Below are 70,344 nucleotides of genomic sequence, written 5' to 3' on the forward strand. Positions count from 1 at the left end.
ACCTGATATCGGAAGAAGCCCCTACTTGTATTATTAATGGGAGATGGAAAGTGATGCCACGAATGTGACATATCTAACATTTTGTTTTATAGGATTAAATCTTGACAGTCAAAAGAAAGAAAATAGAGCAGCTATTTTTGGATACTTCATTCCATTAAACTATTGTAGATGAGAAACATCTGTTATATATTGTGTATATATATCTCTCTATATATAGGTGTATATATATAGATATGTATGTATTTGTATTTCTTCTAGGACTAACCTTCGTCTCCAGCTCCTGAGTCCTGTGGGGAGGAGGGTGTCCTGCAGATGGCAGCACTCTCACATGTTCCCCAAGCTGCCGCTCGCTGCTGGCACGCCTTGTTTTTAATTCAACAAAATCAACAAATTCAAGAGACACATTTGGATCCCTCATTGTTTCTCCTGAGAGCTAACAGTGTTCCACACGCTGGAATCAGTGTGACGGCAAAGGGAATGCTGATGGGGGGGTTATAGTTCAACCACTCGGTATTTAGGGTGTGTTGGCCTGTGTCTAATCGGCATATTCTTATTATAACCCATGACTGTTATTGACGAGCAAGTCTGTGCCTTGTACTGAAATGTGGATACTTTTTTTGATTCTTTTTTTAAAGGCAATGGCAGCGAAGATGCTCGAGCAATGCAACGGGGAGGACGGGGCTCGCTGTAATCCGACACTGAAAGATCCCAGACATCTACATTGGGGACGGTGGTCCACGTTGCTGAGCTGAGCTGCTACTGGGCCTCAGTGGTGGTGCTGGTGGTGCTGGTGGAGGTCAGAGGGTTCACTGTGGCATGCTGCCATCTCTCTTTAACATACAGCAGCATGTACATGTGTGCACACACAGTATAGAGAGAGAGGGGGGGGGGGTCTGTTTTTATAATCTGGTTCCGGCTTCAATGGGAGAAATGTAGGCCACGGTTGAACTAAAGGTCAGTCAATTATGCGAGGTAATTGGCATGCGTGTCAGACGCGAGAGCGTTTCAAAACGGATTCAAGTGGAATGGTGAATGTCCCCGAGTTCCAGAGACGAGAAGGAGGAACTAAATATCTCAGACTGGCATCATGCACCTGATCTGTGGCCAGCTCGGCAACCTGAAAGTTGTTTGTATAGGACCGATCTAAAGTCTACACTGGTCACTTAAAAACCAACGCCATCATTTCAAAGAGCGCATGTGATTTCTCCAACATGCAAAATATATTCAAAGTGATAACTAGCCCACAATGGCGGAGTGTAAAACGGAGCTACGTTCATTTGTGTATTTTATGGCACTTTACATTTACTCCACGACATTTACCTGACGTCTTTAGCTTCTAGTTACTTTAATCTAAAAGTAAATCAAGTGCGTTGAATGTTATCGGTTGCCCCCTCACATGAACGCTGTCTGGGGCCTCGTCACCCTTTGAGTCTGTGGTTGTTCAATCAAAGAGACGTTTCTCAGAATTTTATTTGAGTAATAGTTTGAGGCCCAAGGGATGAGAACTATTACTTTTTTTAAACGCTCCCATTAATCCTGTCATGGCCGCTCCCTGTTGGAGGGGTCCCGACCTCTATTTTGGGAACAGCTTGCCTAAACCTGCTTGCTGTATATAAGGTATTTTAAACTCGTTCCACCTCCGGCAGCTACAACAGTAACGTTGATGTATTAATAACCGCGTCATATAGAATCAGATCTGTCACCAGAGAGCTTTTACTGCACATGTACTTTTACTGCATGAAGCTGATAATACTCGTGTACTTTTACTGCTGATACTTAAACTGCGTGGAGCTGATAGCACATCTAATAAAGTCGGATTTAAACTGACCTTTCCTTGTAATGAATGATGTATTCATGAACTTAAGTAAAGGCTCTGAGGACGTCTTCCTCCACTGCTGATGCAGTATGATGGAAAGTACAGATAGAGTTACAAAATCAATGGACTATTTTCTATCTACAACATTCTTAATTGAGTTCTGTGCTCGTGGTGCGACGACTTGAACACAACAGGAATCGTGCTTTTGAAAACACATCCCAGCAATAACCCGGTAAAAAGAGCTGCACTCAACCAACATGTTTTATGATGTATAAACCCGTTTCCCGTTTCTTGACAAACTACCGTACTAGTTTTAATTTGAAACCCACATAACATTTATGATTTTGGATTTCATATGACGACTTTTTCCTTTTTAAACTGTTAAATTGAGGCCATGGGACACAATTGAGGACTTTTAAACTGTAACGTTGTTGTTTTAAACTCTAGTGAGACAGTTGTCCTCATTTAGGACTTTGATCAGAGGGTTGTTTGATCCAGACTCGGGTCTACCAGCTACTCTTATCTCTTTCTCTTTCTCTCTCCCTCTCTCTCAATCTATTTTTCTACCGATTTCAAAGGTCAGCTACTGTCCCTCATACACAGGTTAATGTGTTTCTGGACGTTGATTCAGCAGCAGTCACACTATTATTACTACTATTCTTTAACTTTTGTAATACTTATTGCGTCTTTACTTTGGGGTTGTCTACTTCAGCATTCAGTCACAAACTTTATTCAAATCATATAACTTTTGAATTATCACAATCTAAAAGAGTTTCTTCTTTCTCTTCCTTTCCATAATTATATATAATCCCTTTTCTTTTCCTGCAATACATTTCAGCTCTCGGACTTTCCGGGCAATGTTATGGTGTTTCGCAATGCAGTTAATGCAATAATACAAAGAATTCTTCTTTGAGCATTTTATGGCAATCAGTTTGAACTTACATTATTTCACGACACCTTCCAGCTTTTCCAGTCATGCATCTCGGCTCTCAGCTTCTTAAGCTGATGCTGTTCAGCTTCCAGCTCCTCCACTTTTACATTTCAGCCTCCAGTTCTTTCTACAACACAGTGCAAAGCTTTGCAGTTTATTTCAGCTGTCAGCATTCAGACGCATTTTCTTAAGCCAAATGCATTTTCTAGTTTATTAAGTTCAGTATTTATAACTTTTCTTTGTTGTATTTAAAGAAGTCTTATCGGAAATAACTGATGCAGGGAGGTGTGAGCCACAGTGCAGCTCATAAATAGATGTATACCTTTCTCACAGCTGACATTATTAATCCTCACATAAGTGTGTAATCAATTACAATGCATTTCATAAAGACCTGATATTGTTCTAGGACCCAGGTGTTGTGTGAGTGTATGTGAGAGACGGGAAAAGGTGAGTCTTACAAGTAATATCATAATATTTATAACTATAATATATACATTTAATTTAATTAAAAGACCATTTAATTAAATGTTATAAATATAAATATGCAATTCCCTAAGTATGTAATTGAAAACGTGGCTATATTAAAGTGTAAGTCAAATGTAGGTGCAGCTTGTATTATGATGTGCAATCTTAATATCCCTGAATTAGTTATTGCGAGTCCATTTAAATCTAAAATGTACTAGAAAAAATACGCTAAGCCATCATCATGGCTTAAATCAGATATATTATTTATAAGATATCTAGCATAAATAATATCTATATATAGATATATTATCATATTTATAATTTCTATTATTATTTATAATATATACAGGACTGTCTCAGAAAATTAGAATATTGTGATGAAGTTCTTTATTTTCTGCAATGCAATTAAAAAAAAAAAAATCATGCATCATGATTATTTACAAATCAACTGAAAAAATGCAAAGCCTTTATTCTTTTATTTTTGCTGATTATGGCTTACAGCTTAAGAAAACTCAAATATCCTATCTAAATATTAGAATATCATGAAAAGTATACTAGTATATTATTAAAAAAAATCATGAATTGTATTATTAACTCTCGAACACTCTGCAAGGGTTTCCTGAGCTTGACACTTGTTCAGCTGACAACACATTTTCAAATGTTTGATTTTTTTTTTTTGTATTTTCTTTTTTTTTTTACTTGGTCTTATTAAATATTAAAATGTTTTGAGATAGGATTTTAGAGTTTTCTTAAGCAATAAAGCATAAATAAATAAAATAAAATAAAATAAAGTGAATTTTTTGATTTGTAAATTGTGAATTTAGATGCATTTGCATTTTTTTTTTTTTAATACAAATCAAATAATGAACAGTATATGACTCAATACAGAAGAAATTATGGCTATATGTGGACAACAATACTTGAAATTATAATAATATATAATTATTCAAGTATACTTTCAAGTATTATTGTCCACATCGCCGTAATTACTTGTGTATTGAGTGAGCTGGGAAAGGTCGTGATGTGAACTCCGCTGTCACGCGCCGCGGGGACGGGCGCTCGCTCGCGCTCGCTCGTGCTCGCTGGCGCACGCGCCGGACCGTCGTCCCGAGGTGACGTCTGTGTCCCCTCTGCTCCCAGTGGCCCCCTGCCATATTTATTCATGCCGGGCAAGATGGCGTCGATACAGGCGATGTGTTGTTGCCAGTGGACGTAACAAGGCTTTTTTTCTCTCCTTCTAAACACAAAACCCAGTCGGACACATTTACACACGCGACCGCGTCGTGTCGGTGTTTACGGCGCGAGCGTCGACGTCTTTTTTATTTCCCGCGTTTCCACGCATTTGTTTTCTTACCAAAATGTTCACGTTGTAGCTCGCTCGCTAACCGACCAGCTGGCTAACACAGAGCAGCCGCTAGCGAGCCGCCACAGCCGAGCCGCCGCGAAGTGGAGGATGGGAGAAAAGCTGGAGCTGAAGCTCAAATCGCCGGTTGGAGCCGAGCCCGCCGGCTACCCGTGGCCGTTACCGGTATACGTGAGTTGTAAACCTCGGCACATCACCGGTCACATGTTCATCTTGTGTGTGTTCGCTGTGTCTTTGTTAGCTAACGTTAGCTCGTTGCTAACACGGGCTAGCTGAAGGGAGCCGCGGCTCGTCCGGGGGATCCGGTCCTTCTGGTCCGGGAGGGTGACGCACGTCGCGGGCGTGTGTCCCGACAACTGCGGGGACATTTTTTAGATTTTCGGCTGACACCTGAAGTTATCCACCCGGGAAACATAAACACGCAGGCGACGGTTCACGTGAGCGGATTAAAAGGTTTAAGGATACAAGCAGCGACACGTACGACCGAGACGCACATTGACAGCGAGGAACGAGATGTTTTGAAATTGGAGCGGCAGTAAAAAAAAAAAACTTAGCTTTTATTTGTCCAAAAAGTCTCGTTTTTACTGAAACGCGTGCAAAGCTTTGAGTAGATCCGACCCGGTTACTCTTGCTTTGCAACTAATGTTGACATTTGTTACGAATAAACAATTATAAAGGACGTATAACGTTAATGTAAAGATTATTTACAATATGTGTGTGTGTATCTTGATTCTGCAGGCATGTGAAATGTGTTGTGTGTGTGTACACTACTCCTCTTACTTGTATTTCCACACACACTGCTGTCTGGCTGGTTGTCGTTGACTCATTGAGGACAAACAGAAAAGGAAGCTTTTATGGAAGACGTGATGTGGTCTTTTGGGGTGTGTGTAGTTAACTTTACGTTGTCTTTCTCCTTTATAGTAATTGCGGTGAGGCAGTCAGTGCTGACAGAAAAAAGACAGAAAGCTTCCATTTCTCAGAATGTCCGTGTGGGGTCTGCCGGCGCTTCTCATCTCTACCACGCTCTACCTATATCCTGGCAGTCTGGTTATTTCAGTTCCAGCTCTCGGTTTGTTTGTTGTTGAATCACGAACTGAACACTTCACAAGTCACTGAGCCAGAGTTACTTGCTGATGTAATCGGCCGCTCCTCTCTGCTTTGGCTAACAAAGTGGACTCCCCGCTTTTTTTTTTTTTTTTTTACACCAGGCCACAATCTGATGACACCAACCGTTCCTCCCTGCTGAATTTATTGCCTCACCCATTTATTGCCTCACCCATTCATTGCCTCACCCATTTATTGCCTCACCCATTTCCTTATGTTATAGTGCGTACGGATAACTACAAGCGCGGGCATATGTCTGGCATGTAGAACATACTGTTTGTTGATGAGCACAATATCTATTCATACGCGGGACTAGTATTGAAATACGTCTGATAATCCCACATGTGCAGTTCTGCAATATGGAGCCTATTCATGAGGCGGTGCACTCCTCCTGTTTTCAAAGGGGAACGACTTCCTCTCTCTCTTCCTGTCCTCTCGTGTCCATATGGTCAACTCTGCAGGGAGGATAGCAGAGACTGCTTCTCTTCAGCAATGCTGTATTAATCAAATACAAAAATGTGTGTGTGTGTGTGTGTGTGTGTTCTTTCCCCTTCTTTTCTTCCCCCGCTCGCGTTTAAAGCGCTTGCTGCTAACAGAGGCCACTCCATCTCGATGTGTTCTTCACTCCCACAGAGCATGGAGATCGCTGATCTCCCCCACGGAGCGTGAAGACGGTGCTGCGTGTGTGTTGGGATACACTTGACCTATTTTAAATGCCGTTGCCCTATGCATTGTGGGATTTTACTCCAATCCAGCCACCAGAATGAAGCCCATCAAAATAATCTCATGTCTCCCTTTCTCTCTCTCCCCATCTCTCACTAAATCCTCACATCTGTGCGTCGGTAAATGCTTCCATGTGAAGAGCATTCTGCTGCACTCTGTCCATCTGGTGTCGGGTCTGGGCGCTAACCGGGTTTACAAACGGTTTCAAAGATATGCTGCTGCCCAAGTCCTGCTGAACGGCTTTTGTTTGGTTCTCGACTGTGAACTTCGCCTATTATTTACTAAGCTTCAATTACTTGTCGAGACGGCGTCTCATGATTTAGCAATATGCCGGTAGTCATCCGCAAGTGTACACACACATTTTATTGCGTGCAAATCCTCTGTTTTAATAGAGGGAAGGCGAGCGCAGGTGTCTTGTTTTACTCACTGATGCTATGTTAGTTTGAGGTAATTGGTGAGTATGAGTATTACACGGGTGTAAGTGGGGATAATCTTTTACAGGGTTCGTACGGTCATGGAAAACCTGGAAGTCGTGGAATTTCAAAACGGTCATTTCCAGGCCTGGAAAAGTCATGGACAAAACTTAAATCATAAAAGTTTTGGAAAAGTCATGGAAATTTGTTATCGCATGTTCATTTACGCCGAGTTTGAAATAATTAATATGTTTTCTAAAGAAAGACACTCAAAATATAAGCCGGCGTACGCTCTCAAAACGTAACATTTTCTAAAATGTTCATGTTTATACCGAGATTTCAGTTTGGTCATGGAAATTTGGTTAAAAGTCCTGGAAATCCACTGGTCAAAATGTGTAATAACCCTGCTTTTCTTCTTGTGAGCTGCTGAGGGACATAAAGAGGCACAAGCTGCTGAGGTACATCGTGTAGAGGAGAACCCTGACACCCACCATGGTTCACACGGACGTAAGGAGAGATGTGGCGAGGAAAGGAGTCGTACATACGTAGGGAGGGAGGGAGAGAGGAGGGTCGCCTGTTCTTTTTTTGTCTCACTCGCTTTCAGGCACTGTGTATTTTTAGCAGCAGCCCTTTGCCGTCTTTGTGTGAGCGGTTGACCCCCCCCCCCCTTCAACATCTCCGTCGCTCGCAGAGTCACACCTTCCATATTTAGTGAACCGATCCGCGGAAGGAGGTTTGTAGGTCACGCTGCTGATCAGCGACGCGGCTGGCGGCTAGCTTCTAGACGTAGCCGCAGAGACGGCGGTGCATTTCCTGTGTCGCCGTGCATGTTTTGAGTTTCGGCGGAAGTGTGCGTCGTGTTGCCGGGCGGTGTTGAGCGGGAAGCCAGGAGCTCCGGGCTGTGGGCGCTGTGCCAGGCCTCCGACCAGCTGACTAGTACCAGGCTTTCCCATCTCTCTCTCTGCCCCCCCCACACACACACCTTCTAGCTCTCCTCACTTTCACTTTCTCTCCTTTTCACCCTCTGAATTCTCCTTCTCCTCCTCCCTCTCGCTCCCCTCTACTCTTTCCCTGCACCAGAGGCTCTTCTTGGCAGTGCGCTTGGCGCCGCAGACAGAAAGTGGGTCAGTGGGTCAGCCCCGGCAACGGGCTCGGGCCGGCTGCGCTCCGGGTGTAACCCGAGTCCTGTTGCTCCCACAGAGCTGCTGAGCACGCTCCAGCTAAGATGGCTAATTCCAGACACCCTGGGATCAATATTATCACAATCTTATTTTATAGAGCTGTATTCTAGATTCAAGGGCCTTTCTTAATCGGTCACTTTAATCTTAGACACGGTTCAGGCCTGAAACACTTTTTTGGAATTCACTAAATCTACTTCAGATCTTTCACGCCCCCCTGCTGTCATCGAGCATTTTATCTCCATTTTCAGGGGGCAGGAGGGGGTCTTCAAGCGGAGATGGCATGTGGACAGTATATGCAACATCAAGTCAAATCCATCATCTGGAAGCTTGAATCCTAAAGATTAATTTGTGATGCTCAGTTTAGCTCCGCGGTGTTTTCTTCATCATAAATTAGAAATACACATTGTGTTTATGATAACCACCTTCTAGAACGTTGCGATGGAAGGATATACGATGCCATTCCCACGCTTGATCGTGTATCATCGGTTGTTGCATCATTTGTCACACAGATCTGGTCCTCCGAATACCACGTTAAGACAACCGGATGTTGAGCGCCTCTGTTCTGAAAATTCCTCACAAAGCCACCTTTCTGTGAAGCTGCATGGGAAAGCCACACATCCTCTGAACGCGGCTGAACTACGTCGCCCGTATTCAACAGCCCGCCGTCTCGGATCCGACCTCCAGAACCTCCTAGTCCCTCGTACTCGCCTTAAAACCCGCGGTGACCGAGCTTTTGAGGAACGCTCTGCCTGCACCCCGAAGGTTTTCACATTCAAGAGCATCATTTAATCTCAAAACATACATGTTTATTACACTGGCATTCGGGTGATTTTAATATTCTACGGCCTGCTTTTTATCTTCTCCTATTTATTTATTTTATTGCAGCATCTTTAACTGTGTTTTGTACTTTGCTCTTTTAACTGTTGAACTGTTTTGACCTGTTATTGCCAAATTGTTTTAATTGACTACTTTTCTGCACTTTGTGACACTTTGTCTGATAAGTGCAATATAAATAAACTTTACTTTACTTTCCTAGTTTGTGGTTCCATAAGGCCGTGACTATCCTAGAGGTCAAAACAGGTCATTTTATACAGTGGTTAACTTTTTAAAAAACCTCACCCCAAAGAAATGGTTTCTCGAGGAACTAACATCGTCACACATACATGTTGGAGAATTTAGTTTTTTCAGTGTTTGTTTTTGATGAATTTCTACTTTTATATCCACTCATTATTGTGCTACCTGGTTTATGGAGTTTCTATATTTTTACGACGATTTGGGGCTTTCGAATCTGCTGCCAGTTTAATTATGAGCACTTAATCCAATGCAGTCTCATAAAACCGTCTCGCAATGTAGCCGGCATTCTCAAAGGCTATAATGTTCAGTTTTTGTCGAGACTGTTTTAAGTGGTGATGATTAAACTTCATGATCATCTTGGAACATGTAGTTTATGGTGCTGTTTAAAGTGTTGGATCACATTGAGAGGTATTTAGTATTTTTATTGTTGTACCTCTTTCTGTTCTCAGGATAAACACCACGATGCTGCTAATGAAATCATCGAGACCATTCGGTAAGTGACACTTACTCCCAACTCTCGCAAGTGACTGTCGGATCTACTGTTGATTTTATGCGTGTGCTTTTCTCTAGGTGGGTGTGTGAGGAGATCCCCGACCTCAAACTGGCGATGGAAAACTACGTCCTCATTGACTACGACACCAAGTGGTGAGCCAAACGTCGCGTCAAAACCCATTTAAATCAAATTAATTTCAGTCTTTGTTTTCTAATTTGTCTGGTTGGTCAGTCACAGTCGATGTCTTTGTCACCATAGACACACCTGTTTGACTTGAGTACTTTTAGAGTCGCATGAAGATGATAATAGATGTACTGTTTAGCATTGTCAACAGTCAAATAGGTGTTTCATCTTGTACTAAGTGATTGTTTTCATTTTGTGTCTTGTTGTTCTCACAGCTTCGAGAGTATGCAGAGACTTTGTGATAAGTACAACAGGGCCATTGACAGCATTCACCAGCTGGTGAGTGAGTGTGTGCTGAGGGTTTTTAGAGCTCTGTGGAAACATTAATCGCTAAAAGTGAGCAACACCGTCAGTGTCCTGTGAGTCTGTCACCGTGTTCCCACATCAATGCCACACATGACCCGAGAGTTATGTCCAAAATTATTACAATTATTCATGGATTTATTCAGATATTATGATAAAAATAATGATTGTGTCTTGTCACTCTCGTTTCAAAGGCAAGCACCACTGGATAATATCTGCACACGCATGTGGGGAGAGCCTTTATGCCGTCCTTTGAGAGTTTCTGTGTGACTAAAACTCTGATCCCACCCTCTAGTGGAAAGGGACGACCCAGTCCATGAAGCTGAACAAGCGGCCTTCCAACGGGCTGCTGAGACACATCCTCCAGCAGGTGTACAACCACTCGGTTACGGACCCGGAGAAGCTGAACAACTATGAGCCCTTCTCCCCCGAGGTGTACGGAGAGACCTCTTTCGACCTCGTCGCTCAGATCATCAACGAGATGGAAATGATGGAAGACGACACCTTTGTCGACCTCGGCAGCGGTTAGTCTGCTGCTGTTTTGGGACGTCGTAGTGTAACCACAGATCACACGTGTTGTTCAAAGATGGTTTACTTATCGTGTCGTGGGAACGTTTTTCAATAAACAAGTAATTATATAGATTTTGTTTTAGTATGCAAGTCAGGATGCCCAAAAAAATTTTTATCAGCAATGTTTTTCAAGCGTCACTTTGGTTTTAACCTGAATCATACTTTCCGGTGTTTTCATGTCTATATTTTAGAAATTGGTCGCGTATTTAGCGAGTACGCGGCTAGCAATCAACGGGCTGCAATGTAATCTCTTGGGACGACTCCTTGCCTCCAATGTAACTCCACTAAAAGTCCTTGTTTTTGTCACTGACTTTTGTGATAATGTTCTGGCAAAATGAAGTAAAGGACTCTACAGAGAAATAACTAGTTTTTCTCCATTGATCCGGTCTTTTTGTTGTGTCATGTGACTTATCGCCGGAAGACGGTGGTGAAAAAGTACGTCAGAGATGACTAAATATCATTAATTAATTTATATTAATACATAGTAAGATTTTACAGACACAAAAACAAACAGACTGAATCAAATGAAAGATGACGGTCTCATTTCTCTGGAGGGTCCTCTACTTTAACCAATCTGAACTAATCGAAGCACTTTTAGTGCACCTGCATTGACAGTGAGGAATTGTGCAATGTGATTTACCTGGCAGCCAGTTTAGTGGCTGCAGCGTTCTCGCTCAATACTTTGTCACAAAAAAGGATCCACGTTATATCAACATTTTTTTAAAAGCAACCCGTTAAGCTGTAAACCAGGTGGCTCTATGGTCTTTGTCTGTTTGGTGCAAGACTTGAACCCATTGTCTTCTCAATTGCAGGAGTGGGGCAGGTCGTGCTGCAGGTTGCAGCAGCAACCAACTGTAAACACTACTACGGTGTAGAGAAAGCAGACATTCCAGCTACCTATGCAGAGGTAACCACATAAATCGCAGGACCGGAGGGCTCCTCCACAAAGAGGGCCGAGCGAGGCCCCGGGGCTGTCGAGAGAGAAGCGTTGTAGTGAAATGACGCCGCGCAAAACCCACCGCCGGCAAATAAACAGAAGTGTGGTGTCTTTGTCTCCGATCGGTCTTCAAAGGGGATTTCCCGGCTCACGTTTCATCTTCTCGTCATTACCCTGTAGCAACACGCCGCAGCAGCATTTGTGTTTGGATATTAATATTCCCATTCTCTCTCTCAGAGCATGGATAAAGAGTTTAAAAAGTGGATGAAATGGTACGGGAAGAAACACGGAGAGTACACAGTAAGTTGAGGATCGCACTTCATCGTTTTGAATATCGTTCGTGGTTATTCAGGGTGCTTCACCCGGCGTGCTTTGTTTCTTTCAGTTAGAGAGAGGTGACTTTTTGTCTGAAGAATGGAAGGAAAGGATCGCCAACACAAGGTGTAATACCAAGCCGGGCTCCCGAACTGTCTGAGAAGAGCTTTCCATTCCATGTTCCACTCTGACTACTTATACGCTGAATTTATACTCCGAGGCACGAGGAGAATAGAAGCCATTGTAATAGAAAGGTCATGAAATGACAGCTGCCATTATGAAACTTATTTACAGATTACTCCAAATAATAAATCCTAAGCAGGGCTCCTTTATGAAATGTTTAGGGGATAGCTGTTTAATTATTTAATAAATGTGTCTGCAGAACTTTGCCATCTATATATATCTTGTATTTTCTTCCAACTGTAGATCTAAAATATTTCTTTCTCCATCTGTCTTGCAGTATTATTTTTGTGAATAACTTTGCCTTTGGTCCAGAGGTAGATCACCAGCTGAAGGAGCGCTTTGCTAACATGAAGGAAGGTTCGTATTTGGTTTCCTCTCCGTTGCGTTGTCATTTTAAACGTCTCCTAAATGAGTTGCATGGCAGAGCAGACGGTTGATGAGCCACGACAAATTGAAACGTTTAATAGGCCTCCGGAGTAATCTGATCAGAGGTCGACAAATAAGGCTTTTAATAGCAGACGCTAAAGGTCTTTTAGCTCTCAACTTTTGCTTTAATGTAGAAAATATCACGGCTTGGCTCAATGGAAATGTATTTATTGCCGATTAAATAAAAACATCTGACGGTATGCTAAATGTTTATCGATTACTGGCTCTAGTTGGGCAAGTAGGGAAGTGCTACTGCATGTCAACTACAGCTTCTGAATTTGTGAAGAAAGTGTATTCATTGACCTGTTTGTTTTATTTTTTTATTTCCACAGGTGGAAAAATTGTATCCTCCAAACCTTTTGCACCTTTAAATTTTAGAATAAACAGTCGAAATTTAAGTGGTAAGTAACACAATTGGTTGAAAAGCACATTTCAACGTCTCGTGCTTCCCCCTTGACGTGTATCTGACGAGCCGTGATATATATTTTTTCCCCCTCTGTCCTGCAGATATTGGTACAATAATGCGCGTGGTGGAGCTTTCTCCACTGAGGGGCTCCGTGTCCTGGACTGGAAAGCCAGTTTCCTACTACCTGCATACCATAGACCGCACCATAGTAAGTACTGGAGCTGTTTGAGGAGGGCAGAGGCGAGAATGTTTATCCGAGGAGACCGTGACGAACCAATAACGCACTAAATGACTCCTGAACACACACATCAGACACCAGAGAGTAGCCTAAACTCCAGAGAGAGACCGCTACTGTAAACGGCTGGCGTTCTCTGAGTGAGTAGTCGGTCCCAGAAGTAAGCAGTCTGCGGATAGAGCACATCAGGTGCATGAGATAACGCTGATGTGTGTGTGTCACTCTGGTAACTGGTTATCAGTGGGGATCCCAGTGGGGGGGGGGGGGGCTGGCAGGCTGCCCAGAAAGTGCAAGTGGCTGCTCTAGTTACCGCCTTATGAAAGTGTGGCTGCTCACTGTGCATGTCCCCGATATGAATTTGTTTTTGTTGTTTTTGCACCGTTTAATTTGGAGGATGGGTTTCGATGGTTGAGCAAATGTAAGCGAGTAAAAGTCAAATCAAAGAACTGACGAGGTCACAGGGCGGCTGATCAAAAGTTGCCGAACTCTACGACCTGCTGACCTCACGAATGGAGGTTTTGTATCTGCATCAAATGACTTGTCAGTGCATTATCATATTATAATCCGAAAACATTACATATGTGTGCGTTTGCTTTAAAACAGTAGCATGTATATGTTTAGATGTAATGAGAGACATGGTCTTTAATGACACGCACCAGATTTATGTACGCAGGACAGGCTGTGCAGGGATTTAGAAAACATCTTCACAAAGATATTTCTGTTGACCTAACGCCAGGTTATTTGAACTCAGACAGGATGTTCGCTCTTATATTGAAAATACTAATCGTTTTATTTTTCTTGTTCTATTTCAGCTTGAAAACTATTTTGCTAGCCTCAAAAATCCTAAACTCAGGGTAAGTGATTTCCTTCCTCCTCAGTGTGAAGACCCGAGTCTCCGACCTCGCTAGATATTCTGGATCAAACTGTTAAATTGGTCCATTTCCTTTCAGGAGGAGCAAGAGGTGGCTCGGCGACGTCATCAGAAGGACACGAAGGACAGTAAAAGCAATAGTACCACCCCGACGAAACCGAAAGAACAAAACAAGGTGAGATAATAACCGATTTGCAAACCTTTATATTATATATTATAAATTATAGATCTGTGTTGAGCATGAATGAACTTGAGTGCTCAACTCGTGTGTACATACAGTGGTAAATATAATCTTTACTTGTACAGCGCCTTTCGAGTCTTCCGACCACTCAAAGCGCTTTAACACTATATGACATTCACCCATTCATACCATGATGGGAGGAGCCACCTGCCCATCAGGGCGAACCAACACTAACACTCCGTAGACACGGATACGGGAGCAATTTGGGGGTTAAATGTCTTTTAAGCGCCGCATGTAACCTTTTAAATATTATTTTTGTTTGTTTTTCAATGTGTGAAAATGGAAGTGTATCGCGACAGCGTGTGTATAGTATCAATAGTGTTCAAGTGTCAATGAGTTGGCAGCCCCCGCACAACATGTGTTCTGTACAGAGCTACATGCATCGATGTATTTTAAGCTCAGAATTGCATGTACGTGTTTTTTCGACCCCTGACATTTTTCTATAGTGTCATTTTAAACGCTGAAATGTTTCTTTCTTGGTTGATCTTCACATTAATCCACGTGCAGCTGTAGCTCTCCGTGCTCTTTGTGTGAATATCTATCTTTGTGTACGACAGCAGGACTCCTGCGGCGAAGAGGAGCGGCCTCGCCTGGTGACGGTGGTCAAGCCCACCGCCAAACCCCGACGAGCCCGCCTCCTGCCCAAAGCTCGCAAGCTGAACAACAAGAAACGCGGCCGCCCCAAGAAAGCCGCCCCGGCTGCCGAGAAGAAGAACAAGAAGAACCAGAGCGCGTTGGATCTGCTGCATGCCAAGACGCTCTCTGCGGGTCAGAGAGCACACACACACCGAATACACCTCATATTACAGAAATGACTTAACGCCGTCTTTACAATATAACTGAATATACTTCTTGTGTGTACAGATGCATTCCGGCCGCCTCAGAGTCCCTTCTACCAGCTACCTCCCAAGGTGCAGCACTATCCCTCGAGTCACCTGCTTCTGAGCCCGACTCCTCCTGGTCTGCAGCAGCTGCTGGGTGAGCCGACCGAGACCCGGACACATGTTTTATCCGTCTTGTTCAAAGTAGTCGATCGTATTGTACCAGACACGTTGAATGCAGCAGTGAGAGGTCAGAAGGAGAGACTCTAAGCCGGTTCAGGTGTAATATCAGCCTGCATGTGAATGGATTTGGTGTCTGAGACAACCTCACTAATACATGTACATCCTGTCTTTTTGCTCTCTTTGTCCCTCACCCTCTTTTACAGATAACATCAAAGTGCAATACCTCCAGTTTATGACCCACATGAAGACTCCTCAGTACCGATCCAACCTGCAGCAGCTTTTAGAACAGGAGAAGGTAATGAGTAATGCCATTAAAGACGTTATTTGCTACGGTGGCTATTTTCCCTGCTGCACATTCGGTTCACAGTTCCATTTTTTGTGCATTTTTTTCCAAACCCTTACCTGTAATCTTTACTTTCTCTCTCTAGCAAAAACACAGGGACCTGTCGGGGCAGGCGGAGCAGCTCCACTCAGTCTGTCAGACGCACAAGGACAAGATCAAAAGCCTCTTTCAGACCAAACTAGATGAGGTGGGAACTGCTTCTTAATTTCTCTCCATTACACAGCTGTACGGACACAATAAAATTGTGACTCATCCATTCTTCTAATGGTTTTTTTTTTTTATCTTTAAATCATTTCTAAGATTATTGTTAACATGAATCCAAAGCACAGTTTGTGTAATTGGTGTTTTTAAATACGGCTAATTGATGGACAACCTAAATAGTTTAAATCCCTCTCCATGTGCATCCCATTACCAGGTGAACATGGTCACTGAAACATAACTAGAATGTGAAAGATGGAGAACATAAGTTTTCTTTCCGTGTTTTCGTTGTCGTTTGCATTAACTTAACCCAAAGCGGCTCTGGTTGAAACTTCAACTCGGTTGCACCTGAAACACACACACCATCCCTGTTGTGATTGGTCAGTCATGTGAACTGTTGAAAGCTGTATTTACACGTGTTATCCGAAAAATACAACATACCTGACCGCCACGGATACACGCTAAAACCTGCTACTCTCCATCACTGCGACAGCGTGAGAACTTTGACCGTTGGAGTTCAGCGTAGAGAGGTTTTTCACTGCTAAATTCTTGTTTAGGCATTATTTGTAGCTGATGTCTAGCTCTGTGTGTGTATGTGTGTGGTGATCAGCTGGGAGTGAAAGCCTTGACTGTGGAGGACCTGCTGCAAGCCCAGAAAGAGATATCGGCCCACAATCGTCAGCTGAAAGAGCAGACAAAGCAACTGGAGAGAGACATGGCCTTGCTGCGAGACCACAGCCTGCTACTGGTGAGACCTCAGGGCCTTGCTGCCTTGTTGTTGTAACCTGTTACTACGGCACCGTCCCCAGCGGTTCACACGTGTCTCCATTCCTGCTGCTATGCCTTTTGAAGAACGGCTGCGGAAGTCCCGGTTCAGCTGTGGTCGAGCACGAGCGTTCTCCAAGCGAATGAATAACGGCGTGCGTGTTTGTGTGTTTGTTGTTTTCCAGCTCAAGTCTCGATGCGAGGAGCTGAAGCTGGATTGGGGCTCTCTGTGTCTGGAGAGTTTGGTGAAGGAGAAGCAGGCGCTGCGCAGACAAATCTCTGAGAAACAGAGACACTGTTTGGAGCTGCAGGTACACAGTCCGCCTCCTCAATCTGCTGGATTCAACACCAAATGCTTGTATTGTGTCTCCTCCACCTCTTGTTTACTCCTCCAGTCTTCCTGTGTGTTGTCTGCCCCCCCTCCCCTCCCATTCGAGAGACATTCAAAGGAATCAGCCACGTCCCCTAAAGCAAATCAAGTGTAGCTTTCAGAAAGAGTTGCTGATGTCCTGTCACAAACATTTCCCGTGTTCTCGTGTCATGGCGCCCCCTTCTGTGTGTTTGTAGATCAGCATCGTGGAGCTGGAGAAAAGTCAACGGCAGCAGGAGCTGCTTCAGCTCAAATCCTACAGCCCCTGCGACGGCTCCCCGTACAGAAAGAGCCTGGAGTCGCGCACTTCCACCGACACGGACCCCTCCAAGCTCTGCCTGTCCTCGGCCCCGGCCCACAACGGTGTCGGCCCGGAGCCGTCCGTCAACGGCACCGGCTCGCCCTGTTTCGCCACCGCCAAGGGGGAGCCTCTCTCTCGCTACCTGCCCATCTCTCCCGACCACGAGATCGTGCCCGCCATCCCCGACGCGCGGCTGAGGCAGCAAAGCTTCCCCTACGCGCTTCCCGATTACACGCGCTTCTCCCCCGCCAAGATTGCCTTGCGGCGGCACCTGAACCAGGACTCCGCCGCTCACTTGAGAGGTCCGGGGATGACCACACACAGGTTTGTTGACACTAAAATCTCACAATGTTTCGACTCCCAAGTTGCTTCACCAAGGCGACGGACAGCTAACTAGTCGAAGCGACATTTGACAGTTTCTGTTTGTTTGTTTTTTAGGGAATTTGGAGGTGTTAACTCCCCGCTCGGAGCCAAGCTGAACTGCCCCTCTCCTCATGCATCCGATGTCCAGAATAAAGGTTTCGAGAGGGTAATGTTTCTCTCTTTTTGCCGTCTGTGCACTTGCACTATCGATACGTGTGCAAGTGTTCTACCTTCCTTTCAGCTGTCTCACTATTAACAGTAGTGTTCCCTTTGTTCTCGTATAGGCTGGTAAGGAGAGGAGTCCATCTGTCCAGGGCGACAACAGCATTACAAGCCTTCCAATAAGTATCCCCCTGAGCACAGTGCACCCATGTAAGCTACCAATCAGCATCCCTCTGGCGAGCGTGGTGCTGCCCAGCCGTGCTGAGAGACTGGTGAGTACAGTGATGTAATGTAGGTCATAAAGTACTTAGTATAAATGTAATTAGTGAAATGTTCACTTGTGAAGATTTCTATTGATGTGTTGAGAGTAGATGAACAGGTTCCAAATATGTTGGATCGAACTTGAATCGTTTCTCCTGGGTCATCGCAAATTCAAGTTTATACAATATATGATTTTTTTATTTTGTTTCTTTGGATGTCACGTTTTGATTTACTGTCTGCATCAATATTAAATTGGTATAGCTTTTTTAATTGTCTTTAATATATTTTAATTTGGTTAGTGAGCACTGTAGAAATGACCAAAATAGAAACTATTGCACAATCTCGTGGAATGAAGTTTCCTTTATTGTGTTTGACAACAGCTGAAATAAATTTAAGTTCATTCTTATTTAATTTGTAATCATTTTTAACCACACTATCTTGTTTATTTCTATTTTCTTATATGACAAATTGTTCACTAATAATAATAACAGCAACCCTGGTCTGCATTCATAATTTCAGAGAAGTACTCCGAGTCCTGTGCCAGGTCAGACCAATGGTAAGGATTATCTTTGCTCACACATTATATTCACTATTATTATAATAATAAGAGGATCCGTTGCTTATTTATTGCTAATAAAGTGCATTCTATGCGTTATGTTTTATTCTGTTCCTGTGCTGCTTAACCCTCTCTGTTTAGGATATTTATCCAGCTCAGGGTTGATGAATGGAGGTCCCCATCCTGAGGACCACAATGGTGCTTCTTCATCACCTCCACCGCACCCCAACACACCTTTGACGGGACCGATGGGCAGAGGCGGTCCCATCCAGAGCCCGCCTCTCGGCACGGGAGGGGTGCTTCAGTACGCAGATGGCCCCCCGCGGATTCTTCCAGAAGATGGACAGGATCGCCAAGGAGGAGAGTCCGACACGGAGCCCCACGACAGCGAACTGCGGCGGAGAATCTTCTTCTCTTCCTCCTCCTCCTCCTCCTCCTCGTCTTCCTCTTCGTCCGGCAGCGTGGCCGGAGGCTCGTGCCTCCACCACTACGCTGGCAACAAGCAGGGATACCACAGTAACCATGGAAACCACCACCATCAGTCGCCCGGCACGCAGCACACTCACACGCCCACGCACACGTCCTCGTCCTCGTCGCACTCCTCCTCCTCCCACGGCCTCGGCTCTCAGGAGGGTCGCAAGCGGGGGAGAAGGAAACGCGGCTCCGCGGCGGCCGGCGGGGCCAGCGGATCCAGCGGATCCCCAAAGAGGAGGTCGTTCCCCGGGCTGGGCTCCAACAACCCCGCCTCGGGGTCCCCGCTCAACATCAACTCCATGGTGAGAACATTAGTCTGAGGTCTGTACAAGATTACAATCGCATGTCGTCATTTGCCCGTCCTTTTTTTGTTTCCTTCAACAGGTGAGCAACATCAACCAGCCTCTGGAGATCTCGGCCATCTCCTCCCCAGAACAGTCGAGCCGCAGCCCCATCGGGCCGGACCTGGACCAGCCTCCCGTCTTGAAGCGAGAGCGACCCCTGGAGCTCAACGGCACGAGCCGCTACTCCTCCGCCCCCAGCTCTGACGACGAGGACTCAGGATACCCTGCAGACAGCTCCAGTTCACGGTAATACAGCCATTATTATAGTTTTACTAGAAGATCAGAGGAACAACGACGTACACGCTGAGCTGCCGTTTCTTTTCTGTGCTCGTCTCCACTCCCGCTGCAGGCTGTGTTTTCCATATTTACGAAGGCTTCTAGGTTGTTGCTTAGTAACCAGTTGACCATTTCCAACATGTTCCTCCCTTTCTACTTTTAATCTGAAGCTAGTGATACAAATACGACCTGATGCCTTTCGATCAGCTCTGTTGCAGCTATAAAAAGTCTCCATCTCATTTTGTGGCCGTTTGTTTATTTTATTTTTTTAAGAATTGAAAGAAAAATTGCCACGATATCCTTGGAGAGCAGAGATGGACCAGGTAGACACGGGGACGGTGAGAGAGGTAAGAAAAGAAAATGTCACTTTTAATGGGAAAAAACGTGCGCTTCTGCTACTTGTTGCCGAGCCATCTTTCTTCTCTTCCACTAGCCAGGAAGTCTGGTAGCAGCAGTGGTAACAGCACAGGCAGTGAGACCTCCTCTTCGTCCTCCAACAGCAAGTGGAAATCCACCTTTTCACCCATTTCCGACCCCAAGCAGCCCGGCTCCGACCTGAGGCAGGGGGGCTCTCCGTTTGGCACGGGGGGCTCGGGCCGGGGCACCGACTCGGATTCTGACCACAAACCGCAGCATCATCAGCAGGCGAGGAAAGGAAGTGACGGAGAGACGTCCAGCTACATGAACCCCAACCCCTTCCTCAGTCAGGATGCAGGGCCCCGGGTCGGGTGCAGCGGCGGCGGCTCCCAGGGAGGCAGTGGCTCAGAACAGCGCCAGTCCCTCCAGAAGCAGAAGACCCCTCGCGACTGGGAGATGAAGACGAGCAGCGGCATGGCCAGTCAGAACCTCTTCATATCGGCCGCTACCAGCAGTGGTGGGGGCATTCTGAGCGGGAAGGTGGGGGGCAGCCCTGTAGCCGTGTCCTCGCCCACAGGATCCTCTGCGGGGCAGTACCTGGGCTCGCAGTTCCCCCTCGGAGGGGCCTCAGTCTTACAGTCCTTGTTCGGGGCCCAGACGGGCGGATCCACGGTGAGTGGGACCCCGCGGCTCGTCAACGGACACTCCGCCCTGGGAAGCTTCTCCAGTGCCGGGCTGGCGGGGGGAACGGCTGGAGGTGAGCATCGTAGCGACGAGCTAATCGTGAACGGCTTTACCTCTGGGGGGCGATGAGCAGTCTATTCAGAGGTCATAGTGTCAGCCCGGGGTCCAGGGGAGTGGGCCCGCTACTAGAGCCAGGTAAGTGGAGGGCCAACGCTGCTGTGTCTGCCTCGCTGACCGTTTGACTGACCGACTGATGGAGCTGCACAATTATGGCCAACGTTTTTATTTATCACAATTATTCATTGATTTTCTTTTGTGGGAGGGGGCGAAATAATTCCCTGCACATTCAGATTTTTTTCCAACAAAGCAATGCTTTTACTTTCATGTTGTGTAAGGCAACATGACACATGAATTAAAATCTAAATAACACTTAAAATAGGGTTTCTCTTCACATGCATTTTAAAAAGTCAACATCGCATCAGTCGATCATCTTCATTTAATTGGGATCGCGACTAATATTTGAGTAATTGTGCAGCCTGACTGACTGACTGCTGCCTCGCTTTTACCTGGACGGGCTGCTTGAGTGCTGCAGTTGGAAACACCCTTGGAAAATGTTCTTAATGGAATAAATGCTTAAAAAAGAAATTTACAAATCTGAACTAATGAATGTGAATTACTGACATGTTTTTACATAACTGTTACGTGACTATATTGTCAGTCATTTCACTTGTTAGCAAAAACAATCCGCCCAGAAATTATTTTGGCCTCCACGATAACGGTTTAGTGCGCTCCTAAATTGTCCGACTCGTTAGTTTTGGTGGACTGACTCTGTGTGTGTGCTTGTCTCGGACTCGCTTGGCGCTCTGCACAACCACCCGGCTCAGTCCTTGCTTCTCTCTTTGTGCCCCCCTCCTTCTCGCTCTCTTTGCCACTTTTATCTGCTCTCTCTCTCTCTCTCTCTCTCTCCACACTCCTCCCTCCCCCCCCTCTGTCTCCACTCTCTCTCCTCCTCCCTCCATTTCTGCTGTATGATTTGCAGGTATATTTCACCACGTGGTTCCCACAGTGCCCTCCCATCAGTTTGGGGTGGCACTGCCCACCCCTGGAGGCCTCGGCTCTCTGCTCAGTCCCTCCTCCTCCTCCCAAACCCAGCAGCACAGCACCCCCCAGCCAACTTCCACGCGCCTGGCCTCGGCGCCCTCGCCTCTCCCCGTCTCCCTGTCCCAGGCCCAGCACGGCCGCACCCAGTCAGTCCTGCATAGCCCCTCGCCGCCTGCACTCACGCTGCCCCCGCCTCCCCCGCTGCACAGCACCTCCTCCTCCTCCTCCTCCTCGGCACCCACGCACTCTGACGCCCTGCCGTCCTCCCGGTCCGACTCCCTCCACTCGTCCCGCCTGTCCCACTCCTCTCTCCACCACCAGAGAGCTCAGTCATCCCTCTCGCTCGCCATCTCCTCCTCCTCCACATCTGCCTCCTCCGCTTCTGTCTCTGCTGCTGCCGCCGCAACCGCTTCCCTCTCCTCCCTCTCCTCCTCCCCTCTGTCGACCTCCTCCTCGTCTCGTCCATACGCAGTGCACTACTCCCCTCGGCTGCCCCCTCCACCACACGCCAGCAGCTCAGGTGGGGGTGGGAGCATGTGGAGGACTCAGGGCATGCATGGCACCTACACGACCTCCCAGTTCCCTGGCTCCCGACCTAGATAGGGTTTGGGGGGGGGAAGGGGGGAGGATGGAGAGGGGAAGGGCGAAAGGCAATCAGAAGGTGGAAAGATGGAGAGTCTAGTAGGGAGTGAGAGAGACAGGATACCTGTATTTCCCGTGCTCCAAACAAGCTGTTGTTCTGATTGAACAAGGTGAGTACATTCCTGGGTTTTAGATCTAAAGTATTACGTGTGCCGGGGGATCATTATGAATTTGTTTATTGCTGTGTAGAATCCACAGAAACGCCAAAGAGACGCTCATCAACATCTTGATTTTGCTCTGTCTTCTTTGACGTTTCAGGTAATTATTGAAAACTACCTCAAAAATTAAATGAACTATGCAAATGTCCAGGTATGGACCGAGGCACTCTCCTCACTCAGTGGTGCTTCAAAACGTCTGCACAACCCAACCCAGCCTCCAAGACCGGCTTCTGTACTGGGATCTCTGACACACACACACACACACACACTAGCGACCACTGTAGTCGCCTTGAGCAGAATTCATCGGTACTGGTCATGTTTGTGTTAAAATGTTGGTTTAAAAAAATTATGTTTTATTTACCACAAGGAAACCGGTCCTCGCTGAGCACTGAATGAACTGATGTCTGCTTTAAATTAAAGGTGCTCAATAGTACGAACATGTATTTAGTTTGTTAGTCACGATCAAAACAATCTGTTCTCATGATTTCATGAAACATTTGAGAACAGCTTGAAGCACATAGTCCGCCTTTGTGATCTGAATGCCATCACGTTCCCTCCAAAGCTTCACGTCACACGAGTGTCGTGTCTTTGCACGCACACACACACACCAGGTCACTGACCTCTGCTCAGATGTCATGCAGCTCATAACGCTGTTTTCTTTCAATATTTGTTGCGACACATACGAGTATGAAGCCAGACGGGGAGCCGTCGGTGTCGCGTCACACTGGAGAGTCGGATGCAGTTCCTCATGTAGCAGCAGACGTGCCAGGCGGGTTAATCTCTGCCGATGTTAACGATTTACAATGTTTTTCACGTTTAACTAACTATATATTTCCTTTCCTTTGCTCCTAACTTGAGCAAAACCAACTATGCTCGCATGAAAATATTTAACATATCGGTGAACGTTTCTTAGTTTGCTATTTTTTTTTTTTTTGCGAGACTAATCAAAATTAAATTCTCCAAATGAATGAACTCAACAATATGTAAGTCTGTAAGTCTGACGGACGAACACGGTGACGTGATGATGTCGGCGTTATCCGGAAAACGTGGTGAATTCGCAACATTTAAACATGTGCCGATGAAGCCGGATCCTTTTTTTAATTTGAAAACAAAGATCAATTACATGAAATGAGATGGTGCTTTTTAGATGTGATCGGACACGTTCTGTATTGATTTCCATTTCCTCGAGTCAGTTTGGTAAATCACACTACGGCGAGGGAACGTAGCCCAAATACTCTTAAAGAAGGATTTTTTTACCTATTTGTCTCTGCTGTCGAATGTTAAGGACATAAAACATGGACGTGTGTGTAATCACACTGCATATTATAGTTGATGCACACACGCACACACACACACGTGGCATGCATGCAAATCCTCACACTGAGAAAACAACCAACCGTAACAAACTACTGGACTCTTCACACCTCTGTTTGCTTCTTTTTTTAATTTTTAATTATGGAATGTTTATTTAGTAAACAATGTTTGTACTGTGAATGTGATTCATTCTCCGACTGTATAGCTGTGTATAATTTAGATATATTTATGCTGTCCGTCTCTTCATTTGCCTTTTTGTATTTGTTTTTCTTTCTTTTTGTCATGAAAGGAGTGCGTGTGTGTGCACTCGACTCTGAAAACAATGGTGCTAAATTAGGATCTTATTTATTCTATAGGGAAAACATCGATGACTAAACCCATACACGTGGTGCTGTACGCGGGGACACTTGTAAAGCCATCTCGTTGGCCTTTCTCATATTTAATATGCTATTCTCTGGTTCTTTAAACGCCGAGTCATCGTTGAGTCTCGGCCTGAGTTCACGGGGATGAGGAAGAGTTTGTGTTCCTCTTTGATCTGCCTTTGTTTTTGTGAACAAGACACACTGTTTTTGTACATTTTTGTTTTTCCTTGTATGTCTCCACCATAAACAGAAAGGTATATAAAATAATTATCTATATACAGTCTATATATATATATATATAAAGTATATGTGTGTGTGTATATATATATATAAAGAATGGAGGTGTTTAGGCGCCGGCCTTGTGATCTCGCTCTCAGCCTGTGAAACAGGAGGCTTGAAGCCGAGGAGAGTGAAGCACAGCCGGCGCCGAAAAACGGCGTGGCTCATCGTGATGGAACCGGAAACTCTCCTCAGTGCATTCAAAACAAAAACAAAAACAAACGGTGCTGTGGCTCGAACACGACCAGAACCGCCATCGCATCAGATACTTCCACATATCTCTCTCTCTCTCTCTCTCTCTCTCTCTCTCTCTCTCTCTCTCTCTCTCTCTCTCTCTGCAGGGAAACAAATGGTGCTTCTGTTTCCACACAATGGAAAGTCGCTTCTTACAAAGGAAATCTTCACTGGTGCATAAGAAACACACACACACACTGGCTTGAGACGTCTTGCCGAGCGTCCTCAATGCGTCACTGGCAAACTGATGTGAAACTGCCGTGTGCGCGTCACTCGGATCGGCGTGAGAGGCCACGCCTCCTTTTCTTTCCCCTCTCTGATTCTGGGGGAAAAAAACACTTGAGCTCCGTTTTTGCGTGCCAGTGCTATTTTTTAAAATTATTTAAATTTTGTTTTTTTTCCACTTGCCGGTGCATATCTAAGGGAAGATTAGACAAATCAAAGCTTTATTGTAAACGCCTGTCCTGTGCACTCACAAATCTGGGTTTTTTTTTCACCTGCGAGAAAGTCGTTTTAGAACCCAATAAGGAGACGGCGGTCCGTTTGTTCGCCGCACCGACGGATCGTTCGTCACGACCGTCGACGCCGTGTTGATTTTCTTTTTTCTTGGTGTTTGATACAATTGCAGTTCTGCTTTTAATGGTGTCTTCAGACTCCTGTTTGTTATACTACTAGTCACACAGACAGCACGGTGCTCTCCTTCACTTAAAACGAGGACATTGCAGCTATTGATATATATATACATATATATACTACTCTTCTCTTGTGGTGCTGCAGGGTTTTATGGTTTTGATAATCTGCAACGCGAGCTTGCCCGGCGGCTCTTCGGTGGTCTGCTTCTAACCTACGGGAAATGTGTCATGCCTGGAGGGGCGGCGTGGTGTATGTGCAAGTGAGAATAGTCATTGGGAATGGACGAATAGATCCATGTTATGGAGTTAAACCAGTTTTATAGCTACTTATATATATATATATAGATCTAAATAATCCCTCAAAAATGAGGAGGTGCTGTTATTCAAGCCATTTGGTATAGAAGCATGGTTTTAATTGCTGCTTCTATGCAGCTTGGTACATTCAACGTCGTTTCCTCTGAATCTCGCCAGAGGTCTTCACTCAGGAACTTCCCAGGTGGCTTGAAATTATGTAAACAACTTTTTGTTAAAGAAAAACGACTGTCACACCGACTTGTTCACCATGTTGTGGGGCGATTTTTAAGTCCCTTTCTAACCCAACTCAGGACCAGGACAACGGTGGTGGCGTTTAGAAGTCGGCTCTCCACAGATTACTTCTCAACTGTCACATACATCCAGCGTCTCCAGGTGGAAAATCCAGCTTTATGAAGCTTTGCGAGTCCGTCTGACCTCCGGGAGCTGTGAAACGGCTCCGACGTTCAGCATCTTCCTCATCTCACAAATACCTCTCGTCTAGATTTGCGTCTCCAAGGAGGTTCCTTTGTTGGGAGTCTCCCCTTTACGTTTTTTGGGGAGGGTTAAAACACACAGGACACATGTGACCGACAGTGAGCGGGGACGCCAGGGCAGGTCTGAGGTGCAATCATTGCAAACGTACTTCCCAAAAGGCCCTTGGGTTGTTCGTGACTTGTTACTGTTTGGTGTTGGTGCTTTTATCCTAAGATGTTATAATGAAACAAATGGAATTCCTGTTTTTTTTTTTTTTTTTTCCTGCGTTTTATGATTATTAATAAACATGTTTCATATAATATTTGAATTAATTTATTGTGTAATGGCATTTCTTCCTATCCACTTTTTTGTTCTTTAACCTGGTTGCTAGCGTAAAAATATATTTTGAAATTAATATATAAATAATATATCTGCAATGCAGATGTTTGATTATGATCAAAATGAGTATTTCAACCACATGTGTTATATCCGCAGACATTTAATTAATTAAAGTTAATAAATACTGCTGCGTTTGTGCTTTTCCACAAATAACTAAATTACTTAGTGGCTCGACAGGATGTTTGATGAAAAAAAAAAGTTATTTCATAAATGAATGAATCAAGCGACTAAGTACGATTAAAAGCGCTATAGAAATTGTATGTATTATTACCTTCGCATTGAAAATGCGGAAGGTTATGTTTTGATCGCCATTTATTTGTATGCGTGTTATTCGCATTACAAAAAAAGATTTAAACCGAATCGCATGAAATTTGGTGGGATGATTGCTTATTATCCGGGGACCATTTGATTAGATTTTGGGATCAATCGGGTCAAGGTCATGGAAAGGTCAAAATCTTCTTTTTACCATAGCATGGTAAATTTTTATCCAATTGGCATGCAACTAATGCCAACATGTTCATAATTCAATGCCAATCTTGTGATATGCGAAGGTATGCGCTCTACCGAGTGCCCATTGTAGTTATTATTATTGTTAAATGTGTATTAATTAAAACGCTCTCGAGCGCGAGCCCCGGTTCCCACCGGGCGGACTCCTCCCCTCCTCCCGTAGCCGTCAGGAGGACGCGGATACCCGCCAAGAAATGCGCTCGACGAGTCCCCGCGTAGATAACGGCGGAGCCGCCATTAGGACAATAATGAACCGGTCTTGTCATTCCGCACTTGAGGTTTTTTTTTTTGCGATGTTCCAGGCCGAGCCTTGGCGTTATCTCCCGGGACCGCGCGGAGACCTTGACCGTGTGCAAAAACAAGAGCGCAGCTGCGCGAGCGGCGGTGGGAGTGACGGCGCTTTGAAGGGAAGCAGATGTCACGTCTGCGTTCCTCTCTGGGGAGCCGGACTTTGTTCTCCGGTCCTCCCGCCGAGAGCAAAGACACTCGACACAGGCATGAGGGAGACCTGTGGAGAGATGTATCGTATCCATGCATTTATAAATGCTGCACGGCTCGCCAGCAGCGAGGGAACTACAGGAATGTTGCTGTTTTCAAAAAACCGGAAGTTGTCTCAGTCCTTTGATGAAAAAACAAGTGGGATTTTTTTTCCCATTAGATTATCCCAGAAAATAATCAAACATTGCACAACACGGTTTTTTTTATCCAGCAGGATAACTATATAAACAATTTGATGATTTTTTTTTATGAACGTCAGAAAAAAGCTAACGTCGGGCTTTAAGTGAGCGCGAGGTTACGCGACGAGGCCGCGAAGGTTGGACGTGACTTTCTCACGTTGCTTCTTGTTTTTGAGGCGCACAAACACACCAGAGGGGTATTTAATGACGTATTTTATGTCATATAACAAAACATTTAGTTTTGTTCTTAAGCTTACGTTGAGTACAGAATTTACTGAACATTTTTAAAACCCATTGACTGCAAGACAAGGGAACAGGAAGTGCCACATTACTCCTAAATAGACTAATAACTCGAGTTATGTTTGGGAAATTCTCATTGTGTCTTTTTTATGTCTGAGTTAGCAACCTGTTGCTTAGCTGAAGTTGCTGTTACACAATCCGCCTGCCAGCACCTCCAACGCTCACTAATTAAAATGTTATTCCTTATTTGTTTAACTAAAAAATGTATCGTTTCATACAAAATACTGAATTGTAAGAATAAAAGGCCCTCGCAGGGCCACAGTTACTTTCTGAAGTCCTCCCAGTGCTTCAGAAACCAAGGTTTCGTAGCGCCCTCACACCGGAGAAAGTTGTTAATAGAAAGCTGCATCTTTTTATTTTATTCCAAATAGCAAGATGGCATTATGCGTGTTTTATTGGTCAATCCATGGTGAGCTTTAGACGTGCCGGGAGTCCAACGTTGTTGGAGCCAAGCTAGCTGCTTCCCCTTTTCCGGTCTTTATGCCAAGCCAACTGTCAAATTAAGTACTTCATAATCTTCTCATAACTGGCAACAAAGCAGTCTTAAGCTCTACGTTTTCTGTGATACGATCTTGTATAGTTTTTCTTTTTGCATTTATACTGTGTCAATTGCAGTACAAGGACAATATTCCATATTTAGTTTTTAATTCCCAGTCTGTTATTTCTTTACTCGGCTGTTGTAACTCATTCCAACATGTAACCATGAATGAATAAAAACACCTTATCTCCTTTGCCTTCAACAGTGAGCCGTTCATGAGAAAGTTACCAGGAATGCACTCTATCCTCCCTTGATATGTGTCCTCATCACCTCCATTAGTCTTAGCATACAGACAGGGAGGTTCAGCGTGTGCCTTTTTTATTTGCCTTTCATTCTCTTGAGTTATCTGACTTCGACTGGCTTTCTTAGAGCTCGAAAAGAAAAAAAGCACATTTCTGCGAAGCGAAACAACTCTAATAGAATCCAGCTTCATCAAGGACACCTGATATTTTCCCCCCGTTAGTGAGAAAGGAAGGTGGGAGGATAGAACTCCCTTCCTCATGAGCTTGACCCATTCAAAACGAGAGACTGAGAAAGGTCCGACCACACATGCACCCGCGCCGCCGGTGAAGGATGTTGCGTTTGGATTTCTTCCGCTGCGGAGCGCTGACGCTCTGCTGCGCCGGGCTCTGCGGGGCCCTGCTGATCCCGGCCCTCGATCCCACGGAGACAGGTCTGGAAGTCTGTGCATTCATATTTCATCTGTTTATTCTGTGTGTTTTGGATTCTATGCATGTGCTTCTACAGCGTTCATCTGTTTTTATGTCACTTTATGTTGCGCAATTCAATTCACTTTATGTTGGACAGAAGAGAAACGTAATTTCAATCTTCTGTATGTTTGCACACGTGAAAAATTGACAAATAAAACTGACTTTGACTTTTTCACCTTCCCATCAACAGAGGCCTCGTCGGCCTCCACAGTCGCGGCGTGCGTCGTGGACGATGTTTTCACGGTGTTGCGGGACGCCGTCGGGCGCGACGGGGAACTCCTGAACGGCATTTTGTCTCAGTTCGGGATCTGCGGCGCGTCCGGCAGCTCGTCCGGCTCGGCCTTGTTGGAGCTCTCGAAGGAAACCAACGGAAACCAGAGGCACGGACTGGAGGCGCTGCACTCGACCGGAGGTCTGAGCGCTCTCTGACGCGTGGGTTGTGTGGATGCTTTAAAAACAAAGGGATCTCGAGCGATGTCTTGCGTTCTCTCCATCAGTGCTCTCGGCAGAGGAAGGCGAGAGAGGAACGCTCACGTTGACCTTTGACCTCCCGCCGTCTCCGTTGCTCGCGCTGAGCCCTGCGCTGCTCCTGGCGTTTGAAACCCCCCCCACGGGAGAAATCCCCGACGTAACTTTCACCAGTCAGTCGCTGCATCCTCACGCACAGGTACAGGTGATCCACGAGGGGAAATCTGTCCCCGAAGTTCCTCAATCTGTTGCGCATGATTTGATCTCAGATATTGCTGTTTGCTTTTTTTCTCCTTCTTCTTCCTTAGACGGCGTGCATCTTAGGAGGAACGCGGTACGTCCTGCTGACGGCAAAGGCAGCAGAGGGAAACGTTCACCGGGGATGGAGGATTTCCGTTGGCACGAAATCCCCCGATATGAGTAAGAGACGAGTACGGTGTGATTCATGCATCGTGAGCGCCTTCCTCACGTGTTCCTCTCTTTGCAGGCCAAAGCCTCAAAGACATCCTGATTGGTGGAAAATCAGGAAGTAACGTCAGCGTGGTTCCGCTTCTGCTTTTCTTCGGGGAGAGAGGACCTGAAACAAGGTTTTAATGGCTTTGATGTTCCCTATCGAAGTGTCACTCCTCCTCAGCAACTTGTGAGCTGGAATGCTTCAGCAGTCCAACTATTGTTCTTGTAATCTTTATTTAAACTTTTTATTATTCTATTACCTTTTTTGTCCCTCTTCTTCTCTTTCATATATTCATCTATTTAAACAATTCAAATATTAAAAAATTCAGCTTCTTCAGGATTAGATTGGAATGACTTTTCATATTTCAAATGTTTCACATTTTTGTATATTTAAATACTTTTATGTTATTTTTAATTCATCAGTTCCTATGGAGAAAATCTTCAACTTTAAAAAGCTTACAGTACCTTCATATTTTCAGCAAATTCAGCAATTAAATTTTTTATTTTAATATTCTCTTTTTCAGATATCCGTATAGTTCACCCGTGACCTCGTCCCAGACCTCCTTCCTCTGTGAGCTGAAGCGGTTCCTGGGTGACGTCCTGCCCCAGGACCCCCGTGAGTCCTCTCGGCTCCTGCGGGAATCCTTGCAGTCCCTGCCTCCCCTGACGCTGGGTTTATCCTCCAGCGACGCCATGCTGGCGGGACTGATCAACTCCTCCTCCATCACCATCTTCTCCTTCAGCAGCTGGAGCTCCGTGTCTCCGGTGCAGCGCGGAGAGTTGGCCTTCTCTCCGGCGCTGCTGGAGGAGCTCAAGCAGAGGTTGGAGCAGACCGCGGGGACGATTACGACCGTCATACGGGAGGAGCGTGTGGGCCCGAGGGCCGCGGAGAGGCTGAGGAGGCTCCGGGACCTCAGTGCGTTCCCGGCGGAGGACCCGGCAGCAGGTGACGTGTCCGAGAAAAGTCCCGAAGCAGCTGTTCCCAAAGAATTCTGTCCGACCCGAAGCCCTGTCAGAATATCTCAAGAGCTCCTTGAGTCCACATCCCCTCAGGGTCCTAGTGTGTTCACTTGAACTAATTACAGTGAATGTTATTGAACCGGTAATGGTATAAAAATGGATATATTTTATCATGCAATATTGTCGGTTTGGATCGGTTTAAGTTGGCAGGAGGTAGAGGCTTCAACCTTTCATTGGTAACTCATTGATTATTGAAATAGTTTATCCCCTACTTGAAGTGTTATATAACAGCTGGAAACATCGCAATCAGGGATCAGCTCGGAGGTCATCTCTAAAGGTAGAGAGGATGGATGCGCTGGTCTTTGACCCCCCCCCCCCCCCCCATATAACACTTCAGATTAAGATTCTGTGAAGTATCAGATAAAACACAAACTACAAAAGAATGTAGTTAATTTAGTGTATCAAACCTTTTATCCTTCAATGTCACATTTTCATTCTCGAGATAAGTTGAGCTACTTCAGAGTCTCGCCACACATTCCCCCTGCAGTCGATGCCCCCGCTCGGGAATCGTAATAAAATCACCCATTTGCATTATAAATGAGCCCATCTGACATCAGTGTGATTATTTTCTTATTAACTGCTGCTTGTGTTGCCTCTAGTGCAGGAGAGAGCCAGTACCGTGCATTCCTTCTGCTGAAGGCCCTGCAGACGGTGGCCCGAGCCTACTCGGTGCCGAGAGGACCGCGGGCCACCAGAGCGGGTCAGGGCCCCCCGGCGAGGCCCAACATATGCGGGCTGAAGAGCCTCACCGTGTCCCTGGATCAGCGCCTCGGCCTCCCCAACACGGTCAACATCAACAACTGCCACGGCTCGTGCGCTTTCCCCATGATCAATGGCAACAACCACGCCGTCCTGCTCAACTTCCACGTGGAGGAGGCCAACGGGGAGGAGCGGGCGCCGTGCTGCGTGCCCGTGGCCTACGATACCCTGGAGGTGGTGGACTTGAACGAACACGGGACCTACATCTCCATCAAGCCCGATATGGTGGCCAAGGAGTGTGGATGCCGCTGAAGCGGGTGGAGTGGTATTTTACAGATGACACTGAAACTTGTGTCACGCAATTTTTACTGGCATATATTTATTCACACAGTATCAACGCACTGGTAGTATGTACACGTGTTCATTCACAGAGGTCTCTTTTGGCCATATATACACGACCGTTCAAAAGTTTGGGGTCACTTAGAAATGTCTTTATTTTTCAAAGAAAAGCGCTGTTTTTTCAATCAAGATAACAATCAAAAATACACACTCTACATTGTTCATGTGGTAAATGACTATTCTAGGTGGAAACGTCTGGTTTCTAATGAAATATCTCCAGGTGTATAAAGGCCCATTTCCATCAACTATCACTCCAGTGTTCTAATGGTACATTGTGTTTGCTAATCGCCTTAGAAGACTAATATCTGATTAGAAAACCCTTGTGCAATTATGCTAGCACAGCTGAAAACAGTTATGCTGGTGATATAAGCTATACAACTGGCCTTCCTTTGAGCTTGAAGTTTGAAGAACAAAATTAATACTTCAAATATTAATCATTATTTCTAACCTTGTCAATGTCTTGACTATATTTTCTATTCAGTTTTCAATTCATTTGATAAATAAAAGTGAGTTTTCATGGAAGACACGAAATTGTCTGGATGACCCCAAACTTTTGAACGGTTGTGTATATATATATATCTGTGTATATATATATATGTGTGTATGCACACTGAAGAATATATTCACGTTTATTTTGTTCGTACTAATCTTTTTTTTAATTCTTTTATTTGAATGAAAAGCCATGCATAAGAGTGCTTTGATTAAGATTCCATCATCTAATTATTGTTTCAAAATCGTTAATTGAAAGTGACATTTCTGAATGAGTAGATTTGATTAAATGATTTCACATGTGTATTAAATGTGGTAAACGTTTCTAAATAACAACTGACAAATTACATGCTCTAGATATACAAACTAATATAGATTAATAAACTTAACACTCTGTATTTGTATATTATTAAATGAAAAGGACATGAAATGTTGTTTGTGCTCTTTATTCAGTAACATGTTGTTATGTGTGTTTTTTTACACCGGTACTTTAGGTTTGGGTTTCAGGATTACTCGGTCGCCCATCGGCTTTTTTCTTCTTCTTATCGCCCCCAGTTCTTCGGTTCCCCACCACCACATGAAATTGTCCCAAATGGAAATCTGGAGGCGGACAGCCGGAAAAAACAAACAGCATGACTCAAAAAGGGATTTCTCAAAACACACATGTTATACAACTACATGACAACAGAGAAGATTTAAATGTATTTCATCATACAGTCACTTCAAGGATTAGATTATATGTCTGCCAGTATTCTGTTGTATTTAAAGGGACATGTACCCTTAAATATAGTGATTATTCTATTTAATTTGATAGTTCTGTTTCTAAGTCTGACCAAAAGCTGAGCAGCAGAGAGACGGATCCTGGAGTTACTTTACTGTCAGGAACAAGTCGCATCATCATAATCAGTTGTGACCTTGCAAAATGATGCAATGAAATGTAATCATTAGCTGTTTCTTTTAATATCGCTTGATCTATAATCTAAAGGCACTGCTAGAGATTCGGTGCCCTGAGACAACAAACATCTGGAACACCCGTCATCTTTTAGCGCACCTCTAGTGTAGTCTAGTTACTCCCTGTCGATCATCCAGATGTAATCCGGCCCACAGGTCCGTATGGGATCATTGCTGATGCGTTGAATTTATTAGCCGAGCTTTAATCTTGCATAACCAAACCCAGAATGCTATTATTTAAATTATTATTATTATTAAATGTAAAATAAAATACAACAAACTTGCAGTAGATCGCTGGAGATCTTGGCACACTCAGCACTTTATTTCCCTGGACACTTTAACCTGCTGGAAATTCACGTTGGTCACTGCCTTGTGTATATATTAAGTTTACTCTGTATATTTAGTATTTTAGTATTTAGTATTGTTATTGTGTTTTTATTTTTATCTTTTATTTTTATTAATGCTCTAATGTGCACCCGCTGCTGTGATCCTGAAATGTCCCCACTGTGGGACCAATAAAGGATTATCTTATTTGATCTCTTATAACAAATAAATGAAAGCGGAGCACGCTATTGGTGCTCACCACTGCACTAAACGCTCATCCTAACAAATGGAGACTTATAAAAGAATCTTTATTTCCATGTATTGAACAAACTAAAGAAATTTCTCCAAACTGTGAGCTGAGAATGAGAAAATGGTTTGCAGCACAATTTATTTGCCCGCCTACTGCTGGTTAGTGACGACTGATTCACTTGCTGCTAATACGATCTAATAATCTCATCATTCCATGTAAAGTATCTTTAATCTTCACATTCATAACATACATAACCCACTGACCCTCATGAAAAGATTTATTTGATCTTACAGGTTGACTGTTGATTGTTACCTTCGCATTGAAAATGCGAAAGGTTATGTTTTGATCGCCGTGTATTTATTTATTTATTTATTTATTTATTTATTTGTATGCGTGTTACTCGCATAACTAAAAAAGTATTAAACCCAATCGCATGAAATTTGGTGGGATGATTGGTTATTATCCGGGGACCATTTGATTAGATTTTAGGATCGATCGGGTCAAAGATCAAGGTCAAGGTCATGAAAAGGTCCAAATCTTCTTTTTACCACATGTGGTCAATTTCTATCCAATTGGCATGCAACTAATGCCAAAATGTTTATAATTCAATGCCCAATCTTGTGGTATGCGAAGGTATGCGCTCTACCGAGTGCCCGTTCTAGTTTTTTATTGTTGTTGTTTTGTTTGTCTGTCTATGTGTGAACACCAGCCGCCACGTAAAATTCTTTGTGTGTCTAAGAAATTCAGATTCTGATAAACAAAGGCCTCCGCTGATTTATATCTGAAGCTAAACAAGTTAAATGAACCCTGTGTTCCAGAGATATAGGCAATACCTGAAATATTGAACCGTCCTGCACACTCCCAAAGAAAGAGCGTACACCTGTCTCCTCGACGAAAGAATCCATTGCATCTAGAAAACAGACCCAACAAAGAGAAAACAATAGAGGAGAGATCAGGATGACAGAGTCGTAAAGCCAGTATCGACATGATATAAGAATACACCAAAGCAGCAGGTAGCCACATACGTGTTGCAACAGCCAATCGACTTGTGACTACTGCACCTCGAGCTAATCACTCGAAATCCAGACTGTTTGCTGTCCTGGCTCCTCAGTGGTGGAACGAGCTCCCCACTGACATCAGGACAGCAGAAAGTCTCTACATCTTCCGTCGGAGACTGAAAACACACCTTTTCCGACTATATCTGGATTAAAACACAGATTAGCACTTCAGTGGCACTTAGATAGCACTTACTTATGGTACTTTTGTAGTTCGACTATGTTGAGGAAATGTTACTTCCTGTATTCTTGTTGTTCTTAGTTTGTACTCTAGGTTGAAATGCACTTATTGTAAGTCGCTTTGGATAAAAGCGTCTGCTAAATGACATGTAATGTAATGTAATAATGTTACACACCGAGTGGCACCGCACTGGAACTCACCGTGCACTTCACTGACCCCGGAGCTCACGAGCAGGACCACCAGTGCCAGCACCAGGCAGCGGTTCATGGTGAATCCTTTCCATGGATTCGGAACGTCACTCAAACTCTCGATGGACAGAATGCGCTCGTAGGACACTGTGAGAGTCAGACGAGTCAGACGCCAGTCGCCATCGAATGGACTCGGCGTGTTGACATGTGGTCTTACTTGTGTGATGGGTTCAGATGTCCCGACTCTCGCTCCCGAAGTCCCGGAGGCGGAGGTTTAAATACAACGCTGGATCCGTAATTAGGCTGTAAGTTAAGATGATGCATTACATTTTGGTCGAGTGTGTAACCGACTGAAAGCCAAGGATTTTACAATGTCTGTGGCAGCGTCGCTGTGTGCACGGCCTTTCAGACGGCCCTGTGTGTCACAGTCAAACATAGGAGGGCTTAAAATAGTCACCTGCAGCTCGTTGCAAAAGATACATATGATTACAAGACTTTAGTTTCATATGAACATCAGAAGAGGAGAAGAAGGGAGGGGAAAAAAGAAACGTACCTGATTTTAACCTTCTGTTGTGTCTCACCATTGAAGTCAATGTGGTGGTTTTGATGGTGATTTCAACAGTGTCTTCCACACCCAGCACCCTGCACCCTGCTCCTTTGCTCATTGATTGACAGGCACAGATGAGAGTAATGGAGAGAGGGAAAAAAAGGACATTGACACTCAAGCTAAGTCCCTGCTGACCCCACAGGTCTTTTTAGTCGGTGCTTTATTCCGTCATTCGACATGTTCATGTATTGCATAACTTGTTGTTTCCTTCAGTATTTTACACTTTGGCCTCAATATCAAAAATCAGAATCAGAAACGATTTATTGCCACTTACATGGTGATTGATGCATGATAATAAACACAGTGTATGTTTGCAGAATGGCTTGTTGTAATAAAAAGTCATAAAATGCTGAATAATTGAAATTTTTTCTTAAAAGAATGTTTTCTTTACATTTTTATCTCGTCCTACATTGAATTAAAGTTGCTTACCATTCAATTACATATTCAGAGAGAGATAGTTCCAATAAATAACACGTCTCCGGCTCAGGGGGCTCGTGAAGCGCGTCACAGTTTCACGGTCCACGTCACGGGGTCAGGCCACGCCCCCCTCGAGTACTGCAGCCGGCCAGCGCGGAACCGGCATAAGACGAGGCGGAGAGACAGAGCGAGCCGCTGGTGTTGACGCTGGCCGGATGGTTAAATCTAACCTACAGACGATTTTGAATAGTCATTGTTTTGTTAGAGAAAAAGAGAGAAACTTATCCGAGATGCCTGTTATTGAGCAATCCAGTAATAAATCCGCGCGTGAAAGGTACGTCGCTGTGGATTGTTACGCGCGAGCTTGTGAAACTAGCTCGCGGAGCTAAACTGCGTTTAAAAACCCGCGGCCTAGCTGTGTGTGTGTGTGTGTGTCCGTGTGTGCGCGCGCGCTTCACGAGCGGCTCCGTGCTTCTTGTTTACATCTCATCTCGATGTGTTCCAGTCGACACGGGCTTCAAAATACGCCGTTAATTTTTTTACACCGGTTTAATTTAACGTCAGCAAAAAAATCCCCTGAAATTACAGAAACCGTTCCCCTTTCAGTATTTAACACTTGACGTGTTTTAACGTTGGTAAACAGCAAAGAGAAAAAATCATAATCGCCATAGCTGTTGACGGCTAGGCTAAGCTAAGCTAACTGTTAACACTGAAACGCATTAGAAATGAGCTAGCTAGCTAGCTAACGTCAGATTAGACTCAGACGTTGGTGGTATTTTATCCAGCCTCTTACATTTAAACATACCATACGTTAGGTGATATAACGCTCTATATACATATAACTATATATTCAATATATTGTAGCAACCCTGTACACTTATCACGTTTTAAACATATATTTTAAAAAAAATTGTGGGTGCGTGTTAGCTTAACTTTAATATGAAGTAGCGACGAGTCGCTAGCTGCGTTAGCTAACGGCTAACTAGCGTTACTGTTATATCATCACGTGTGTTTTCGTGTCTTCGGCGTTGCAGTGAAAACAATCTGACAATAACAACACGGATATTGTGATTGTATTTCATCCTGCATCTGACGCTGGTCTTATCGGAATCCGCGGTGCATCGGGCGTGTTTATCTAAGGTTATGTAACGTTAGCTCGTTGCTATTTAAAAAAAATGTGGCCTCAAGGTGAGCTCGCATTTATCGATATGAATCGGCAAAAAAAATATTTCCGCTCGATGAACTAATTGGTTTTACACTCGAAATGGTTAACATAAATACATATTTTACAATAACCTTCGTGCTCTCAAACCTTAAGTATATAAATAACCGGTGGGTGGATTCCGAGTGCTTTAATGTCACGTAACTGGACATTAAAATAAATTAAAACCAGGAATAATTGACGCCTGGATTAAATGCGTCAGGGTTGTAAACGATTTGAGAGTCAATCCCCTTTTGGGGTGTTTTTCCTTCATTCTAGTCCTGATCAGACTCTTTGGTTTAGCTCTAGTGTCGTGGAGGACTCGTAGGAAATTTCCACTGCACCTCGAAGCGGGAGGAGGGGGGGGGTAATTTAATATTCAGCGATGACATATTGTACACAGAAGCTCCTTCTTATTCAAAAGATATACTTGGCATCAGACCGGGCATTTACGGCAACAACGGCATAGATGCCGAGATTATCGTGATCCTGTAAAATATGTCACACAAATTAAATAGTTGTCTTTACGCCTTATATTACAGATTACATCATGAACAGTCACTCACAGCTACTGGTCCTGTTGTCTTCTAAGAGACGAGGGTGGTGAAACAACATGTTCTCCTTCTAAAGCAAACTAATTTGCATAATATATCAGTAATGATATCCCCCCCCCCCCTGACATGAGCGGTCTTTTCCATGATATTCACGCGTGACAAAGGCGCTCTTGTGCGAGCCGCTCGCGTGACCCAGAGCGTCCGTCTTCTGCCAAGACGCCCGGGGACGTGAATGAGTGGCGCCTTCTAACGCGAGCGAGGGGATCTCAGAGGGCTCGTCGCCAGTGTTATGTAAAGATGGGAATTTTACGTAACCCGCTGATTTAGATTTAGGCAGAGTTTGTATTCATTCGCAATGCCTTGCGTTTTGGGGCCTTTTCACATCGACCCGGTTAGCCCAGGTTATGGGCGGGACCGCGATTTCCGTTAGTTTCTCACACATCTGCTCCACATGTGGCGCAGCGGTGGCATTTGCGTAAGAGGGCATCTGCGAGTGTCTTGAGAGCGTTCGCGATGCGGCTCGAGGGTCGCGTTCCGGTTATCGGGGCTCTGAGTAGAGGCCCGCAATACCTGCGGCGGCGTTAATGCAGCTGTGCACACACGGGTACCCCACGCTCGTAAGGCGAAGGGAATGCGACGGATCACTGACCGGCCTCTGATTGAAAAATGGCCGATCTCGCCCGCTTAAAGTAACATTATGCAACAATTGTACCTTAAAATAACAGCGTGACAAAAATGGTGCCGCTACAATGACTTTTAATATGGCGATTTGCGGCTCCGCCATCGGGGGTCTGTGGGGAAATAACCCCGATATGTAGGATTCTGGGGCCGCCCGATCCGGAGCGGATGGACTTCGACCTGCTTTCTGGCAGTGATTACGCAATGTCATAAAGTGCCACTCCACGCTCGCAGCTACAGTATAAAGGTAGCTTTTTGGTGTTGTCAACAATATTGTATTCGATCACACGTACTCCACATTCAAACATTTAGAAAACAACGATATAGGCTGAAAACGATCGGTATTTCATCTAAACTAAATGTTGTCATTCTTTTGGTTATGTTAGCATTCATCTCGATATCACAATGAATAAAAACTTGAATATTCTTACCTTATCGGTTGACATAATTTCTTGGTTTCTGACTTTATAATAATTATTATTAAAATTGTGTTTCCCAAGTTTAAGTGTGAGGTACTTTATGTTTGTTTGTTACCTAAATAGCCTTTTAAATATATAAAAAAAGTTGATATTTCTTATATGTTTGACACAGTGAAAAACAGCCTGGGGTCAAATTGACCCCAAAGAACACCGACATTAAACATTGAATGGGGTCAAATTGACCCGAAAGGTAACAGGAGGGTTAAAGAAAGACGCTCAAAATATAAGCCGGCGTACGCTCTCCATACGCAAAACTTTCTAAATTTTTCATGTTTATACCGAGATTTCAGTTTGGCCATCGACATTTGGTTTAACGTCGTGGAAAAGTCCTGGAAATCCATTGGTCAAAATGTGTAAGAACCCTGGTCATGTGACCTTGTGACCTCACAGGGCACTCGATCAGGTTTCAGGGAGTTGAGCGTCACCGCTCTCCGCTGAGCGGCGGGATCGGGACTCTGAGGGGAAAACATTGTTGTCCTCGATGATTTGTGACATAAACCACTTATTAATCAAATGTGCACCAGTCGACACGTAATGCACGTGTGACCCGGCGGCAGGTGGACAAAACAAGTTAATTTGTCGCCACGGTTCTGGACCAAAGATGAGGACGGTTATTGATTGAACTACGCCCACCGGCTTCGTACTGTTGTCCACACTCTTAGCGACTATTTTACCCGATTCCGTTTCATAGATGAGTCACTCGCCGGCGTGACGCGTAGCCGAGCTCTCGCTTATATATCGGGTTGTGGTTTTGTGTTCCGCAGCAGAACCCCCAGTGGACCCTCTGCTGATAATGGCTCCTTTTGTGTGTGCGTTTGTTTGGCGCTCTAGCATCTCCAGCCCGAGGAGGTGCTCCCGCTGTTGCAGTAACCCGTGTCCGGGGCCTCTGTGGTGCTCCTGATGACCCTCACCCACCCCTGAAGATCCCAGGTGGGCGAGGGAATGACCAACGGGATCGCAATCTTTCAGCTAAGCTGTTCTATTCTGTAAGTTGAACCTTTTTTTAGTGTTTTTTTTTTACACGAGTCTGTCCTTTTCTCTGAGTGGGAGGCTCTTTTTGTTGGATTATATATCTGGTGATGTCATACGTCTGCAGGTAATTGGGAGACGTCTGATTGTGACTGTGGGTAGATGCCTAATTTCCATCCTAATGGTCAGAGTGTCACATTCTACTCGTCATACGCAACAAAACTGCTGTTAAAAACATGTTTGATAACTATAACGGGCACTTGGTATATCACAAGATTGGGCATTGAATTATGAACATGTTGGCATTAGTTGCATGCCAATTGGATAAAAATTGACCGCGCTATGGTAAAAAGAAGATTTTGACCTTTTCATGACTTTGACCCGATAGATCCCAAAATCTAATCAAACGGTCCCCGGATAATAACCAATCATCCCACCAAATTTCATGCGATTCGGTGTAATACTTTTTTCGTTATGCGAGTAACACGCATATAAATAAATAAATACACGGCGATCAAAACATAACCTTCTGCATTTTCAATGTTTGGTAATGAGCAGGATGTCCCCGCCTCACGCTACGGAGTCCACACGGACTCAATGTACAGCCGTGCGTTATACATCTGGCACCAGAATATTATTCAAGACGTCAACTGAGACGAGCGTGTTCCCTCCGTCCTGCAGGACACTCAGCTGCTGGTTCTCGAGGAGCCGCCGCCCGCCAGCGGCAGAGTGCGCTTCTTGCTCTTTGAGCCGCGGCGCTCCGAGGGCGCGCACTGCGTCTGGAGGGCGGCGCTGAAAGGAGGAAACCTTTACGTCGAAATCCCTCCCGGAGCTTTGCCCGAGGGCAGCAAAGACAGGTCAGTCGGCAGAAACGGGGGCGAAATATATCTCGGTCAAACATTTAAAGTTGTATTAGTTTTGAATAAGTCATTAATAATTATTTTGAAATGCAGCAAACTGAATATTTATTTGTCTTATTTATATATTTCCTCAAACAAAGTCCCAACAGGCCTTTGTGTTTTGTAATGTAAAACAATCCGTAACATTAATTTGCGTGGAAGTGCATGAGCCCGATTGACCAACTAAGCAGCATTTATTCTGTGCCGTGTGTTATAGAAACGGGCTTCGGCCGGCATGAATGCTTCTCTTTCCTCACATTCAGTAACGTCCCTCCTGTGATTCATTAACGTGTTTTGTTTGCCGTGTTAATCCCCAGTTTTGCCCTCCTGCTGGAGTTTGCAGAAGTGCAGCTGCAGGCCGGTCACGTGTTCATCTGCTTCCACAAAAAACGTGACGACAGAGGTGAGACATTTTAGTCCTGGGTTTCCTGAACTGTTCCTCCCCTCATATAGACACTCTGCACCGGCAATTAGGGTATTTGAAAAAGAAGAAGAAAACAGGCTTGTGCTATTTGCAGGGGAATTGCCCGTCACCAGTTTCTCACACAGGTTTAGGAAGTTGCTGTCTTGTTCTGCTTTATTTGGGCAATTTCAGGAGCTGAGCATGAACATTAAGTGACAGCGAGTGTGAGGGAGGAACTTCAGCACAGACTAGACTGAAATGAACATGGAACAATTAAAGAAACTGAGGAAACTCTTGTCCATGAACACAATGAGTCATTCATATCAACTAAAACAAACAATCAAAGCAGGATTGGACAATTTTTGGCATTTGACCCCCAAAAAAGTGTCTTTTCATGAATACTATTGATAAAGATCGACCTTCTGTTAGATGAGCAGCATGTGTCTCTGTTTCTTGCTCTACCACTGTTTAATGTTTCGGTAAGGGGGGAGGGGCTCCTGGACAGGAGTGCCATGGGGAAATTCAAATTAAAGCGCATTTAATAAACGGCGAATGCGAGGCTTGGAGGTTGACGCTGGTTCTGTTCTCGTCTCCCCGCAGCATCCCTGCTCCGTACATTCAGTTTCCTGGGCTTTGAGATTGTGAGACCGGGCCATCCCCTCGTCCCCACCCGCCCCGACGCTTTCTTCATGGCTTATAGCATCGAGCGAGACTCCTCCTCCGACGACGACGAGTAGACGGCGCCGAGCGGCCGCAAAAGTTGCTCTCCTTTCAATCCACACCCACGCGACATTCATGATCTTTGAGAAGTGAATATACTATCCGAGTTCAGTATGGTTGTGGTCTTCCTTTTTGTTGGTTCTCCCTGTAGCTCCCCCGTGCCGTGTTTCAATGATATTTGCACTAGGGTAATGTTAATTACCAGGAATATAGAGCAAGCGCCCACTTAATATCTGGGCCTTATGTCCTCGCCACTGTATTACTCTTCATGATGTGTAGCGCTGACCTCCGATTCTCCCCCCCCCCCCACGGTCACCTCCACACTGTAATATTTATGATGCATTTTAATTCATCTTACTCGCGTAAGTCGATATGTTTTCATAGTATCAGTTGATCCTCCTGTTTAATTGTTTTTACTTTATTTAGTATTTTATTATGGGCATGGTTTTCATTTGTTGCGATGATTCACTTGATATAAATCTGCATGTAGTAACTGCTAAATAAAAGTGCACCTAAAGTGAACGGCGTCTGTGGTGTTGTGTAATCAGCCGGACGTGTCGTCATCCGGCCGTCTGATCAATTCACAATGTTTACGTTTGTAAACTGAGCTCAGGAAAGCCGGTTCTGTAAGAAACAAGTGGCGGATGGAAGAGATGCGTTTAAGATGCGTCCTCCATCACGGGGAGATGTGTGTGTGTGACTTTACATTTGAATTGCTCTGCAGCAAACGAGGTGGGTAAATGACCTTGGGTGAATTCATGGCCTGTTGTGTCATTTCAACATATCCTTGTGCAATAGCGCCCCCTGCACGAGGGACATTGTAATTACACCTGTAAAAAAAATAGAAACGTTTTCTTACACCCAAACTCTTGATTTCCTTGTTTTGATTATTGACCAATCAGGTGCATCCCAAACTATTAATGGTTAGGAGCTGTGCATGAGGGTTTAATTATTCTGTGTCTGTTTGGATTCTAAGAATCTATTGGTGCATATTTATTTAAAGTTCAAGAAGACTGACCAGAAGGAAGATGATGATGATGATGATGCCTTCCTTTCCCACTGCTGTGTGGGCAGACAGATGTTTCCAGATGCTGCTACTTCGTCTGAAAAGGAGACCTGTATACTGTCTTCATCCCCATGATTTATTCAGGAAGATTCTACAACTAGAATAAACTAGATTACCTTTGCACAATTATTTAAATAGTAGAGAAAAACCGGAATACAAGAATAGTTTATTCTCGTACAATTCCATCACCATAAAACGCTGATTCAGAAAATTATTTCTTTTAGGACCCATCCTGATTATGCAGCATTTTGTAGGATATACTTGTCATTTAAGGGCGCAATACGACTATTATTTGTACATAATACGGGGTTCAGTCACAACTCGCTGTGTTGGACTGTGACTTTTAATTTCCACATGGACTCTCCGTATTCAGAGCGAGGCCCAGCTGACTCGTGGCGCTCACGACCGCCTCGAGGTCCGTGAACGACAAGTAGCCTACCGCAGGCACATGCAGTCCTCCCAGTCCAGAGCGGACTGATCCTGGATCAGCCCCCTCTCTGCCAGCTCCATCACCAGCAGGGCCCGTCAGCCAGTTGTGCACGGGGGGCCCCCAGAGGAGTGCCCGGAGCACGGCCACCATGTGGGCCACCTGCGGCCCGCTGGTCTCGCTCTGCAGCCGAGAGGCCAGATAAAGAAGGCCCGCTCGGTGTGAGGACCCCGACGGCTTGGGTCCAGAGGGGGCGGGCTCTCTTTGGGTCGAGGCAGTAATGAATCAAGGCTCCTACTTGCGATGTGATGTAGGTGAGAGGGTGGGGTGCAGACCGTAGCGGGGTCAACACCACGCGGGGGCCACCTCCTCCATGACATCTGGATCTTTCCTTCTCCCACCCCCCGCTTCCACCCCCCTCTGGCACCTCCACTCCCCTATGGCGCCCCCTTGCTTACACCCTCTGGCACCTCCACCCCTCTGGGACCTCCTCCCCGGTTACACTAACCTATGGCACCCCCTCTGGCAGCTCCACCTCTGGCGCCTCCCCCACCTCCACCCCCTCTGGCACCTGTCTTACCTCCCCACCCTATGTCTGTCTGTCTTACTCCCCCACCCTATGTATGTCTGTATTACCTCCCCCTATGTCTGTCTGTCTTACCCCCCTATGTCTGTCTGTCTTACATCCCCCTATGTCTGTCTGACCTCCCCCTATGTCTGTCTGTCTTACCTCCCCCCCTATGTATGTCTGTATTACCTCCCCCCTATGTCTGTCTGTCTTACCTCCCCCCTATGTCTGTCTGTCTTACCTCCCCCCCCTATGTCTCTCTGTCTTACCCCCCCCATGTCTGTCTGTCTTAACTCCCCCCCCTATGTCTGTCTGTCTTACCTCCCCCCCCTATGTCTCTCTGTCTTACCCCCCTATGTATGTCTGACCTCCCCTATGTCTGTCTGTCTTACATCCCCCTATGTCTGTCTGTCTTACCCCCCTATGTCTGTCTGTCTTACATCCCCCTATGTCTGTCTGTCTTACCTCCCCCCCCTATGTCTGTCTGTCTTACCTCCCCCCCTATGTCTGTCTGTTTTACCCCCCCCCCTATGTCTGTCTGTCTTACCTCCCCCCCCTATGTCTCTCTGTCTTACATCCCCCCTATGTCTGTCTCTTACCCCCTATGTCTCTCTGTCTTACCCCCCCCCCATGTCTGTCTGTCTTAACTCCCCCCCCTATGTCTGTCTGTCTTACCCCCTATGTCTGTCTGTCTTACCTCCCCCTATGTCTGTCTGTCTTACCCCCCTATGTCTGTCTGTCTTACCTCCCCCTATGTCTGTCTGTCTTACCTCCCCCCCCATGTCTGTCTTACCCCCCCTATGTATGTCTGTATTACCTCCCCCCCCATGTATGTCTGTCTTACCCCCCCTATGTCTGTCTGTATTACCTCCCCATGTCTGTCTGTCTGTCTTACCCCCTATGTCTCTCTGTCTTACCCCCCCCCCATGTCTGTCTGTCTGTATTACCTCCCCCTATGTCTGTCTGTCTTACCTCCCCTATGTCTGTCTGTCTTACCTCCCCCTATGTCTGTCACCCCCCATGTCTGTGTCTTAGCCCCCCTATGTATGTCTGTCTTACCTCCCCCATGTCTGTCTGTACCCCCCTATGTCTGTCTGTCTTACCCCCTTATGTATGTCTGTCTTACCTCCCCCTATGTCTGTCTGTCTTACCCCCTATGTATGTATGTCTGTCTTACCTCCCCATGTCTGTCTTACCTCCCCTATGTCTGTCTGTCTGACCTCCCCCTATGTCTGTCTGTCTGACCTCCCCCCCTATGTCTGTCTGTCTTACGCGGCCTCCTCGTCCTTTTTTAAGCGCCGCAGCCCGGCTCGGTAGAGGAGCGCCTCCTCGCTCGCCATCTGTGGGCTCTGATCTGAAGTCCTCGATGATCGGGTCCTGGAGCTCGATGATGATTCAATTCAATTCAATTCAGTTTATTTGTATAGCCCAATTTCACAAATTACAAATTTGTCTCGGAGTGCTTTACAATCTGTACACATAGACATCCCTGCCCCAAAACCTCACATCGGACCAGGAAAAACTCCCAAATAACCCTTCAGGGGAAAAAGGAAGAAACCTGGAGGAGAGCAACAGAGGAGGATCCCTCTCCTAGGATGGACAGATGCAATAGATGTAATGTGTACAGAAGGACAGATTTAGAGTTAAAATACATTCAATGAATATGACAGAGTGTATGAATAGTTCATAGTAGGCATATTCCACGATGGAGACCTCCACGATCCATCAGGCAGATGGCGGTGGGGAGGAGGAGGGCGGAGTCTCAACAGGACAGTGGCGTAGTCATGAGCAGGAATTCCACGACCCAGACGATCCATCAGGCAGATAGGATCTATGCGGTCTCATAGGGTCCGATGACCCCATGAGGCGTAAAGTCAAAGGACTTCCGGGAGAAAGCAGAGTTAGTAACGTGTGATTGAGAGATGAAAATTCATCCTTAAGGAGAGAAAAAGAGGAGATAGGTACTCAGTGCATCCTAAAACGTCCCCGGCAGCTATAAGCCTATAGAAGCATATCAAGAGGCTGGACCAGGGCAAACCTGATTCAGCCCTAACTATAAGCTCTGTCAAAGAGGAAGGTCTTAAGTCTACTCTTAAGCGAGGTGACTGTGTCTGCCTCCCGGACTGAAATTGGAAGCTGGTTCCATAAAGAGGAGCTTGATAACTAAAGGCTCTGGCTCCCATTCTACTTTTTAAGACTCTAGGAACTACAAGTAGTCCCGCATTTAGTGAGCGTAGCTCTCTAGTGGGGCAATATGGTACGACAAGCTCCTTAAGATATGATGGAGCATCACCAATCAAGGCTTTGTAGGTTAAGAGAAGAATTTTAAAAGTGATTCTTGATTTTACTGGGAGCCAGTGCAGAGCAGCTAGTGCAGGAGTGATGTGATCTCTTTTCTTAGTTTTAGTGAGAACACGAGCTGCAGCATTCTGGATCAACTGGAGGGACCTAAGAGATTTATTAGAGCAGCCTGCTAATAAGGAGTTACAGTAATCCAGTCTCGAAGTAACGAACGTGAACCAATTTTCTGCATCTTTTGAGACAAGATGTGCCTGATTTTTGAAATATTACGTAGATGAAAGAATGCAGTCCTTGAGATTTGCTTTACGTGGGAGTTAAAGGACAAGTCCCGATCAAAGATAACGCCAAGATTCTTTACAGTGGTGTTGGATGCCAGGGCAATGCCGTCTACAGAATCCACATCACCAGATAATTGATCTCTGAGGTGCTCAGGGCGATTAAAATTACTTGGTTTTGTCTGAGTTTAACATCAAGTTGCAGGTCATCCATGTTTTATGTCTTTAAGACATGCTTGAATTTTACAGAGTTGGTTGCTCTCCTCTGGTTTTATCGATAAATATAGTTGAGTGTCATCTGCATAACAATGAAAGTTTATGGGTGTTTCCTGATAATATTGCCCAAAGGAAGCATGTATAAGGTAAATAAAATTGGACCAAGCACAGAACCTTGTGGTACTCCGTGATTAACGTCAGTGGTTATCGGCGTCATCGTTTACAAATACAAACTGAGATCGATCTGATAAATAGGATTTAAACCAAATTAGTGCCGTGCCTGAAATGCAATCGACTGCTCCAGTCTCTGTAACAGGATGTCATGGTCAATGGTGTCGGATGCAGCACTAAGGTCTAACAAGACCAGGACAGAGAGGAGTCCTTTATCTGCTGCCATTAAGAGGTCATTTGTAATTTTCACCAGTGCCGTCTCGGTGCTGTGGTGTTTTCTAAATCCTGATTGAAATTTCTCAAATAAACTATTATGATGTAGAAAGTCGCACAACTGATTTGCGACCACTTTCTCAAGGATCTTGGAGAGGAAGGAGGTTAGAGATCGGTCTGTAGTTAGCCAATACCTCTGGATCCAGGTGGGCTTCTTCAGGAGAGGTTTAATAACAGCCACCTTGAAGGAGTGTGGTACGTGGCCTGTTAGCAGAGACACATTGATAATATCTAATAGAGAGCCGCCAATTAAAGGCAAAACGTCTTTAAGCAGCCTCGTCGGGATGGGGTCCAAGAGACAGGTAGACGTGTTCAAGTAGAAACCGTTGAAAATAATTGGTCACGGTTGATAGGAGAAAACCCTCCAAATATACACCAGGGCATAGCGGTTTCCAAGGCCATTCCACTTAAGGACAGATTGGCACTGGTTATGGGCAAGATTATTAATCTTGTCCCTAATAGTTAAAATCTTTTCATTAAAGTTCATAAAGTCATTACCACTAAGGTTTATAGGAATGCTCGGCTCCACAGAGCTGTGACTCTCTGTCAGCCTGGCTACAGTGCTGAAGAAACCTGGGGTTGTTTTATTTTTCTATTATTGATGAGTAATAGGCTGCTCTGGCATTACGGAGGGCCTTCTTATATGTTTTAAGACTATCTCGCCAAACTAAGCGGGATTCTTGAGATTAGTTGACGCCATATGCGTTCAAGCTTTTCGTGACGTTTGCTTCAGTTTGCGGGTCTGAGGTTATACCAGGAGCAAACCTCCTCTTCCTCACTGTCTTCTTCTTCAGAGGGCTATCGAGTCCAGTGTCATTCTCAGAGAGCCTATGGCACTGTCAACAAGATGATCAATCTGGAGCGGACTAAAGTTAGACCAGGAGTCCTCTGTTATATTGAGTCGTGGTATCGAATCAAATACAGAAGGAATCGCTTTTTTAAATTTAGCTACAGCACTATCAGTTAGACATCTAGTGTAGAAACTTTTGACTAACGGAGTACACTCCGGTAGTATAAATTCAAAAGTTATGAGGTTGTGGTCTGACAGAAGAGGATTCTGTGGGAAGGCGTTCAAATGCTCAATGTCAACGCCATAAGTAAGAACAAGATCAAGCGTGTGGCCAAAGCTGTGAGTGGGTTTCTGTACTCTCTGACAGAAGCCAATCGAGTCCAACAAGGAGATGAATGCAGCACTAAGGCAATCATTATCAACATCCACATGGATATTAAAATCTCCAACAATAATAACTTTATCGGTTTTAAGAACCAAACTTGATATAAATTCTGAGAATTCAGATATAAACTCTGAATATGGACCTGGTGGCGGTACAGAATCACAAATCGAATTGGCTGTAGTGTTTTCCAGGTTGGATGTGAAAGACTAAGAACAAGGCTTTCAAATGAGGTGTAGTGTAATTTTGGTTGAGATTAATTAATAGGCTCGATTCAAGATGGCTGCTACTCCACCTCCTCGACCGGTGCCTCGAGGAATGTGAGTATTAATATGACTTGGAGGTCGATTCATTCAGGCAGACATATTCTTCATGGCTCAGCCAGGTTTCAGTTAGGCAACATAAATCAATGTGATTATCTGATATTAAATCATTCAGTAACACAGCTTTAGATGACAGAGATCGAATATTTAGGAGACCACATTTAATAGACCTATTTTGTTGCACTGCTGAAATAATTGTGTTAACTTGTATAAGGTTATTGTGTACGACTCCTCTTCTGCTTACTTTTGATTTATTTAATTGAAGTGGCCGTGGGACAGACACAGTCTCTACTCTAAGTCAAGGGTGGGTAACTGCTCGAATGGAAGAGCAGAGAAGGGTGTTAAACTACAACTCTGCTCCCGGTTCCTGATCTGAACCCTGGGTTGTCATAGATTAAGTCCGGTGATCAACTTGGTCATATTGGCAGAAATGAGACGCGCTCCGTCCAACGTGGGATGAATGCCGTCTCTCCTCATCAGATCAGGTTTTCCCCAGAAAGTCTTCCAGTTGTCTACGTAGCCCACATTATTCGCTGGGCACCACCTCGACAGCCAGCGGTTGAAAGCGCCGCCTCACAAAACAACATCCTCATCTGGAACACTAGACTCCGGGCGATGACTTTGACATTTTTGACATTCTTGCAGAATTCCTCATCGTAGTCAAATCCCTCCAGCGCTTTGTCAACTATTCTCTTGACAAAGTGTTGACAAACATTTTAAGTTTGTCCAGCACCCGATGGATGACCAATGTCACGAACATATGTCTGTACTGGGCTAGTTCATTGGCCCTCATGGCTTCTCTTGAATTCATTGTTCTTTTTTAAAATTAAAAAAGGAAAATTTTTTTTAAAAGGTTGGGGTATTTGGAATGAAAAAATTAAAAATTTTAAAGCAATTTTAATTTAAAAATTTCCAATAAAAACCAGACCCAAATGCATTTTTTAAATAAAGAATTGTGCAACATTGACAACAAAGTCTAATGAAAGGAAGGAAAACACTCGAAGACCATCAAATCAACCCAAGAAACAAAAAAAGAACAACAAACCCCCCGGGTTCAACACCCCCTACAAACACCACCCACAGTTTATAACTTCGCCCAAACCCGAGCACTACCACGGCACAAGAAACCTTTACCCCAGCCCCACTACCCAAAAGGTTTTCCCAAATGCAAGGAAAACACTTTAAATAAATTTTTTATTAGGGATCCTTTGCTTGATTCATACTGATATTATAAACTAAATATTTTTAACATTTTTATTATTAATTTGATTATTTTAATATAAATGAAAAAGAAAAATCATAATCAATTGATTGTAATTAAGGTACTTCATTAATTAAATAAATATTTTCCTGTTAAACTCTGAGCATTTTGAATTAATTAGAAAAATTTTTAAAATTTTTAATGTTTTTAAAAAACCCCAAATTTTTGGGGGGAAAATTTTATACCCGACCCCATAGACAGAATAAATGAGTTATTAATATCGAAAGTTTTTGGGGTGTTCGAATACCAGTTAACCTCATAGTCAAACCGCAGGCAATTATACTACATTGTCTAATGAAACTAGATCGGTTGTATCAAATGCTCGCATTGGTAGCGCACCAAGAATATACCGAAGTCTAATAAGTGAGTCGGTTTTATTTGACATGGAATGTAATTTAACCATGATTGGCATTGTGTGGAGCAAAAAATGAAACATGTAACAAAAGTGCAATTCATCAATGTACATAAAGCGTGAATCAGAGTGCTAGCAGAGAGTAGAAGTAGAAGTAAGCAGAATAGAAGCTAGATAGCAACTTTAGACACTAGAAGAACTGGTTGAAGTTCATGTGGGAACCAGAAAGGTGCTTGTGGAGTCATTGAACCATGTTGGATTCCAGAGCGACCTTCAAGTTCCAGTGTGTAGCTCCGCTTTAGAGCATTCTGAGACTTGGAGCTTAGTAAACAAGCCGACATTAGAGTAAATATTGATTAGAATATGTGCATGTCTCCTCTCCTCTCTTCAGCTCTTTGCTCCAGGTGAGACTCTCTAAGAGTCGCTCTTCTCCTCTCTATCGTCTCTTCGTCTTTCTCTATTTTGACTCACCTATGCATCTACTCTTCTCACCCTGAATCCCTAAAATGTATAATCCAAGCTGTTCTGGATCGCACGCGCTCATACAGACGACCAGCTGCATGGTCAAGCTTCTGGAATGGCCGTATAGTAGGTTGACAGAAACACACATTCATCACATTAAAAACACGTAGACCGGGAGACAGTTAGTGTTGTATAAGTTAACTAAAAAGGACTTTCAGTACACCGGTTGATGTAAGCCTGTGCGGATGAAGAAATAGGACAATATGTTATGGTTGAGTAGAATAAAAAGAGAATAGAAAGTAACTTATATATAGTTCTTCTCCGGCACAAACTTTGGTCCAGTACTAGTAGCAAGTTATTCATCTTTATAAATGTAACTAGTGATAATTGACTAATTTCAGAAATTCCCAACACTGTGTTACCTGACTAAATCTGTCATCTGTTTACACTGCCCTATTTTGTATTAGTACTAGTCTTTTGGCCGCATGGAGCTGGAAGGGTACGATGCCGGATGAGCATGTGGGTGAAGACTCGTAGCGTTAGACATGTGCTCGCTGTGAGCATGAGCGTTGTCTACGTCACGTAACATGTGCGTTTTACGATAGCTAGTACGTTCTCAAACGGTGGACGGGCGCCCCTAGTCACAACGTACACGGACGTTACGAACGCACAACAAAGAGTGCCCGTCTGTGTGAATTTACTTGCCGAGGTCAGACGGGTTCGCTGCGGAGCGGCTCGATTTGGGCACCGGTCGCTTTCGAAATAGAAGCCAACGATGAGCATGGGAGAGAGGCCGTATCAAGCCTGCAGCCCGGAACGCTCATGCAGCTTGTACGTGTGACTCATAGACGTGTTTTGGTTTACATGTGTACTGTGTGGTTTTGAGAGCAGTGTAAAAAGTAAACTTAATGACAAATATGACGTGTTGTTTAGTTTACAGGTGCACTTTATTGTTGACCTCTGACGTTCAGCTGCAAACATTAATGAATCAAAGAAGCTCCAATGGATGTGACGTGTGCCGGTCTTAGCACTGGAACTGTTTGAAGCGGCAGCACTTCAGGAAGAGCCTGATCAGGATGACCAGACAAGAAGAGCCGTGTTCTCCTGTTCAGCTGACCTCAGTGTGGCTGTGTAGTGATGTTGTGTGTCAGAGTAGTCGACTGTTGAGTGTGTGCCGTAGTGGGGGCTCACAGGTGGTGCCTCAGTGCCTCTCTGAAGAATACTCCCGTTGTCTCAGGTTGATCTCACTCCGGTCCCTCTCCTTGAAATGCTCTCTGTTTCAACGGGGCGGGGTTCGTGTGTCATCGGCATCTTCTGAGCGAAGCCTACTCTGAGGAATGAGTAGCCGAGACGCTGCGTCAGAGTCTGAGGGCACACGCTGTTCTCTGACAGAACTAAACCTCAACCGTTGCAACCTGTGTGAGCAAACTCGGTTGTAAACTTCTTCTAGTCGATCTACATGTAGCGACAGGTGTGCGGGTGAGCTCAGCTAGAAGCTAGAGCTAGAAGCTAGAATCTAGAAGAGCTAGAAGCTAGAGGACCTAGAAGAACCCTGGTTTGAAAGGTTCTGTGTGGAACCAGAAATGGTTCCTCTGTGGCATCACTCTGAAGAACCATGTTTGGTTCCAGACGCACCTTCAAGTTTCCGTGTGTAGAGACTCGTTTTTTAACATTTCATGAACTTGTCGTGACATTAGTAAACAGAGCCGTACATTATTGAGTAAATAATTTGAGTTAGTAATATTTTGTCTGTCTCCTCTCCTCTTCTTCCTCTCTTCTCCAGGTGAAGACTTCTCTAACGAGCTTCCCCGGTCTTCCCCTCGTCTCTTCCCTCCTCTCCTTCCCTGTCCTCCTCCCCTGACCTCCCCCTTTCCTCCTCTCTTCCTCACCCTGAATCCCCCCTGAACCCCGTCATCGCACCTGGCCGCCTGCGTCTGGAGGTCGCCGCGCCTCATTACCATGACGACCAGCTGCAGGTCAAAGTCTTCTGGAAGTGGCCTCACCTGAGGTGGGTTGACAAGAACACTCACACACACACTCACACACACACGTGCAGACGCTGGAGACGCAGAGGTTGTAAAGACGTTCATCTTCAGAGAGAAATAACTCTTCCAGAAACAACCGAGTTAATGTAAAGAGAGAGATGAAGAGAATAGAGAGAATAGGAGAGAGATGAAGAGAATAGAGTGAATAGAGAGAATAGGAGAGAGACTTTACGTCATATTCATGTTCACTCCTGCAGCATGAACGTCACCGACACAGAGAAAACAACCACGCTGCAGGTACGACTGACTGTGTGTGTGTCTGTGTGTGGGTGGGTGTGCGTGTCTGTGTATGCGTTGGTGTGTGCGTGTGTGTGTGTCTGTTTGTGTGTGGGTGTGTGTGTCTGCGTGTGTGTGTGTCTGTGTGTGTGTGTGTGTCTGTGTATGCGTTTGTGTGTGTGTGTGTCTGTGTGTGGGTGGGTGTGTGTGTCTGTGTATGCGTTGGTTTGTGTGTGGGTGTGTGTGTCTGCGTGTGTGTGTGTGTGTGTGTCTGTGTATGCGTTGGTGTGCGTGTGTGTGTATGTGTGTGTGTGTGTCTGTGTGTGTGTCTGTGTGTGTCTGTGTGTGCGTGGGTCTTTGTCTGTGTGTGTTTGTGGGTGTGTGTGTGTGTGCTGGTGTGTGTGTGTGTGTGCTGGTTTGTGTGTGTGTGTTTTGGTGTGTGTGTGTGTTCCTTTTCAGTAGAGATGACAAGTCATTAAGTATTTTGATGTATAGTCTTTTTTAAAGAGGCCAGCATGGAGCAGAGTGGAAGGTGTAGCGTGTGGTGTAGCGTGTAGCGTGTGGTGTAGCGTGTGGTGTAGCATGTGTGTGGTGTAGCGTGTGGTGTAGCGTGTGGTGTAGCGTGTGGTGTAGCGTGTAGCGTGTGGTGTAGCGTGTGGTAGAGCATGTGGGTGTGGTGGAGCGTGTGGTGGAGCGTGTGGTAGAGCGTGTAGCGTGTGGTGTAGCGTGTGGTAGAGCATGTAGCGTGTGGTGTAGCATGTAGCGTGCGGCCTGCTGACCTCGTGACCTCTCGCGCTCACATACTAATCGCACACTAATAATCAGATTGTGTTGGTCTTACCTGTGCTGTTTGAGGGGCAGCGCTGGCGGCGGTTCAGGACCAGACGCCATCAGGAGACGACAAAGCACCCAACCTGTTCCTCTCTCAGTGTGTGTGTGTGTGTGTGTGTGTGTGTGTGTGTGTGTGTGTGGAGCTCACAGGTGGCTGCCTCAGTGCCTCTCTGATAATACTTCCCGTTTGTCTCAGTCGCTCCTCTCGGCTCCTTCTCTCTCTTGTGTCTCGTTTCAAGGCGGGGGGGGTTTCTGCTCTCGTTATCTTCTGAGCTGAACGTTTTCTCTCTGAGGTTGGTAGCTGAACGCTGGCGGTCGGTTCTGAGGGCACACGCTGTTCTCTAAACTAAACCTCAACGCGCCTTCAATTAGCAAACTCCGGTTTCCTTCTTTTCCTCAGTCGATCTACATTCGCCGTGTGCGGTAGCCTCAGCGTGAACTTCTCTCTTTCGGATGATGCAGTCGGAGCATTAACGCATGCAATGCCCCTTTGTCTCCGGGCCTCGCATCTGGGACTCTTTGCTTCCACTGACTTGAGAGGAAAGGTTAAATATTTCCCGCGGATAAAGACCGGGATGATTTAACACGTCAATATCTTGCACAACTTCGGCGGGGAAATTGTGGACAAATATCTAAGAAATTGCTTGAAAATAATGAAAAACGCTTCATCGATCTCTGTCCAGGTCGCTCTTCTGCTGAGAGGTCAGAGGTCAGTGTTGCTGATGAGAATATGAGAATTGGTTTGATGCCAAGAAGTCTGAATAATCAATGACTTAGGTGATTGATTCCCACCTAATTAATTAAATGATTAGACTCCAACTGTAATTATGATCTTTAATTTTGCAGCACTGCAATGAGAAATCAATACTATTAAATGTGTGTAAATACTATTAAATGTGTGTAAATACAGCGTACGGAGCATCTTGAGTTCATAATCAACAAAGACACGTGATGCGACAACAACTGATGATAAGAGATACATTTGGCATATCCTGATAGGTGTAATATCAGTGAAGAAAACTCCAACAAATGCGTCTTGAATGTAGCATTTTAATATTTCTTATTTCAGTCCTTATTTATTTATTTATATTCACACTATGAAGAAGCCTGTCCTTGTGTTTGACCTTTCTTTCCAAACAACAGCACAGAGTTGTAAAAGGTGGCACACAAGGTTATTATCTATATAAAGTGCATCAATTTGTCATCATAAATACCCTTTTTGTCATTATTATATTCAGCAACTTTATACATTTAATAAAGAGTCACTGAAGGTGAATTACATTGAGAAACAGTGAAATAAAGTGTGGTTTTAGTTAAAGGAGCAATGTGGAGGATTTTGGCCTCTAGTGGTGAAGTTGCAGATTGCACTAAACTGAAAACTCCCCGCCGCGAAACCCTTCCCTTTCCAAACGTGTCAGGAACTAAGGTGACGTTCAGATAATGTACAAAATAAAAGTGTGTGGTTTGTCCACTCTGGGCTACTGTAGAAACATGGCGGTGCAACAAGAGGACCAGCTCCTTACCTAGAAATAAATGGCTCATTCTAAGCGAACAAAAACGCTATGATCGAACACAACGTTGAATATATTGATATATATTGACTATAACATGAAATATCTATAAAATATGAAACGGGGTCAGGTTTAGTCAGTTTACTCGCTGAGAGAAAAGAGGGACCTGAAAGATAAAGGTTGATGAATAAAATTAAAGCAGAAATCCGTATTTGGCTTTCAGCATTCACGTAAAATGGCGTACGTCATGCACATAAACAAACACCACGGCGGAGTGATTATAATTTCACACCACTTGAGAATATCTATTCTTGTGTTCGGGAACTCGTTGTTATATTTTCATCCACTTGGAGCAGAAGCACTCTGCATCTCAATGATATTTACCCACTCCATTGCAGTGTGTGGGTTGAAGACGCGAGCCACGAGGATGCATTAGTCGGCCATCATTCAGGGCCTCTCCGCCGAAGATATTCATATGAACGCCTCGGGTTGCTCCGCCTGAGGGACAAATGGACGCATCAGTTCTGGCTAACAGTGGAAACTGTTTTCAAAGCGTTGGAGGAATTAATTAACCCTAAACATTTTACATTTCCACTCTCGCCGATATCATAAAGGCGACCTTCCACGCTTTTCCGCAGTTTGACTTCTTTGCCAAAAAAGAACAGCAGCTCGCCACGAAACGGGAACTTTGAAGTAAAATGGGATTAAGAAAAAAAATGTAAAAAAACATGTAACACACAGTATTTCAGCAGGTTGCTTATTTTATTTTTTTTCCAAAAGTGACAGCTGGTACATTTCTCATGAGTTTTCATGATCTGACATGTTTGTCTTATCACAATACAAAAGGACATTGATGGCAATGTACATGTTTTTGCATTAATAAATACAATTTTAAAAAAAATTGTTAAAGCATTTGATTTCAATCCTTATGGAAGGAGGTGAAGTGTTTCCTTATGACCTGGTAGAAGCGATTTCCCTGCTTGCCGTCTGGTTCTGTGGGCGCAGGAGGTGATGAAACTGTAACGCTGACGTGGGAGGAGGGAGAGGCTTTGATCCCTCCCCTCACCGATGTGCCTTCATCCCGTGAGTCCGTTGAGTCTCGAGTCGCCCTCCTCTTGTCCTGAAGACCGCACGCGGCCTCCTCGTCCTTGTTTAAACGCCGCGGCCCGGCTCGGTCGAGGAGCGCCTCCTCGCTCGCCATCTGTGGGCTCTGGCTCAAGGTGACGAAGCCGTACGGGGTGGTGACTTTGGTCAGGTGCGGCAGGGACAGGGCGGCTTTGCTGGCGGGGTCCAGGCAGTGCTGGGCCTCGGCGTAGGACACCTTCCTCTGAAGAGGAGATCCCCTCCGGGCGAAGGGGTCCGAGACGCTGCGCTCGGCCCTGCGGCCTGAGGCGACCCCGCCGAAGCCCGAGGACGAGGTGGACGAAGGGGATAAAGACGACTCCGGCTCAGCCCCGGAGCTCCCTGAGCCTTCTTCTGAATCCTCCTCCTTCTTCCCCTCCGGCTCCTTGTCTAGTGATCTCAAGCTGCTCTGCACAGACAGAGTCGGTATGGTGAACTGCGGGATGCTTTCAGGTGTCAGGATATTTGGATAAACGCTCTCCCGGCTCGTCTGGAAGTCCGATCCGAGAGAGCACCCGAGGGACCTGGCGCTGCCGGTCGCCCACAGGAGTGCACGGACTCTCCTGTCTGTGGGGAAATCCTCCGAGGCTTCGTTTCCACCGCAGATAGTTCCGATGCTGAACGTCCGCGTGACTGCGTCCTTGGCCATCCCTGAATGTCCTTCACTCTCTGTGTGTGTTGCACGGGCTGGGTTGTCGATTATCAAGAGGGCGGACGACAGGCGGCTTTTATACGGCGCCGCTTCTCACATTTTGGTGCAAATGCGTAAATGTGACGAAAGCCAGCGCCGGAAATAATTCCCAATTAGGGAGCGTGTCAAGTATGGAAGCATAATGATGAGCCTCTCTTCATATGCTAAGGAGCAGGCAGAGCAAAGCGTCTCCCGGCCTCTCAGAACGTCACGCATGCACTAATTATGTTGTAATTAGAGATGAATCTGTGGATTCATTTTCATTTTTTATTGTTTGGTCTAAAAAAGGTCGGATAACTGCGAATAAAGCCGATCACAACATTGTGTATTTGTTTTGTCTTAAGATGTTATAAATAGTAATTTGATAGTAGATTATTATTTTACCTTCACAAAAAAATAAGCAATAAAACAAGCTGTAGCATGCAACTAGTGACTATTTAGGCTATTGCTCACCAACCTGCCAAAGATGTACACCAATAGAGGATATTTCATATTCAATTAAACGTTTTTATGTACATTTTAATGTGTGTGTGCTGTATCTTTTGAAATATTCATCAAGTTACATTTCTTGCCTTTACAACATACATTTTCAAGTTTCAAAGATTTAACTTGAATTGGTTTTAAATCATCAATACATATTTAAGTTGAACAGTTTTCATTGTGACCTGCAGTAATGTTACAACACCTCCATTGACTGTAATGCAGTCCGACGTGTGCATTGATTGACAGCGTCAGCAGAGCTCTGCACGTCACACGTTTCTGATTGGGTGTGACCTTCAGACCTCAAACACCGGTCACGTGACCACCATCTCGCGGCCTTTTAGCAGGTTAATTGGCGGGATTCATTAATTGGTCCGCTCTAATTGCGCCAGGTGCGTCTTGTCCCTCTTGGTTGGCTAAACCGTGGCGACGTCAGGGTACACGTCACCCTCCGAAATCCGCACACACACTGTAGTCCCCCAGCGGCTCGCCCTCGCCTCTCCTCACCCCGGTTCACGAGGCTTTGACCCGCAGCAGGATGACTTCTGAAAGCCGCCCAGACGCCGTGGAGCTGGAGCAGCCAGAACATCCGGAGGTAAGGCCGGTGGATGACGCGCTAACCAACGCGAGGCGGTCTGCAGCAGCGTGTTAACCCGAAGACCTCCATCCACACGAAGGCACGTAGTTAATGGCGGTTCTGGTGGTCTCCTCCTCTGTAGGACGCCGTTGTTGTGAAGAGAGACGGCGTGCTTCGTGCCGTGCTGCGCGGCCTCTACTGGCCCTTCGGCCTCGCGGTACGAGCAGCAGCTAGCTTTTGTATTCATTTTTCTATATGCGACTTTTGGCTTTACGTCATTCCTGCCGTGTTGGGGTTTACAGTTGCGCACGTACCGCGGGTTCTGCTGGGTGCTCGGCTTCCGGCGGCCCGCCGCGCGGGTCATCTTGAGCCCCGCGGGCCGCAGCCCCGCGCGCCACAGCCTCTGCGGCCGCAAGCGCCTGCACCGGGTCACGCGCTTGCTGCTGTCCGTCGTGCCCCGCTGCGTGCAGAGCGCCCTGGGCTACCCGGTGTCCAGCAGCATCGGCCGCTGCCTCTCACCAGGTATGTAAGAGTTTATAATTTGTGTTCAGGCAGAAAAAAGGGCAACTAGTGTATCCCGCCAAGTGCAGCAACTTCTGACGGAGGTGGGAATAAACTTAATGCGTTTCTCCCATGCAGTAACTTGAAACATTTATTTTTCGGGGGCAAAACTAACTTTTAAATGGTCCAAATTGATTACTATACTGTTATAAATTACTTTAACTTTTTAACTTTTCATAGGCATGGACCAGAGCAATACTTTTTGTACAGACTCATGATTGTTTTAATAAAAATGAGCTTATTTCCCCCAACAGAAATCCGAGTCTCTCCTACTAAACCTTCTGGAAAGGGCAGCAAGAGAAAGCAGGATGAGTTGGACGAGGATGAGGAGGATGAGGAGAGTCAGACCTGGGTGGAGGCACTCAATCAGCAGTATTCTGAGGACGAAGGCCCCGAGGAAGATCCCGACTTTGAGGTGAGGGCTTGAACTAAAACGTGTATGCTCCTGTCATTTAAAGTAGAAAACTTTGCTCGCCTTCTTCCTGTGTCTCCAATCTGAAGAGGAAATCAGGGTTTCTCTCCTGTACATGACCACATGTTCAGTTTATAGTGAATATGTGTACACACTTCAAGATACTTGCAATATACTTTAATCCAAAAGCCTTTGAATAAATCCTGTTGTAATGGCCGTGCCCGTCTCTCAGCCCAGTACTGTAGAGACGGAGAGTGAAGAGTACTGCTCCCACAACAACACCGAGAGCGACGTGGAGGTCGATGGGACGGGCGTGGTCATTAAAGACTTGGACACGGTACGAGGGTGGAGGCACGACAATAAATAAAGGAAATGAGGGATGTGGTGAGCTGACTTTACTTTTTGTTTTTAGGGACTCGAGCCGTCGTCTCCATCTGAAGCTTCTTGCCTGCCTGTGTAATGTGTCTTATTGACTAGATGTTGGTGTGGTTTTTTGTATGTTCATACATTGAATAAAGTTTGTCCTTTTGCTGTCTCCTCCCCACTAGATGGCAGTAACTGTTTTTATATTCTACAACTGAGCAGACGAGTTAGGCATGAATGTTGATTATCTGTGTTTTGTAGACGTTTGTTGAAATGCAGCTGGTGACTCGTCACACTTGTAAAACCTGGATAATTTGCCTGTGAGTAAAAGTAAATGCACTGAAATGCAACGCCCTCCCTGTGACCTGTTTCCTTACTTCCTTTGTCTGGTGTCCAATCTGCTTTCTCTGTAAAGCAAAGTACAAGTATCGAAGTGGCTCATTTAGTTTGTGGCACTTTGCCTCAAATTAAATGTAATGGTCAAATCTCAGGTTTTTGGTAAGCTGCAGACTTAAATTCCTCCACTAGGACTAAAGAACAGCCAAATAGCTTAAATTATTGCAGCATGTAATCCTACAGAAAGCTAAAGAGTAAAAGTTTATCTTGACCTTCCTTTGACTGATACTTAACAGCCTGATTGTGGGAGTTGACAATGTCGTTAAACATCTGAAGAGTTGCTTTTAATATACAAAACTTAAATCTCGTTACTGAAATAAAATATATGCATACTGTGGCAGTTTAAAATGCAAATCTTTTAATTCCTAAATGCAGATATTTTTGCTGTGATTGAGGAAATAGGCAAAATATTTGACCCTTGTTTTCACGTTAATCCACATTGCTGTGACACCGGGTGCACCGGTGCTATTCTTTGACTTTTAATCTTGACTTCCAGTCGTTTGACCCCGAGGTCGTCGCCCAGCTCGCCCCTCTGGCTCGAGGCTGAGCGGCATCAGAGGATGTGGAGTGTCTTTGTGTCCCGCCGCTTCTCCCCACCTGGTGCACACTAGTGTCTGGACGATTTCTGGGAACCGCTCCAGCAATCGGCTCCCGCTCCGCCACGAGCTAATGTTTCCTCTCGTTTCAATCCTTTGGGATGCAACTTGTACGCCTGAGGATGAAGCAACAAACTAACAGTATTGAGCTCTCACTATGCATTAGTCATGAGTTCTCTGAAAACATTGGTTTAAATGTCTGATCTCCCCCCCCCCCCGATGACATCACCAGGAATTATCTTAGTTTATCTTTGGAGGAGACCTGTGTTACAAAGGAAACTAATGAAGGATTCAGACCCATATTGGGTACAAAGGGATTATATTTCTTTTTTCCTATAATCTTAACTAATATTATTTTTTAATTAGAGTAAATGCCCAACTTTAAAACATTACTGGAAGACCCCTTTTGAAAAGGTAGTTAGAAAATGAAAGACATGTAAAATACCACCTATACACTATGAAAACCTGTTTCTAGGAGACAAATGATAATATAACATCAGCTGACACACAGGAAAACACGTTAATGCGCTGATCAATTTTGAGTTATTGGGACATCCAAAAATATGTTTTTACTATTTGTCTGATTCCTCATAAATTCACCAAATGTGAGCAATAGATACTGCCTCCTGCATATTTAAACATAACATTTCATATGAATGAAAATGTTTCACCATATTCATCAGACGCTTTCAAAAACATCTTTTAAAGGCTGCTTTCCAAACTAGTTTTTTATGCTTATCATTCACAGCCTGATTTATATAACATATCCTAAAACATGTTTTTATGGCTGACAGTATTTTCTGATTTCTGAAGTGATGAAATGAGATTTCCAGAACGATCCATCTGTAAAAACTTTGACTCCCATGTCAACAAATTGAGACAAGATCTTTGAACCTTGCTTTATTTTTTCTTCAATGTTCTGCTCTATAAATATGTGCATTAATACATATCTAATAAGATCATCCTACATTTACATGTCCCAATGAAATTACAATCTAATTATCATGAGGGCTTCCTTGGAGAGGGATACACAATGGAGTAATAATACACATGATACGAACAGGATGCACAAGGCGAACATGAAATAATTAAAACGTGTGAAATTGATCTTAAATACAAGTTGTAAAAAAAGCCTTTTGAATTGTTATTTGGGACTTTAGAGATGTGTCACAACCGCAGCGCAAATACAAAGGGAGAGGTGTTGATGGGGAAAGCCGATCTGACAGGATCTGAGTTTGTTTCCAGAGTTCAAAAGAGCAGATCCAGGGAATTGATCCAGTTGTTGACGCCGAGGGTCCGGCGGCCTTTCCGGTCAATTAAACTCTGAAAAAAACCACTTGGAAGTTGTTGTGTTTTTTCCGACCGTGAACTTTGAGTCTTTCCTCTTTTCCTTCCCCCTTCAGATGTTTTTCACCTCCTGAAGCCCGGGTTGCAAAGGCAGCTGCCACCACGTGTGTGTGTGTGTGTGTGTGTGTGTGTGTGTGTGTGTGTGTGTGTGTGTGTGTGTGTGTGTGTGTGTGTGTGTGTGTGTGAGCTGGATACAGAACAGGAACTGATGGTCTCTGGGGGGTTCTCATGGTTGTGAGCGTTTGAAGGGTGGAGGCTGCTGAGCGGAGGCAGCGATGGAGAGCATCGACCTCCAGCTCTGGTGTTTGTTGCCAGCTGGAGGCCGCGCTTCAAACCCAGAAAGCTCTCCTTTGCCTTTTTCATATTATGTCGGCGCCTTTATTTTGGCAAATTACCTTTCACCTCATCCACGTGAGCAACTCGGCTTGTTATAAAAACCTCCCTGTGGCACACACACACACACACACACACAGAGAGAGAGAGAGAGAGAGGCTGGACACGCTGCAGAACCACAACTCGGGCTTGACACCGGCTCATTTGAATGTCACCTTGAATGAAAGGCGGCAGGTGTCGGCCGCTACCCGGACCACCAGTCTGACCCGCGGGGCTATTATCTGCTGCATTTCAATGCCACTCTGTAATCGCGCGGCGAGTTTTCGCTTTACCTCCAGACTAACGACCAGCTGTGCTCATAGATTTCGAGAGCATCCGTCGTCTTCAGAGAAGTCGAGAGCGGGAGGAGAGGCGTGGGGAAAGGGAAGCGGGCAGATGGGGGAGAGACCATCAGTCAGTCAGACGCTTTGATGCGGAGGACAGTGAGAGGCCCGTCGAGAAAAAAGGAAAAGAAAAAAAAAGGTTCCGGAGTCGAGGAAGGAGGTCCGATCTGGTGTAATGATGTGGATTTAAGCGCCGCTGGCGGAGGAGGAGCGCTGGCTCTCCAAAAGCAAACACCAAGTATTCAGAACGGGATGGAGTGAATTAGTTTGAGGGATGTTTTGACACAGTCGTGATTTCCTGTTGGTTTTGAGCCCTTTAACTAGGTGTGTGTGTGTGTGTGTGTGTGATAATCTGATGCCCTGAACTATCACATTCCAGCTTATCCTCAAAGTCCCCTCTGAGCCACCCGGCATCGCCACCTCGGCGTCTCATCGAGGATGAGTGTACTTTACGACTCACGGCGCTCCTTGATCAAGCCGGTCGGATTTAAGGGCTTTGCTGCTATCTGTGGTCGTGTTTGTCCTCGTCTGTGCGAAGGTCACCGAAGACTCTGTGTGTGTGTGTGTGTGAAGTCAGCTAACCACTGATGCCAGGGAGCAAATCCCTTCACACGTTTATGATGCTGGTTCTAAGATGTTCTGAGAGGTAGCTGGTGAATCTGTATTCATAACAAGGAGCAGCTGCGCTTCTGATTTCTTTGACCTTTTTTTTGTTCTTCTTCTTTTTTTTTCTCAGCCTCTTCTTCAATTTCTTCATAGCAACCGGAGGAATTGTGACACCGTTTGCGACGAGCCGCTCTCATTGTGACAAACGTGGCGCTCTTCTCATTTCTCAGCGTGTACGCCCTTCCTCGATTTCCTTTCCTCGTCTCCTTTCCTGGTTCCTTTGTTTCTCCGACCTGATACGCAAGCCGGAGGAATGCGACTCGAGGAGTCGAGGCAACCGGCATTTACCAAAATGAGACCTTTGTGCTTTTGGAGCCTCCGTTTTAAAGTGAAGCCAATTAAATATATATATATATATATACATGCATCTTCTTTCTTATTATTACTTCATATCTCCTTCATGACGCGCTGAGGGAGATTTCTGGGTCACAGGCCGGAGGAGACGAGGAGGCACACAATAGAGAGATGAGTGGTTGGAGGGGTCAAAGGTCAAACCCCTTATACTCAAGCTGCTGGCACACTGCTGCCCTCTGGCGGTGTTAATGAAGATCGATCGGTAGCCGTTACATTATCACGTCATGGTTTATAACCAAGTAATGCTCTCAGTAGAAATGAGAGGTTTTCTACACATCATTTTTTTTTTTTACTTCTTGAATTTAAATTTGAGCTTTATTAATGTTTTGTTATAAATTAAAATACTCAACAGTTTATTGAATACAGCTGAAACTTCGTAGCCAATCGATACATTTATTGGCAACTTTTTTGTCGATAATTTCGTCATTTTTCATGGCAACAATTCATGGTTCCAGCTCCACTAATGGAAGGATTTTCTATTATTTTCATAATTGTAAAGTATCGTAAGTTATTTTGAGGTTTGTTCGATTGGACAAAAAAAGCTTTAACGGTGTCACTTGAGTTCTGAGAACTTCTTACTCATATGGAAATGATTCATTATAACCTCATTATATTACAGTCACAGGGGACATTGAATACTTGTACCTTTAATATTTTTTAGCTGCATTTTACTGATTACTTTTACTTTGGGGACATTTCCCATGGAGGACTTTTCAATTTAATTAAGTATTTCCATTTTTCTAGTATTAGTATTCATATTTACACAAAGGATCTGAACACTCATTGTTCCTCCACTGGAGGATGTTAAGTCTGATTATCAGGTTCATTATTCTGGGCTTTTACATTAAAATGTGAGCTATGTGTGTTTGGGTTCAAACAGGCGTTATTGGACACACCGATCAATACTTCTGATCAGCAGAGTTCTGTTTTACCGCCAAAGTTCTTCTCAAACGGGTCTCGTAGGAGAGATTTTGGGTGCTTTTGGCCTAAAGCTGAACCTATTTGAGGATGCTGATTGGCTCAATTATATGTCGCTCATTGATCATTGATATCTTTAATCAGTAATAGGCTGAACGGCTTCTTAGACCCGCCTCTTCTGGGCCAAAACGATTCGGCCCCAGAGCCGCTGAGACATGCAGACAGGTGGAGAGGACGTGCAGGGAACGCATATATTTTGCACAGATATCCTATTTTACGAATATTACTGGGTATATATAAATATTATGAATATTCTTATTATAATTTTTGTAATGTTTTTTTGGTGTGTGGCTCAAGGTGGGTGGGGCCAGGCCCCGCGGCCCTCTATTGGCCAGCCACCACTGCTTCTGAAGTCTTACGTCAAACTAGACGGCAGACGCTTTGTTTTATTTTGTACCATCTTTCTTGATATGAAATGCTTTTTCATGTTATGAAGTGTTTCTTTTTTATGGAGTTGCTCAATATGTGGACAAGAGTAAGAAGTAGTATATAAGTATTACCAGGAACATGTTTGGAGAAAGTATTGCTATATATATATTGATAAACCTTTAAGCCATATAATATAAGTATCTAAATATGTCTTAAACTGCACCATGAAGCACCCAAAGAAAAAAAAAGATATAAAAATGCAGAACATGTCACAAGTGAAACTGACAAAGTCTCAAAGTCAAAGTTTGAAGAGTAGGAGATCTACCAATGTGGGAAACAAGCCCACAGAACTGTCAGCGCCTCACAACTGTGCAGACGGTCTCTTGAGAAAAGACACTTTGTGTTATCGTCGACGGCAACGGAGGTCGTGCCTGCGTACGTGCTCATCGCCTCTCAACGCCGATTCCCCCCCGAAAGGGTTTTCATCCCAAACAATCAGGGTAACCGGGAAGGCAGCTGCTCCCTCTGACCCACGTGGTCACACACACACACACACACACACACACACACACACACACACACACACACACACACACACACACACACACACACACACACACACACACACACACTGTCCACAGCGCTCCAACAACTCTCTCACACACACACACACACACACACACACACATCTGATACCGCTGTTATCGAATGTTCTGCTTCTCACAACCAGATGCACAATATACAGGAAATGACTGAAAACATTAAACCTGATTAAATCACCTTTTTCACGTTTTTTTATTTACTAGGGTGGCGGATTATGTTGTGATGTGAACCGGGAATGTCAAGTCTCAACATGTGACTCAATACAGATATTATAATAATGATAATAATCATGTAATAAATCAAAAAGTTAAAAGTCTCTTCATGCTCTGCTCAATTGATATATTCTTTGGCTATTTTGCTTCCAGAACATAACATCTAGGTGTTTATTTTAATCCATTTTTTCTATTTGTATCTGTAGATTTCATGTAAATCCACAAATTTCAGCATCAGATGAAGCCTCATTTGTATATTCAAGCAAAAATATTTCAGAAAACTTGTAATACAGGAACAAATATTCTTAATGTAAATAATAATAATACAAATAATAATACTGTTAATCAACTGGGAAGGTTTTTTGGGATATCTATTAGTTAAAATGTATTAACCATATGTACCTGTAGTGTCTTATTGTAAAACACATATCTTATCAAAGCTGTCAACTTGAGTTTTCCCTCATAATCTGAGCCACGACTCTCCACTTCAGTAGCACTCACATCCACAAAACACCCCAGTTTAATTCCTATCTATATTCTGAAGATGATTCCAGAGGGGGTTGTTAATATATAATTCACATCCGGATTTATATAACATTTTACATCTAAAATCATGGCAGAAATGTTTTTTTTTTAATGGCTGTTGGCGGTATCTCTGGAATGATAAAACACATATCTAAAATATCAAAGTCAGTTTTATTTGTCAATTTTCCATATGTGCAAACATACAGAAGATCGAAATTGCGTTTCTCTTCTGTCCAACATAAAGTGAATTGTGCAACATATAGACAACATAGAGTGCAAAAATAGTAAAAAACTTGTGAACATATAGACAACATAAAGTGCATAGACAACATAAAGTGCAAAAATAGTAAGAAACATGTAAACATATAGACAACATAAATTGTGCTAGCAGCATTCAGACATGTGAGTCTGAGAGAGGACGGAGTGGGAGGATGGGGAGAGAGTTCAGCTTCCTGACCGCCTGGTGGATGAAGCTGTTGGACAGCCTGGCGGTGTGAGCCCGGAGGCTCCAGTATCTCCTCCCAGAGGGCAGGAGGCTGAAGAGACCGTGTGAGGGGTGGCAGGGGTCACTCACAATCGAGGTCGCTTTGCGGGTGAGGCGGGTGTTGTATATGTCCTGCAGGGATGGGAGGGGGGGGAGTGAGGCACCCATGATCCTTCCAGCTGCCTTCACTATGCGCTGCAGGGCGTTCCTGCTGTGGTCTGTGCAGCTTCCGCCCCACACAGTGATGCAGTTGGTCAGGATGCTCTCAAATATCCTTTGTAAACAGTTTTTATAGTGAATTAAATCTTTTTAATTATTATATAATATAAAATAGTAAAACAATGAGCTCCAACTCACCCAGCTGAATGAGATGCACTTGTATTGTAAACACGAGGTTCTGCTGTCCACCACAGAGAAAGAAATACTGTCTCCTGTTGATAGACTGCTGAGCAGCTTTCATCGAAATTAATTAAAATATGGTTTTGAGTGCCGTGTAAATACTCTTTACTTAATCAACATAAATTACAGGGTCCTGGGACATCAGTGGAACGGCTGACTTAATTCAGGGGCGGGACCAAATATGTGTTCATCCCTGTCGTCTCATGTCGACGTCAGTTTGACGCTGAAGCTGCTCAGCTGGCTCTTAAATGTGCATTTATTTGTCACTTATTAAAACTGCACTTCCTACTGGTCCCCCCCCCCCCCCCCCCCAGAAGACCGCACTTCCTACTGGTTTTACCCCCCAGAAGACCCCACTTCTTTCTGGTTTTACTCCCCCCTCAGAAGGCTGCCCTTCTTACTGGTCCCCCCCCTCTCAGAAGGCTGCCCTTCTTACTGGTTTTACCCCCCCTCCCCCAGAAGACCCTACTTCTTACTGGTTTTACCCCCCCTCCCCCAGAATACCCTACTTCTTACTGGTTTTACTCCCCTCAGAAGGCTGCCCTTCTTACTGCCCCCCTCAGAAGGTTGCCCTTCTTACTGGTTTTACCCCTCCCCCAGAAGACCCTACTTCTTACTGGTTTTTCTCTCCCCGCCCCAGACGGCCGCACTTCTTATTGGTTTTACCCCCCAGAAGGCTGCACTTCTTACTGGTTTTACCCCCCCCCCCCCCCAGTTGCCAGCCGTCCAGTGAACCCGTACATGTTCCCGCTTTCTCGTTACTGTGGTGAAACATTTCTCTCGCAGGAGTCGATTAAATTTTTTCTTCGTGATGCTGGTGGCAGAATCTAGGACAGACGAATAAAAGGATGGAGGGCTGTGATGGTGGAGAGGGAGGAGGGGGGAGGGGAGGGGGGGCAGCGACACTGCAGAGGGTTTTTACTTGCGCTACAGATTTGTCTGGCTTATTTTGAGCTTAGATAACATGATGCATCGTGCAGGATGTATTACACATTGTCCCGTCGGCCTGCGTCTCCCAGACAGCGAGGGCTCGGCGTCTTGTTCTGTGTGAGGTTCACTGTCTGCTGTCCCTTTGGTTGGTCATTATGGTCTGGAGAGGGTGTGCCAGGCAACAGCTGAGTGACGGTAGTGATCGCATGCAGAGAATGTTCAGCTTACCCTTAGTCACGCACGCACGCACACACACACACACACACACACACACACACACACACACACACACACACACACACACACACACACGAGGTATGTTCGCTGGCTGCTGCAGTGCTGCTAACTTGTTTGATGACCACCTATCAGCGATTCAGCTCATTTCAATGATGAATTATTCCCCCGGTGGCTGCACAGCAAACAGTAGCCCGTCCGCCTGCTATCAAGTTTTTTGGCTGAGGTGGAAAAATTGGGGCACGAAAAGCAAAATGCAACACAGAAACAGATTCTGGGAATAAATGATGACGCATTGTCTTCATTGTCTGTGTGTTCTAATACTATAGCATCCTATATATAGTATGCCAGCTAGCATGCTTCTCTGGTTATTCTGACCCACAATGCTCGTGTGCAGCAGAAGTAAGAGGGTCAAAGTTCAACGTGCGATGTTCTATAGCACAGGTGTCAAACACAAGGCCCGCGGGCCAAATCCGGAACGCCACGTCATTTTCTGTGGCCCCCGACGGCTTGAAAGACATACGATCACCTTTTCTTAAAGAAATTTAAGACAAATATCCTGTGCTTTTATTTTGAAGGTTTCAAATGAAATGGATTTATGTTATAATATTAGAGAAATGTTGTTATGTGCGATATTTCTACACTCAAATAAACAATAATCAAGTGTAAAGAGAGTTATTTAACAATATGTTTGTAGAGTAGTTTATACAGTGTTACAGTTACAACATGATGCTGGTGTGGCCCTCGGTGGAAATGGGTAAAGGAAGAAAGTGGTACACAGCTTAATTTTCACTGTTTGAGGTTAGAACGAAGCATCATTATTGATTACGTCATCAATTTCTTATATTCCCATGAAGGGTCGTGGATGGAAAGAAGCTTTCTTTTGCAAATTTTCTTAAAATACGATTGAACATTTGAACATCAGGGATCAGAACAAAGGAAAAAGAACTTAGATGTTTGAGTCTAACGGATGGTGAGTGAGACGGAGAGGTATTCAGGTGCGTGCACACTGTGCGTTATCGATTGTAAGAGGTGCGTTATTGTTTCCCTCAGACCTCCTCAGGCCCGTGTCAGTGTTGATGATATCGGTGATTGCGGCGCCAACAGGAAATGAAACCGCCGACACCTCCGAGACTCAACAGC

General features: G+C 44.8%; 4 protein-coding genes and 1 long non-coding RNA gene across 12 annotated transcripts; 4 read left to right on the forward strand and 1 right to left on the reverse strand.

Moving 5' to 3' along the window:
- Positions 1-4,318: 4,318 nt before the first annotated feature.
- dot1l (DOT1-like histone H3K79 methyltransferase) lies at positions 4,319-26,513 on the forward strand. 5 transcript variants are annotated; one of them, XM_056415444.1, is made up of 29 exons: positions 4,319-4,746; positions 9,520-9,563; positions 9,641-9,715; positions 9,962-10,025; positions 10,345-10,573; positions 11,432-11,526; positions 11,794-11,856; positions 11,942-11,997; positions 12,332-12,411; positions 12,813-12,881; positions 12,988-13,094; positions 13,934-13,975; positions 14,072-14,167; positions 14,791-15,001; positions 15,098-15,211; positions 15,441-15,532; positions 15,666-15,767; positions 16,389-16,526; positions 16,729-16,854; positions 17,111-17,538; positions 17,653-17,743; positions 17,862-18,011; positions 18,520-18,556; positions 18,698-19,332; positions 19,415-19,620; positions 19,924-19,997; positions 20,084-20,764; positions 21,731-22,544; positions 22,693-26,513. In XM_056415444.1, exons 1-28 carry the CDS (start codon positions 4,666-4,668, stop codon positions 22,393-22,395), a joined length of 4,851 nt encoding a protein of 1,616 aa, XP_056271419.1. In that variant the 5' UTR covers positions 4,319-4,665; the 3' UTR covers positions 22,396-22,544; positions 22,693-26,513. The 5 variants fall into 5 exon arrangements, with proteins under 5 accessions (XP_056271419.1, XP_056271420.1, XP_056271417.1 ...); XM_056415445.1 differs by lacking the exon at positions 4,319-4,746 and adding an exon at positions 7,287-7,322; XM_056415442.1 differs by lacking the exon at positions 4,319-4,746 and adding an exon at positions 7,791-8,758.
- Positions 26,514-26,590: 77 nt separating this feature from the next.
- amh (anti-Mullerian hormone) lies at positions 26,591-33,270 on the forward strand. Of its 2 annotated transcripts, XM_056415449.1 has the most exons (7): positions 29,176-29,275; positions 29,482-29,724; positions 29,810-29,979; positions 30,089-30,200; positions 30,268-30,367; positions 30,758-31,179; positions 31,858-33,270. In XM_056415449.1, the coding sequence occupies exons 1-7, from the start codon at positions 29,176-29,178 to the stop codon at positions 32,262-32,264; spliced, it is 1,554 nt and encodes a 517-aa protein (XP_056271424.1). In that variant the 3' UTR covers positions 32,265-33,270. The 2 variants fall into 2 exon arrangements, with proteins under 2 accessions (XP_056271423.1, XP_056271424.1); XM_056415448.1 differs by having other exon boundaries at positions 26,591-29,724.
- LOC130194424 (uncharacterized) lies at positions 33,271-36,908 on the reverse strand. Of its 2 annotated transcripts, XR_008831844.1 has the most exons (6): positions 36,826-36,908; positions 36,343-36,444; positions 36,007-36,092; positions 35,802-35,936; positions 35,199-35,275; positions 33,271-33,440 (listed from the first exon to the last, which is right to left on the reverse strand). It is a non-coding gene; the product is annotated as an uncharacterized LOC130194424 (long non-coding RNA). The 2 variants fall into 2 exon arrangements; XR_008831843.1 differs by having other exon boundaries at positions 36,343-36,894.
- Positions 36,909-36,978: 70 nt separating this feature from the next.
- oaz1a (ornithine decarboxylase antizyme 1a) lies at positions 36,979-43,238 on the forward strand. Its single transcript, XM_056415450.1, is given in 6 exon segments — positions 36,979-37,147; positions 40,557-40,623; positions 40,625-40,711; positions 41,376-41,551; positions 41,911-41,996; positions 42,597-43,238. Coding segments are annotated over 6 exon segments (672 nt in total). The 5' UTR covers positions 36,979-37,028; the 3' UTR covers positions 42,734-43,238.
- Positions 43,239-53,076: 9,838 nt separating this feature from the next.
- Positions 53,077-60,747, forward strand: org (oogenesis-related gene). Of its 2 annotated transcripts, XM_056414934.1 has the most exons (8): positions 53,077-53,591; positions 53,826-53,865; positions 58,872-59,074; positions 59,199-59,273; positions 59,359-59,578; positions 59,872-60,032; positions 60,262-60,366; positions 60,442-60,747. In XM_056414934.1, exons 3-8 carry the CDS (start codon positions 59,018-59,020, stop codon positions 60,487-60,489), a joined length of 666 nt encoding a protein of 221 aa, XP_056270909.1. In that variant the 5' UTR covers positions 53,077-53,591; positions 53,826-53,865; positions 58,872-59,017; the 3' UTR covers positions 60,490-60,747. The 2 variants fall into 2 exon arrangements, with proteins under 2 accessions (XP_056270909.1, XP_056270910.1); XM_056414935.1 differs by lacking the exon at positions 53,826-53,865.
- Positions 60,748-70,344: the final 9,597 nt, after the last annotated feature.

This window comes from Pseudoliparis swirei, chromosome 5 (assembly GCF_029220125.1).
Source record: "Pseudoliparis swirei isolate HS2019 ecotype Mariana Trench chromosome 5, NWPU_hadal_v1, whole genome shotgun sequence".
NCBI lineage: Eukaryota > Metazoa > Chordata > Actinopteri > Perciformes > Liparidae > Pseudoliparis > Pseudoliparis swirei.

Coding starts and splice junctions, on each gene's coding strand:
- dot1l (XM_056415442.1), top strand. CDS start 8,435: ATGGAAGGATATACGATGCCATTCCCACGCTTGATCGTGTATCATCGG. Junction 10,574..11,431: donor CTTTGTCGACCTCGGCAGCG/GTTAGTCTGCTG, acceptor TCTCAATTGCAG/GAGTGGGGCAGGTCGTGCTG. Junction 17,744..17,861: donor AGAATAAAGGTTTCGAGAGG/GTAATGTTTCTC, acceptor GTTCTCGTATAG/GCTGGTAAGGAGAGGAGTCC.
- amh (XM_056415448.1), top strand. CDS start 29,103: ATGAGCTTGACCCATTCAAAACGAGAGACTGAGAAAGGTCCGACCACA. Junction 30,201..30,267: donor CACGAAATCCCCCGATATGA/GTAAGAGACGAG, acceptor CTCTCTTTGCAG/GCCAAAGCCTCAAAGACATC. Junction 31,180..31,857: donor GGCGGAGGACCCGGCAGCAG/GTGACGTGTCCG, acceptor CCTCTAGTGCAG/GAGAGAGCCAGTACCGTGCA.
- org (XM_056414934.1), top strand. CDS start 59,018: ATGACTTCTGAAAGCCGCCCAGACGCCGTGGAGCTGGAGCAGCCAGAA. Junction 59,075..59,198: donor AGCAGCCAGAACATCCGGAG/GTAAGGCCGGTG, acceptor CCTCCTCTGTAG/GACGCCGTTGTTGTGAAGAG. Junction 59,274..59,358: donor ACTGGCCCTTCGGCCTCGCG/GTACGAGCAGCA, acceptor TGGGGTTTACAG/TTGCGCACGTACCGCGGGTT.